This window comes from Rhamphochromis sp. 'chilingali' (assembly GCF_963969265.1).
Source record: "Rhamphochromis sp. 'chilingali' genome assembly, chromosome: 13".
In the NCBI taxonomy this organism is placed as follows: domain Eukaryota; kingdom Metazoa; phylum Chordata; class Actinopteri; order Cichliformes; family Cichlidae; genus Rhamphochromis; species Rhamphochromis sp. 'chilingali'.
Window position 1 is genome coordinate 1,405,752 of NC_137940.1, and position 72,089 is coordinate 1,477,840.

General features: G+C 42.4%; 1 protein-coding gene across 1 annotated transcript; it reads right to left on the reverse strand.

The window, feature by feature from the left end:
- Window positions 1-30,149: 30,149 nt before the first annotated feature.
- Window positions 30,150-31,306, reverse strand: LOC308409099 (uncharacterized protein). The gene is made up of 3 exons (XM_080901625.1): window positions 31,085-31,306; window positions 30,682-30,964; window positions 30,150-30,547 (listed from the first exon to the last, which is right to left on the reverse strand). Exons 1-3 carry the CDS (start codon window positions 31,213-31,215, stop codon window positions 30,401-30,403), a joined length of 561 nt encoding a protein of 186 aa, XP_080757751.1. The 5' UTR covers window positions 31,216-31,306; the 3' UTR covers window positions 30,150-30,400.
- Window positions 31,307-72,089: the final 40,783 nt, after the last annotated feature.

Genomic DNA, 72,089 nt, shown 5'->3' on the forward strand with positions numbered 1-72,089 from the left:
GGAGAGAAGCTGCAGAGAGGCGTGTAAGACTGCAACTCTGCTTCCTGGTCCCAACTCTGGATAGTCATATTTTGGGGGGTTTAATAAATTTGTCCATATTTCGAGAAATGAGAGCTGCGCCATCCAAAGTGGGATGGATGCCGTCTCTCCTAACAAGACCAGCTTTCCTCCAGAAGGTTTGCCAATTATCTATGAAGCCCACATCGTTTCTGGGACACCACTCTGACAGCCAGCAATTTAAGGAGAACATGCGGCTAAACATGTCACTCCTAGTTTGATTGTAGTTTTCTCTGGTCCCCTCCCCAGAGTCCAACATTGTTTTGGCAAAGTTACACACCGATTCTATATTGATTTTAGTGACCTCTGATTGGCGTAACCGGGTGTCAATACTGCCGACATGAATTATGATTTTACTGAATTTACGTTTACCCTTAGCCAGCAGTTTTAAATTTCCTTCAATGTCGCCTGCTCTGGCCCCTGGAAGACAATTGACTATGGTTGCCGGTGTCTCTAGCTTCACATGTCTGAGAACAGAATCACCAATTACCAGAGTTTGACCCCCGGCGGGTGTGTCGCCAAGTGGGGAAAAACGGTTAGACACATGAACGGGTTGGTGGTGTACCCGGGGCTTCTGTTTAAGACTATGCTTCCTCCTCACCGTCACCCAGCCACCCTCTTTCCCCAGCTGCTTGGGGTCTGCCAGGGAACAGCTAGCGGGGCCTACGCTTGTTACACCCCGGCCTAGGCAACCGGCGTGCAACTCAGGAAAAATAGAAATAAGGGGAAAAGGGCCCCCAAGCTCAGTAATCCTGGCCTCCAGAGCTGCAAATATGCTACATTTGTTACAGATATCATTACTGCTAAAGGAGGCCGAGGAGTAACTAAACATCTGACACAATGAGCAGGAAAGTGCAGGAGGGACAGGTGAGGAGTCGGCTACGAGCTAAGCTAAGCTAGCGAAACAGTACAGAGACAGTGAGTGAATACTTTGGCTACACAGGGAGTTCAGAATTATTAGGCAAATGAGTATTTTGTCCACATCATCCTCTTCATGCATGTTGTCTTACTCCAAGCTGGGTTGAGGATGGAGTCAAGCTCAACTCCCAGTCCTACTGCCAGTTTCTGGAAGACACCTTCTTCAAGCAGTGGTACAGGAAGAAGTCTGCATCCTTCAAGAAAAACATGATTTTCATGCAGGACAATGCTCCATCACACGCGTCCAAGTACTCCACAGCGTGGCTGGCAAGAAAGGGTATAAAAGAAGAAAAACTAATGACATGGCCTCCTTGTTCACCTGATCTGAACCCCATTGAGAACCTGTGGTCCATCATCAAATCTGAGATTTACAAGGAGGGAAAACAGTACACCTCTCTGAACAGTGTCTGGGAGGCTGTGGTCGCTGCTGCACGCAATGTTGATGGTGAACAGATCAAAACACTGACAGAATCCATGGATGGCAGACTTTTGAGTGTCCTTGCAAAGAAAAGTGGCTATATTGGTCACTGATTTGTTTTTGAATGTCAGAAATGTATATTTGTGAATGTGGAGATGTTATATTGGTTTCACTGGTAAAAATAAATAATTGAAATGGGTATATATTTGTTTTTTGCCTAATAATTGCCTAATAATTATGCACAGTAATAGTCACCTGCACACACAGATATCCCCCTAGAATAGCTAAAACTAAAAACAAACTAAAAACTACTTCCAAAAACATTCAGCTTTGATATTAATGAGTTTTTTGGGTTCATTGAGAACATGGTTGTTGTTCAATAATAAAATTATTCCTCAAAAATACAACTTGCCTAATAATTCTGCACTCCCTGTAGATTAGGTTGTGAGTACACAGAAAGGGAAGCACGTGAAGATTATACTATGAAAAAAGAATGTATCTAAAAGTTGTTAATTAAATTGCTAAGCAGATAAGCTACTCAGAAACACCACTGTGTTTGAGCAGGAACAGGAAGTGATACTCTACCACAGAGCGAGCGAACACCAAGTGACAGCACCACCAAGAGTGAAAAATCTCCCAGACATGAGAGAGTGAGAGATGAAAGAGCACTGACAGCAACAGTGCGTCTCCCTCGACCCTCATGTATTCCATGTCTCAGTGTCTTGTGTTATGTTTCCTGTTTTATTTTGAAAATCTGGTGCTTCCATGTTCAGTGTGCTTAGTTTTGCTCTTCCCCTGTGGTGTCATTATGTTTATTTCTGTCAGCTGTTTCCTCACGTGTTTCTACTTCCCCTGATCACCTCCCATGTGTATTTTGTCTGTGTGTGTCATTCTTGTGTCTTTGTCAGTCTGCGTTCCTTCGTCAGATTCAGTTTTTCTCTGGTCCAGCTCAAGTTTTGCTCATGTTTTCATGTCCATGTCTATGTCTAGTGTTTCCCAGTTTAGGTTTTAGTTTAGTTTCACCTTGCCTTAATGTTGTACGTCTGTTGCCAGCCATAATAAACGGCTCATTTTTTTGTTAATTCAAGTCACGTTTCACGTTCTGTTTTTGGTCTGTATTTGAGTCCTTTTCTTCACTCGACACACTCTCAGCCCGCTGACTGTGACACCCTGGTTCGTATCCTGTTTGGAGTTAGTGTTTTGAACTTTTTCTCATTTTTATTTTTGCCTCACTGATTTGAAAGCTTTAAGGAAAGGTTGTAGTGTGGGTTAGAATATGGTCTTTAATAACAATAACCCTGCAGTGTGGAAAATGATGATTTGAGAGTCACCACTGAGTGGCCATTACCCAGGACACCGTGCATCACTGCCAAAGGACACCTTGTTTGTAGCTAAGGCAGAGTGAGGGCTTTGACACAGTCATGGGAACGAGACCAGCAGGTTACTGCCTTATATAGTTTTTTTGTACTTATGTTACATGGCACAAAAATATATTGGCCTGACAATGATTATGGCAACTCAACCAAAAGGTTGAACTGATGAGAAGACAAGAATAGACTGAGTCTTTTTATGGATGGTGTTAAGAGCAGAGCTGAACAATAACGATAAGTCACAATGACCATCACGGTCTTACATTTATGGTTAAGCTTTAAGTTTTGGTTGACAGTGTGAACATTTCATGTTCATCTACCATTAAAAACAACATAGCTGTCACATCTGTAGTCTTTCATACACTGTCAGAAAAAACCTCTTCTGTGGAGACTCGAGCTGTTCAAAGCTAAAAAGTTTTGAGTTCTGAGCCAAAAAAATATCCAGTTTTTGACCATTTATCATAAAAACATTTCAACTGCATTTGAACAGCTGATGTTTTTCCTGCGTTCATACTGGTACCACAACACAGACACATGCACACAACAATATGTGAAATCAACACACAGGATGACGGACTTGTTGCTAAGAAAATGCCTTGAGTGCTGTAACAAGTGCAGAAGAAGATAAGAAATTGAGGGAGAGAAAAAATAGTATGGTAATTCAAATAAATAAAGGCAAGGAAAGAGAGAGTAAAAACAGAAATGAAGACGAGGGATGAGAGAAATAAAAAGGTAGGGCGGACTCCCTCTCCTGGCTGTTTCTCCTCAATCTTGTTAAATGAGAAAGGATAAATTGATTTTCCATTTCCCAGCACTGTGCATACATTTCCTTTTTAGAAAGAGGTCAGCGTAAGGGGAAGCCATTCCTGCTTCTAAAATATCACTGAGCTGCTGCTGCTGCTGTTGGTGGACACACACAGGGCTTCAGTCCATCTGCACCGATAAGAATGGCCTGTGTTGTCCAAGAAGCTGGCTGTCTACATGAAAAATATACGTCAGAGGTTTTTTCTTTGTGTGGTTTTTTCTTTTTTTACATGCACAAACATGCCACATGGCCAAACAAGCTCCTGTCCATATAGTATGGGCTATATCCAGCCCACACAGTCAAGTCTGGCTCATGAATTTTAGGCAATTTCATATCCAAAAAACTGCTACTTTGTTGCTGAAGGAGCCCAAGTTAAACCTAATTGTATCTGCAATCAGAACAAGAGACGTGCTTCTAGGTCAGTCTGAGCCAAACATATGATTGTTTTCTCTATTTTAGTGTCTTTACCTTAAAATATTAAAGCCTCGAGCCAACTGCTGTTGTGATTTGGCACTGTATACTTATATAATGAATTCAATATCGAGTTGAATTAAAAATTTAATAGGGTGAGTCTCAAAGTAGTATCCACATGGCCTTAGAGCATGGGTGGGTCAATCACTGTGCATATTAAATATGAACAAGTAAAAGGCAACTAAATGACGATGAACTACTAGTTTTGCTTTTAATACTTTATGTTGATTTGTCTTCAAACTAATAAATTAAATGATGTGACTGATGTAATCTGTGACTAAAGATTCACTTTGTCTTTTGTTGTCACACCTAAAAGCAAGCTGCAGCCATAGCTGCCAATATTCATTTGACTTGGTTTTATCAATTACTTACTGACCTCCACAGTGAGACTGTGATCACGTTCCTTCCTTCCTTTTGTTTCATTTATGCTGTGCCTTAATATCAATATTGTGTAGCTGCCAGTAAATTAATTTAGTTATTTTTGCCTTGAAAGCAAATCTAAAGTCAGCCTTGCATTGGTATCATCAGTAAAGATCAGCGAATGAAACTGGATCAAGATTCATCTGTAAGCAGAGAACAAATAGCTCTAGCCTTCAAGTGACTCCTGAAAAGCCTGAATAAACACAGAGTCAGAGCAGGAAATCTTCTTTATATATATCTTTAAAAGCTCAGTGATGGAAAAGTTGAGTGCTGCCAAATGCTTAAGCTGAGGAAGTGGAACGGGGAGGGGGAATCTGTGATTGAGCTATTATACTCCCAGAATGCAGTTCAGGTTTGATGAATAGGAGTGAAGCAGTGGGGAGTAAAGGTGCAGCTTTGTAAGGATGGGTCAGGGGCTGTGGTAGGAGTGGACTGGAAGGTGGTGGAAAAATATATAAGCTGCCATGTGTGTACATGTTTAGACATCTTTGTGAGGACAGAAAACTGGCATGCCACTATACTTGTGGGGACGGGCATTTTGTCCCCTAAGTGACTATTTGTCCCCAAGAGTTTAAAGGTATAATGTGGTTCTCGTGTCAGGGTTACCATTAGGTTATGTTTATGTTTAGGCAAAGGGTTAGGCACTAGTTTTTTAAGGTTAAAAAAGCATTATGTGTTGCGGTGGTGGTTCTGTGTGGACCCAAAAGCAGATTCTGAACTAGATTGAATAACAAAGCTTTAATAACAACACACAAGAATTGCACTTGAAGCTGTGCACATGAAGCATGAGCTACAGGGGGTTCAGGTGCTTGAGGCTGTGAGCAGGGAGAGTGAACTACTGTGAGGTTGGAAGAAGGGATCGTTGTTCGAGGGATGGTAGTCAGAGTCACCGAAACAGAGGGAGAGAAATGTCAGACTTGTACTGGTGAGAAAACCGGTGGCATAGCACAGGAGAATCTTACAGAGGCTTACTTGTTTGCAGGTGGAGAGAGGACTAGAGCCCAGTGGTTTCACCTGACACACATGGAACATGGGATGCACCCTTAGTGATGAGGCCATTACAGTGTGATGATAGCTTGCGAGAATCCATCTTGAGTGGAATATCCTTTGCAGCCAGCCATACCTTTTGATCTGGAGCATATGTTGGCGTGCCCATGTGATGCTGGTTGGCATACAGGCATTGGTGAGCCACTGACCTGAGAGGAGCTTGCCTTGTTCGTGTCCAGGCTCAACAGCAGCACTGTCGATGGTGCTGGATGGAGGTACCCCAAGTTCTGCTTCATGTTCAGGAAATAGAGGAAGCTGGTATCCCAAAGATGCTTCAAAAGGAGACAACCCAGTGGCAAAGGAGGTAAGTGTGTTGTGTGTGTATTCAGCCCAAGGGAGAAATAAAGACCAGGATGCCGAATCATGGGTAGGCATGCAACGGAGGGTAGCTTCTAGCTCCTGATTAAGTCCTCCTGTCTGACCATTGGTTTGAGCGTGGTAACTGGAACTTTGACAGGGTTTGACTCCAAGCGCAGCACAGAAAGCCTTCCAGGCTTGTGATGAAAACTGAGGACCTCTATCAGACAGTATTTCTACTGGAATGCCATGTAATCGGAATACCTGCTCGACTACTTTGGGCTGTTTCAATGACAGTGGGTAATTTATTCAGGCCAATGAAATGGGCAGCAGAATCTGTCTATGATGGTGAAAATAGCTGACTTCCCAGATGAAACTGGTAACCCAGTAACAGTCCAGCATGATATGTGACCATGGGCGATGTGGTGTGGTTAGTGGTTGTAACAGCTCAGCCGGGTGTTGAGAATGAGACTTAATCTGAGCGCAAACGGTGCAAGCGGCCACATACTCCCTGACATCCCTATCCAAGGTCTCCCACCTGAAATATGTATAATCAGAGCATTGGTCCTGCCTCTCCCCGTGTAGCCTGAAAACCAACTCATATGAATCCAGTCTAGAAATTTGTAACAGACGGCTGCTGGGACGTAACGCTGGTCCACCGGGCCTGTAACTGTGTTGGGTTAGCCTCCAGTGCCTGGCGGATGGCCTCCTCCACCTCCCAGGTGATGTTTCCAATTTTGCAGCTAGCAGGGAGAATGGTTGGAACTTCCAATGGTTTGGTGTCGGAGGTGAACTGACTGGACAGCGCATCAGGCTTGACATTGAGGGAGCCTGGACAGTAAGAGATAGAAACATTAAACCTGGTGAAGAATAGAGACCAACGTGCCTGGCGAGCATTCAGTCTCTTGGCTGTCCGTAGGTAGGTGAGAGTCTTATGATCCGTGCAAATACAAAAAGGCTTCTCAGCTCCCTCTAGCAGGTGTCACCATTCCTCCAGCGCGAGCTTAACAGCAAGGAGCTCCTGTCCCCTACTTATTAGTTCTTTTCTGTGGGAGACAGGCGACAAGAGAAACAACGAAACGAGAGACAAATCCACTTGGGTATTGGGCCTTAATTTGTTATGCATGACGACAGCAAGCACAAACAACCAACCAGAGTCACAAAGAGACAACTCAAGCCTCAAGAAGAACAAATATTTGGGCCACAGAGTGTGTGCCCACTCACAGCTCTGATCTCTAAATGATCAGGTCAGTGGGATTACGTGAACATACACAAGTCGCTGAGACAGACTGAAACCACAGAAGAATCCTTTCTTCACATTTTTTATTCAAACTTTAGTTCAGTTTTTATTGTCTGACAGTGTCTCTCCCCTTCGGTAGTAATGCTCACCGCCATTAGTAGCATAAGTATGTGCTTGTGCTTTGACACATATAAGTGCCTCTGTGGACCATGACAGAATCAGTCAAAAACACATGAAGGCATTCTTCAAATACAAACTTTGTCCAGATACCACTCCCTCTGGTCCTGCACCTGCACTGACCTTTCATCTCACTCTGTTCACCTCAATTTCAGTTATTCATGCATTTGTATCACCTTATTTTTTGTCAACACACTGTCTAAATGTGAATCACAAATTGCACAGGAGTATGAATGCAACATCAGTGAAGTCTGCAAGAGCATTAAAAGGATCAGGACAAGCAGGTGACCGAAAAGGAGAGCTGATGAGTGCTGATGAGCCAAATCAGGTCTCTTTCTCTGATAGGAATGGCCAACTGCCTCATTCCTTTATCAGCCAGGCTTTAAAAGAAAGAGGCTTTCTCTGTGTGCTTGCATGCAGTGAAGCATTCCTCCTCCTCTGGGTGTGATTGCAGTGCCTGGAGTAGAGAGAGAGAGAGAGAGTAGAAGATGGACTAGATAAAGAGATGTAATAGTGGCGGGGGAGAGCAAATGAACACTTTTATGGCCCTCTGTGAGTTTGCCAGCAAATGTGTGTGTGTGTGTGTGTGTGTGTGTGTGTGTGTGTGTGTGTGTGTGTGTGTGTGTGTGTGTGTGTGTGTGTGTGTGGTCATCTGAAGATCCACCACAGTACAATTATACAGAGCAGAGATCTGTGTGAATCATTTTAGCCTCTACCTGCAGCTGGGATTTATCAGCTCTCACTGTTTAAACAATAGAAAAAGAAAAGAAAAGAAATCACATGTTCAAGATCTGTTTTAATTCAGTGACTGAATTAACTATGTAGGAATTAACTACCTTCCTCCCATAGCTGCTTTGCCAGGTGTTTACTGCTGATATGACCTATGCCTTCCTCCTGCAGGAGTCCTTGCATTTCCTCAGCATCACCCTTCATCATGCTGAAGTCATCCTCTTCTTTTTATTAAACAGATCTTTTGAGTCACTAATGATGTTCACAACACAAAGAATTTAAATGTATCCAGTCAAACTGTTACTGTGTGACACATGACATCATCTTCCAGTCTGTAGACTCAACGTGTGTTGCAGTTCCTTTAATACCTCGGTGGTGATGGAAGTGCTATGAGTGCAGTAGTGCTGTGCTGTGTGCATTAGTAGTATTTGAATACAGCAAGTGTAGTACTGTTGAAATGATTAGTTGGTCCAACCATTATCAACATTCTCTGTTTTAGCCCTCACAGGAGGGAAGTTATTACTGTGTATAAAGGAGGAGCCTCTTTGTTTTCCACTGCTTAGTATCACCAAGTTGCTTTGATATGCATTGAAAGGCTTTAATTCATTTGAATTACAGTTGGCTAAAGCTGAACAGCTGAAGCCATTTTATTGTGTTTTAGTTAAAAACAGTCAAATTGAGTTCACCTGTTTTTCGACTTCCATAGATGAAGTGATTATAATTAGAGATTTTAATTTGCACAGCAGATGACGCTCCCTCTCTCAGCTTTAGTTAACATGTCTCCGATGCCACAGGTGCTCCTGCACTGAATCATCTTTCTTTCAAGATGTAATTGTGAACCATGTCTACTGTGAGGATTTTTAATCAATGACACAAATGAATTTTCTTCACAGTTTGTGTAGATGATGACTCTATCCGCCCACAAAGAGTTTTCAGCAGTTTTTAATGCGGAACTATTAAAAGTCTTTCAGTGTAGTCTTTAAATAAGCAATTTTACTGTACACAGCACAACTACAGACAACATTTAGGGCTCTATCTCCGTGATGAACAGAATCAGTTTGTTGCCAGAATCGAACTAGAGGCTCTGTGACTCACAGGGTAGAGCAGCTTAACTACCAACATTATGCTCAGTAGTTTGATCCCCATCCACTGGTGTGTGAGAATGTTAGGCTCAAAGTGGTTAGACATAGAAAAAAGTGCTTGTATGAATGCGTGTAAATGAGGCTTGTAGTAAGAAAGTACATTGATTGCATGATGGGCTAGAAAAGCTAGCACCTGAAAGATCTCTGACAAACCTCTGTGTATTAATAAAGTCTTTCAACCCACAGCAGCAAAAAGGGGAAGGCTGGATGGACAAATACTGACTGTTAGCTCAGTCAAAGAGTTCTGTTCTTCCTCCTCTTTATTTAAAAGTTACTTTTCCATTACAGGCTGTTTCTCCATCATATAAAAGGTGTTATGCCGAAAAATATGTAATATCACTACAGTTAGTGGGTATAATATTTTCTATGGAGCCTAAGAGATTAATTGCAAACACACACTCGCACTGCTGTATCATTAAGGAACATATTGCGAGCATTGACTTCACTTTCAGACCCAAAAGCTACATCCAGCCATCTTTTTTTGCAGTCTACGATAAATCATCACTGCTGTACAGCTACATTTTCCTTGTAAGTAATTATTGGTCCTACATTCCACCACACAGAAGCATTCAACTATTTTTATGTATTTTGGTACTGGATGAAAAAAGACTTATTATAAAGTTATGTAAACATTATTACCGTAGAATCTGTTTCAGGGAGAAACACTATAATTCTATTAACTGCTTTGAGTTACAGCTAAAACTACGGAAACCTTAAATGGTGTCTGTGTGTAAAGAGCCTCATTTCCAGCAGAAGTAAGGGGATCCAAGGGTAGTGTGGATGTAGATTACAGTAACATGTAGTTCTACATGTAGTTACATGTAGAACTGATGATCATTGAAAGCAATGAAAAGTACCTCTGAGATATGTGATATGAGAATGTGTAGGTGAATCTGGTGACCTTCAGTCCCATTGTCTGTTGCCTAGACCTCCCATCAAAAACAGTTCTCCCAGCAGTCATTTGTAAGAGAGCACAGCAATCTGAGACAAGAAAGGCAAAAGACAGAAATCAACTTTCCATCAAGATCAGTCAAAGCGGTTGTCAAGCTCAGTGTTTATATTGTTGATTGTCATTTATGCTTAGAAATATTTACTCATATATGCTTAGAGTTTTATAATTGATTGCATAATGATAGAGGTCTGATCCTTAGTAGAGATGGACCGATCCGATATTACGTATCGGTATCGGTCCGATACTGACCTAAATTACTGGATCGGATGTCGGAGAGATATAAAAAATGTAATCCGATCCATTAAATATCAGAAAAGCACCTCACAAAACTTGCAACACGCTGTAACTCACCTCATAACCCCAGCACGTCGGAGCAGTGTGCTCACGTGATAGAGCGGCTGTGGCGTGCGAGACCTGTCAGCGGTCTGGTTGAACATTTGGAGCTTCGCTACCAAACCGGCATTTCATCTCTGACAAAGTTATCCCAGAAAGAAGTAAAGCAAGTGTGTAAGTTCATCTCTGAATGTTTGTAAAGCATTCCCACGTTAAGCTTTTTTTTTTTTTTTTTTTTTTTGGCCTGTCCCGTTTGGCTCTTTTGCCATCAGAATTGTTGTCTAAAGGCAAAGAAAGATGCCCAACGGATTTACTTTACCAAATTGACCATCCCAGCCTTGCCATAACGGTCCATTTGATTCACCTTTTATTGTTTATTTTATTTTCACTTACTGAATACGGGACAGACTTGACTGGAGGAAAGAAGGGGAGAAAGAAAGAGGGAAAGAGAAACAGCTGAGAAGAGCAAAAACCAAAAACCAACAGAATGAGCAGAAAAAAAAAAAGCATATATCAATCACCTGGATCACCTGCTGAGAAAGAAAAAAGAAAACAAGCAGAAGAGAACAAGAGTAATAGAATAAACAACATCACAATGATATATGGGAATATGACAGTAAATACTAAATATTAAACATTATTGTGCAGCACATAAGATCAACAGAACACAGTGTGCTTTGAGGTAGGAGCCAAAAAGGGTGTAGTTTGTGGGTGTGATCACCCGTGTGTACACCTGTGAGCATGGACGCGCTTGTTTTTTTAAAAGGTTCCTTCACGTAATGATCTGCTAGAGGGTGTGGGGGGGCCACAGCCCCGTCCTCCAGGGCATGAAGCAGGTGTGGAGGAGATCAAAACTCCAGACATCCAGAGGCCCCCAGAACACAAGAGACCAAGGAAGACCAACAGAGGGGCAGCCGCGCCACTGTCCCAGAAAGAGCTGAGGAGAGTCCCAGATGAGGGCTCACTCAGCAGCCGCGGAGCAGAAGCCAGGGGGAGTTGCAGTGACGCGCCCGTGAGCTCCGCCGGCAGTCAGCTGTGCCTGAGTGACCGAGCCCCAGGCCGAGAGGCCGGGGGCACCCCACCTCCGAAGTGGCCCGAGCGAGCCCCAGGCTCCAGGCCCCGATAAGCGGCCGCCAAGGAGTGAGCCGGTGTGTACCTGGACGCCCATCCCCGGACACAAAGAACCACCAACGCACCGATGTCTGAGGGAGTCCGCCACTGGCAGGGGAAGTGGTGGTAGGGGGAGATAGGCCTCCAAACCTTGGCAAGCTTAACAACCAATATATGGAGCGACTGTCTCTCTCTCTCTCCTGCTGCTTCTTCAATCATGAAACTGATCAATGATCAGCTGATCGGCTTTTCTGTCGCGAGTCCGTCTCTCTTCTGTGTTTTTTGCCCACTTCGCGCCAGAAAGAGGAAACTAAGCTTGATAAGCTGTTGTTAGAATTTATTTAATATTACTTTCTACACCAGGATCTTTTTCTACAGCTAACGGCTGGTAACTGTGCAGGGGCGGATCTAGCAAAGTTTAGCCAGGGCGGCCGATAGGGCATTAACAGGGAAAAGGGGGCACAAAGACATACTTTTCTTTCTTATTATCATTTAAAATGTCGAGCTTTTAATAAATAATTATCTGAATCTCACACCCAACGTTTTAATCTGATGTAAAATGTATAGAAGTCCATTACTGTATATAGTAACTATTAAGTCGAATATACCCTAGTAAGCTATAGTACTTTTTTTTTACGTTTTTTAAACTTGAGTATGAACTTATACAAAATGCAGCAAGATATAAAAAAAAAGTTTTATTGATTAAAACACACTATATCGGATTCATATCGGATTCATATCAAATTTATGATATCGGTATCGGTATCAGACATTAAAAAGTGGTATCGTGCCATCTCTAATCCTTAGTAGTCTGCGAAGACTCTGTGTGCATTCCAGAGTGTTCTGGCATATACACTCATATACTGGGGTCATGAGAGAGGTCGTACCTTCTTTTATTGTTTTATGGTATGTTAAACACAGCTGTATCTGTTTTAGTATAAGTGCCTTTTGTTTAGATGAACTGCTGGACTTCCAGGCCAGCAGGTTTAGGGACATCGTTCAGGGGGTCACAAGACAAGGTACTCTTTGTTCACATCTAGACCTATGTAAGGCGTCCAGTTCTCTCCCTCGTGCATAAGTAACACAAAGAACTTTGGTGACTTGCGTCTTGCTTTTGCTGTTGTAGTACAATTGTCTCGTTCCAGCAGTGGGCCTGTGCCAGACAGACCCACCACTCACTGTCCTCTGATGCGGGGTCATCAGTTGATACTGTTAAACATCATGGGTCATTAACAAGCACAAATCCAGAGGTGACCATAAAGTTCTCTTTGTCAGCTTCCTGTTCTCTCCATTTATCTGCTACGATGGCAAGTGGTGTAGTTACCTGATTAAGACAGACCTCAAACCAGAGAGAAAGGGGTAGAGAAATAAAGAATGCCTCTCAAAAAAGAATATGCTCTAAGGTTGGTGGAGACGTATTTGAAAATGCTCTTTATTCATGAGAGCAAGCCTTTGCGGATGGCCCTGGGATATTCATTTTAGGAATTAATTTGCCACATAAAGAGATCACCAAATCTTAACATCCCATGACGTGGGAGGTCTTACCCACACTGCAAGCAGCCCAGGATTCAATTTCCACATTTTTAGTGAAGGATATTAGTCCAGAAAATGTTACTGATCATAGTAACCCTGAACACAGTGATTAGCTAGATACTACTTTTTATACTGTATTTCAGGGAGAAATTATACTGAAGACCAAACAAAGCACATAGTAATTAATTAAACATCAAATTCAAAGCTATGTGTTGATACGCTGGTTTAAAGTCAATAAAGACTTCCTCTCACGAATTAAGAGCCTGCTTACATTCAGGCTACATTGTTACTGAGAGGACAAACCTTAAGTAATAAAAGTTCACCTAATTTACAACCTTGAGAAGTTTCCAGCAGTAATTTTTACACACACATACAATGTGTGTGTGTTAGTCAAAGGAAAGCACGCTGAAGAATCCTTTTCAGTGCTTTTGCCTTTGAATAGTGGAAATATTTCCTAATATCACAGTGACATGTTAATAATCTGCCTTTAAGCATATGCTAATGCTAATGCACAGTGCTTATTACAACAACTCCTCATATTATTGTGCAGTTGATCAGAGATAGGTTGAAAGGACGTGATATTTAGTCAAGAACAAGTGTTTGCATTAAATATTCTCTGATGTTTCAATGCTAAACTCAGAATTTTGTCTTGTTTATGAAACAGTGTGATGAACTGCTTTAATCTTTTGGATTTAGATCTAAGGAATTTGGCGATCAGCCCCCTAATATGCTCTGTAGTATAATCAAGAACATTTTTTGCAGCAAGTTTTATCCTCCAGCAGGATAAGCATTATTTAGGTAGATGCTTCTTGTCAAAGTAACATTAAGATGAATACAAAGCCCAAGGTTTTCAAGAAGATTGTACAGAGCATCAACAATCTTCCAGAAGCTTGCCTTCCTCACATTGTCAATTTTACATCTGTTCATTTTGGAGGTGGACAAGCAGATGATGAAATGTCTGCTGCACCTGTCCAGGTTTTAATTTGTAATACAAGTTGATTTTCTTGGATATTGGATCACACAAGCCAGTGAAAATACATGCCAGCCTGCACATGTATCAACAATGACTACAACTCTGTCTCTAATTATTTTATTGTCTTTCCAGGGACAAATCACAGTGTAACAGCAACACTTCAGAGATATTCTGACATTTATGAAATAATCATAATTTGACTCCTGTAACATTTACTCAGAGCCCAGTCCATTCATATTCTCTGTGTGTCAATTTCTGCTATTTTGTTAAGCCTGTTAGTGTTTAACATGCCCTTTAGCGTTGTGGTCAGAAGGAGGCAGAGCCCTCACACATGAATGCTTCTTTAGAACATACAGTATCTGTAATCAGTGAGTGAAAACACAAAGCTCCCATTTCCAAGAACATTTCTCATCTGTAGATTTACCACATGTGGAATTATACAAAAAAGGACAAACTAAAGCATTTTGGGTTAATAAATGTATTGTCTTTTTCATCAATTTGGCTACCTCAAACATTTTACCCACCACTGAACCTAATACATTCATTTTCTGATCTGCTTACTGATCATAACTAGAACACATTTTTCCAGTCACTGACAGCTATCAGTTGTTTCCATTCTTACCCCTACATTTAACCCAAGTGTTTAACTTATGATCTTCATTGCACACCTCCTGCAGAGCTTCAAAAGCATTCCGAGGGAGACTGCAGACATTGAGTCCGAATGGACTGTTTATGGAATGTTTAGCACCTCCATTGCCGTAGCTGCTGCACGGAGCTGCAGCCGCAAGGTACTGTAGTTGGTGCCTGTCGTGGTGGTAATCTCCGAACCAAATGGTGGACACCTGAGGTGAGGGGAGCCACTAAGCTGAAGAAGGAGTCCTGCCGGACTTGGTTAGCCTGTGGGACTCCGGAGGCAGCTGATAGGTACCGACAGGCCAAGCGGAATGCGGCGCGGGCGGTGGGAGGAGTTCGGAGAGGCCATGGAAAAAGACTTTCGGACGGCCTCAAAGAGATTGTGGCAAACCATCAGGCATCTCAGGAGGGGAAAGCGGTGTTCTACCTGCACTGTGTATAGTGCTGGTGGAGCGCTGCTGACTTCGACTGAGAAAATTGTCAGGCGGTGGAAGGAATACTTCAAGGACCTCCTCAATCCCACTGACATGTCTTCCGAGGAGGAAGCAGAGTCTGAGGATGAGGGGGCAAGGTCACTGAGGCAGTCAAACAACTCCTTGTTGGCAGAGCCCCTGGTGTGGACGAGGTCCGCCCCGAGTTCCTGAAGGATCCCAGGACTGGCAGACCGGGGTGGTGGTCCCCATCTTTAAAAAAGGGGGCCGGAGGGTTTGTTCCAACTACAGGGGGATCACACTCCTCAGCCTCCCTGGGAAAGTCTATGCCAGGGTGCTGGAGGGGAGAGTTCATCCATTAGTCGAACCTCAGATACAGAAGGAACAATGCGGTTTTCGTCCTTGTCGTGGAACACTGGACCAGCTCTTTATCCTCTCGAGGATACTCAAGGGCGCATGGGAATTTGCCCAACCAGTCTACATGTGTTTTGTGGACTTGGAGAAGGCATTCAACCATGTCCCTCGGGGTGTCCTGTGGGGGGTGCTCCGGGAGTATGGGGTGTCTGGCCCATTGCTATGGGCTATTCAGTCCATATACGACCGTTGCAAGAGCTTGGTCCGCATAGCCAGCAATAAGTCAGACTCGTTCCTGGTGGGTGATGGACTCTGCTAGGGCTGTTCTTTGTCACCGATTCTGTTCATAATTTTTATGGACAGGATTTCTAGGCACATCCAAGTGGCGGACGGCTTTCACTTGGGTGGTCTCAGAATCTCATCTCTGCTTTTCGCAGATGATGTGGTTTTGTTGGCTTCTTCAGGTGATGGTCTCCAGCTCACCTTGGAATGGTTCACAGCCGAGTGTGAAGCAGTGGGAATGAGAATCAGCATCTCCAAATCTGAGGCCATGGTCCACAGCTGGAAAAGGGTGGAGTGCTCACTCTGGGACGAGTTGCTGCCCCAAGTGGAGGAGTTTAAGTATCTCGGGGTCTTGTCCACGAGTGACGGGAGAAGGGAGCCGGAGATCAACAGACAGATTGGTGCAGCGGCTGCAGTGATGTGGACACTGTACCGGTCTGTTGTGGTGAAGAGAGAGCTGAGTGTAAAAGCGAAGCTCTCAATTTACCGGTCGATCTACGTCCCTACCCTCACCTATGGTCACGAGCTGTGGGTAGTGACCGAAAGAACGAGATCGCGAATACAAGATAAGATAAGATAAGATAAGATAACCTTTATTAGTCCCACACGTGGGAAATTTACAAGCGGCGGAAATGGGTTTCCTCCAAGGAGGGCTTGCCTGTCCCTTAGAGATAGGGTGAGAAGTTCGGCCATTCGGGAGGGGCTCAGAGAAGAGCCAGTTGAGGTGGTTTGGGCATCTGACAAGGATGCCTCCTGGCGAAGTTTTCCGGGCATGTCCTACCGGGAGGTGGCCCCGGGGCAGACCCAGGACACGCTGGAGAGATTATATCTCTCGGCTGGCCTGGGAACTCCTTGGTGTTCCCCCGGATAAGCTGGAGGAGGAGGCTGGGGAGAGGGAGGTCTGGGCTTCTCTGCTTGGGCTGCTGCCCCCGCAAACCGGCCCCGGATAAGCGGCAGAGAATGGATGGATGGATTTAACTTATATTAAAAATCACCCAAGAAAGCGACATGCTGTCACTTTTGAGCCACTTGAAGGCATGATGTTAAACATTATTGAAGCAATTCAATTCAATTTTATTTATATCACGCCAAGTCAAAACCACAGTTGGCTCAAGGTGCTTTATATTGTAAGGTAAAGACCTTACAATAATACAAAAAAGCAGAAAACATCCCAACAATCATATGAGGAAGCGCTTTGGTGACAGTGGGAAGGAAAAACTCCCTTTTAAGAGGAAGAAACCTCCAGAAGAACCAGGGAGTGGCAGCCATCCTCCGCGGCCAGTTGGGGTTAGGGAAGTAAGACAGGACAAAGATGTGAGCCAGAGATTAACATTAATGGTAACACTTTATAACATGACCCACAGATAAGGTGCAGGTAGCCTGTACTCACATGCAATTTGCAGGCAAGTCCGGTTGTTGCAGGAAACTTGCATCTTATTTGCAAGTCAGTTATAAAGTGTTATAATAAGTAAAAATTAAATGCAGAGAGGTGTATAAACACATACTCACTAAAAAGGTGACTGAAAAAGAAACACCCAGTGCATCATGGGAATCCCCCTGCCAGCCTACGTCTATTGCAGCATAACTAACGGAAAAACTGTGCAGTACAGAGGTAGAACTGTTGGTGTTAAAGTGCTGTCCATTCTATCTCCCTCGGGAATTTTCTGCCGTTTACATCTGCGCTGTTTACATTCCACCAGATGCTAATGCTAAGCTAGCGTTAGCACAATTGAGCAGCAGCATCAATAACAGCCTGGTAGCACACCCGGACAGTGTCTTTATTGCGGCTGGGGATTTTAACCACGCGGACCTGAAATCTGTACTTCACAATTTCCACCGTAATGTGAAGTGTGCTACCAGAGGAGATAGAACGTTGGACCAGGTGTACACCAACATGGCGAATGCGTACAGAGCCCAGGCTTATCCCCACCTGGGTCTGTCAGACCATCTCTCCCTTCTGCTACACCCAATATACACACAAATGATCAAGAGCACTGGGATTACAACCAAAACCGTGAGAACATGGCCGCAGGATGCTATTCCGATGCTTCAGGACTGTTTCCACTGCACAGACTGGGATGTATTCAAGGTGCAGGACACTGACAATCGTGTCGCATTGGACAGTTACACCTCCACTGTCTTGGACTACATCTGTTTCTGTGTGGACAATGTAACAACTTGGAAACGATTCCGTGTGTTCCCTAATAATCCACCCTGGATGACACACGGAGTTCAACAACTTATTCGAACAAGGAACAACGCTTTCAAATCCGGGGACCAGGAGGCATACAGTGCTGCCAGGGCCAACCTGAGAAGAGGCATCAAGACTGCCAAGCAGCAGCACAGGAGGCGTATCGAGGCCAGGTTTGAGAACAACACAAACCCAAGGCAGGTCTGGGAGGGCATCAGGGCTATCACGGACTACAAATGAAGAACACCATCACCCTCAGCTGACAGTTCTACTCTGGCTGAGGATCTAAATCTCTTTTATGCCCGTTTTGATAGGGAGAACACCGACCCTGTCCTGTCCCCTCTCCCCTCAACCGACCCTGCTCCGGTCCTGAGCACTCATGAGCTGAGGCGTGTGTTCCGGAGCATTAACACCAGGAAGGCGGCCGGGCCGGATGGAGTGCTGGGCCGGGTGCTAAAAGACTGTGCTGCGGACCTGGCGGACGTCTTCACCTCTATATATAACACCTCGTTGTCCTGTTCACTGGTACCATCCTGTTTCAAAGCAGCAACCATCGTTCCCATCCCAAAACAGTCAAATGTCACATGTCTGAACGATTTCAGACCTGTGGCACTCACCCCCATTCCCGCCAAATGCCTGGAGAGACTGGTCATTAAACACATCAGAGCTGCTTTTCCACCATCCCTGGACTCGCACCAGTTTGCATACAGGGAGAACCGGTCAACCGAGGATGCGATCGCCACAGTGCTGCACACATTACTGAAGCACTTGGAACACAGGAACACCTATGCACGGCTCCTCTTTGTAGACTACAGCTCGGCTTTTAATACCATCCGGCCATACAAACTCCGTCCCAAACTCCACCAACTGGGACTTAACTCCTCTCTGTGCAACTGGATTGTGGACTTCCTCACTAACCGTAGACAGAGTGTCAGAGTGGGTAAGAACACCTCTTCCACCCTTGTGGTCAACACCGGTGCCCCTCAGGGGTGTGTTCTGAGCCCTCTGCTATACACTCTCTTCACCCATGACTGTATTTCATCCTGCGCGTCCAATCTCATTGTTAAGTTTGCAGATGACACTACAGTGCTCGGACTTATATCCAACAATGATGAGACAAACTATAGGACAGAGGTGCAACAACTAGAGTCATGGTGCCACGACAATAACTTGGTCTTAAACACCAAAAAGACCAAGGAGATCATTGTAGATTTCCGGAAGAGGGGTCATAACAACCATCTGCCTCTCTTCATTGGCAGTGAGGCGGTGGAGAGGGTGAGCAGTTTTAAATTCTTGGGGGTAACTGTGACCGAGGACCTGTCCTGGGGCAACCATATCACCTCAGTTGTACGGAAGGCCCAACAGCGCCTCTACTACCTGAGGAGACTGCGGAGCGCACACATTCCCAGATCTCTGATGTTGAACTTCTACAACTGTGCCATCAGCAGCGTTCTGACGTATGGATTTCTAGTGTGGTTCCCCAGCTGCACCAAGGCCGATCAGCAAGCACTCCAGCGGGTGGTGAAAGAAGCTGGCAGAATTATTGGAACAAGTCTGCCAGAGATCAGTAATATCTTCCCCACTCGCTGTCTGAGGAGGGTGCACAGTATCCTGCGGGACCAACATCACCCTGCGCGCCACCTTTTCCATCTGCTGCCCTCAGGGAGAAGGTACAGGTCTATACAGGCCAGAACATCCAGACTGGCCAACAGCCTGTATCCACAGGCTGTGAGGCTCCTGAACTCTCTGCCCCCCTCTCACGGACAATAACCATATCCAACTTCTTAATAGCAATGAACTGGTCTGCATTGGTGCATCATATCTTTATTCTCTTCCCCCTCCTGCCCCCCCCCCCCCCCCCCTCTTTCTTAAATAGATAACTATCATATCTGATATCATATCTCACAGTACAATAATATTGAATGGGTTGCATTGTTGTATTTTGTCATGTTTCTCAGGTCTTTGTCTGAATTTCTATGAACATTATTGCTAAGGATTGTCTTATTGCATTGGAGTCACACTGGGTTAAATATGTACACTTGGGTTTTAAGGGGTATTTATTATTTTCTTCTTTTTTTGGGTTGTATGGAAGCCCCAAACGCAATTTCATTGTTCTTGACAATGACAATAAATAAATAAATACTAAATACTAAACTAAGGGAGGATTCAGGGTCACCTGGTCCAGCCCTAACTATATGCTTTAGCAAAAAGGAAAGTTTTAAGCCTAATCTTGAAAGTAGAGATAGTGTCTGTCTCCTGAATCCAAACTGGAAGCTGGTTCCACAGAAGAGGGGCCTGAAAACTGAAGGCTCTGCCTCCCATTCTACTTTTAAATACTCTAGGAACAACAAGTAGGCCTGCAGAGCGAGAGCGAAGTGCTCTAATAGGCTGATATGGTACTACAAGGTCATTAAGATAAGATGGGGCCTGATTATTTAACCCTTTACAACCAGTCGGAGCGGGCACACTCCGTTTTGCGTAACTATTTTTAAACCCCTGTAGAACTGCATAAGCTAGCGCAATAATTTTTTTTGCATATGAAACCAGAGGAGTTGTACTTACATTTTATGTCATCAATGTGCCCTAGGTCACGGTTTTCTTCCACATATAGCTTTGCAAAAATTGTATAAAAAGCTCTTGCAGCAACAAAAACATAATATTCCAGAAACACGCTTTGCCAATCCGATCAGCTGTTCAAAACACTTCCTACGTTGGAATAGACGTCAGCGTGAACGATCGAATGTCCGTCATTACCTGCCTGAAGTGACGTCACTTTCACGGAAAATGTAGTTTTTTACCTTTGTGGCCTTATAAGCCTACACTGGTGTTTTTAAAAGTCATGTTTGACTTTGTGCTTTTCTGCATAGTTTCTGGGATGCTTAGAACTCAAATTGCACTGCTGGAAATAGTTTATTTTGATGCATATGCTGTTTCTTTTTGCAAATTCGTATTATAATATTTATTTTCGTTTTTCCTGCAGTATATAAAAATTGGTGTATCTCAAAAATAAAACTATGAAGACATTCAAAATAAATTTCCTGTTGTTGCAGACTATTTTGTGCAGCTTTTTTGTATTTACAGTTTTGAGGGATAAGCCTCTTAAATTTCTCTAACTAGAAATATATGTAAAAAAAAAAAGATTTTCCATTTTTTTTAGTTTATTGCACTTTTTTGCAATTTGTGTAGTTATTATGCACTTAATGCATACATATTATTAGAGTTTGGGCTAAAGTGGTTGTATTGATGTATAGCAACTTGAAATGTTCCCAAAAATGACACTACAGCATGTAAAAATATCAAGGTAAGCTCTGGCGGACTTGGTTCTATGGTAGGTCTTAAAGGGTTAAGACCTTGTATGTGAGGAGCAGGATTTTGAATGAAGGGAAGCCAATACAGGAGAAATCTGCTCTCTCTTTCTAGTCCCTGTCAGGACTCTTGCTGCAGCATTTTGGATTAACTGAAGGCTTTTCAGGGAGTTTTTAGGACTTCCTGATAATAATGAATTACAGTCGTCCAGCCTGGAAGTAATAAATGCATGAACTAGTTTTTCAGCGTCACTCTGAGACAGGATATTTCTAATTTTAGAGATGTTAGGATAGGAAGTATTAGGGTTCATGAATGTTAATTAACATTTAACAATTAAATTACTGCAAATTACAAAAACATTGAAAATGATTAGTGTGTGATGGTAGTAACTGTCTTAGAAAAATAAACAGTGTGGCGACTATTGTAGTAGTGATGGAATTAGTCCCATGAAATGTAGAAATGTAAAGTATAATATTTTTATTAATTACATTTCTATGTACTACATTATTTTAAAAGCGAGAGGATTAGGTTTCTTTGATGGGAGGATGAACCACGTCCTCCCATCAGGCATGAACAATCACTGATTTTGACAGCTCTTTTAAGCATTTCTAAATCTTACCCTAACTTCAATCCTTGCCAGTTTTTAGTAATGGCTTGAGGTGAGTGTGTATTTATTTAGTTAAAAGTTTAGTATAAAAAGGTTGAAACTCAGCATATGTTGGACAGCTTACTTAGCATTAGCAAGCAGCAGCATAAAACTGCTCCTAGAAATTCGAGTTTGAAGGCATTTTTGAGGTTTTAGGGTCACAACTAGGCCAGGGGTTGTGTAGATCAGGGGTGTCCAACTCCAGGCCGTGAGGGCCGGTGTCCTGCAGGTTTTAGATGTGTCCTTGATCCAACACAGCTGGTTTAAATGGCTAACTGACCTCCTCAACATGTCTTGTAGTTCTCCAGAGGCCTGGTAATGAACTCATCATGTGATTCAGGTGTGTTGACCCAGGGTGAGATCTAAAACCTGCAGGACACCGGCCCTCGAGGCCTGGAGTTGGACACCCCTGAACTTGATTATGGTTAGGCTTAAGATAAATTGTTGGGGTTAGACATTTATCTGATAGTTTGGGGTAAGGTAAGGTGCTAAGGAAAGCATTATCTCAATTCACTGTCCTCACTGACATGTGAAAATGTGTGTGGTGTGTGTATGTGTGTGTGTTTGTGTGGTCAAAGGAGCTTGTAAAGCTTGTGTGTGTATTCCTTATACCTGGAGCTTAAGCAAGCCACTGCTGACTAACCTAGCAGACCAGTGACAGAGATAAACGCAACATTTACTGATGAAACCTCAGTGCCAGCCTGCTCACACACACACACACATACACACATACACACACACACACACACACACACACACACACACACACACACACACTGCTCAAAGCCAGACTAGGATAAGCGGGTAATCTTGTGAGAGCAGCAGGATATCAAAATATCACTAACATGGTGAATCATGCATGTACACAGCAATGACCACAGCTCTGAGGGATCTCTGACTGTGGCCGTGTGTGTATGTGTGTAGTCTTTGGACAAATAGCATGGTCTATTACAGATGCAGTTCAATAATAAGCCAATGAGTTTATACTAAGACACTGCTGCTGTTTCCTGTCATAAGTCTCCACAGCTTGAATGACACAGAATCTGATTGGACCTAAGCGGCTCAGTCTGGGTAAATATGACTTTCCACTGTTCTACTCACATTTTGCTTTGTTTTTCTTGTTGTCTTTCTATATTCCTTTTTCTTCTTCCATCACTATCCACTCCACTCCTCCCTGGTATGATCTGGGTCTGTTACCCAGTGATTTTGAGATGTTTTTAATGTTTCTATTTGTCTTTACAGAAATCTATTTCTCAGTTTTTATGAGCTTATATTTGTCTCTCTTTTCCCTTAGTGTATTAGTTCTGTTCTTGGTCCTTATTTTTGTATGTTATATTGTTCTGCTTTGTGTCAAGTCTGCATTAGTGATGTTACACTCATTCAGTTATTTTGAGAATCCCTATCCTTTGTGTTTAGTCTTCACTTTTACTTTCCCTAGTCGTGTTTTCCACTTTCAATTTTAGTTTTATTCCCCAGGTGTTTCCTCTCTCTGCCCATCACTCTTCTCTGTATTCATAGTTGCAGTCTTCCCCTTTAAATTCTACTTTAAATTTTTGTTTACCTTCTGGTTCAACACTAGCCCGATAAGCAATGACTCAGACTAAGTTTACTTGTGTCTGCTTTTGGGTCCTCAACACAACACTACCATATTTCCCCACTATAAGGTGCACTTAAAATCCTTTAATTTTCTCAAAATCGACAGTGCGCCTTATAATCCGGTGCGCCTTATGTATGAATTCTGGTTCTGCTTACTGACTTCGAACAGATTTTATGTGGTACACGGCGCTCAAATAGCTGTCAAAAATGTTTTAGTTTGTTTTACTTTAGTATGTTTTACAATGGTTGCTACAAAGCCGCACCGCTTGATGGATTGTTGGAGCATTACGGCTACTGTAGTCAGGAGCCTTGCTGAGTAATCTGGGTCCCAAACTCCGTCTTCTTCAGGTCCCAAAGTCAAAGGAACACTGTGGCATCACTGAGAGTTAAAAACTGTCCAAATTCTTTCATCTTTAATAAAATGATCAGCGTTGCTGCTTTACCAGGTGTAACAATTAAGTTTAACATCCAGGCATCCATGAAAACAGAATTTATTAAATTTAACAGAGTTAGAATTTAGCAGGAAGTTAACTCGCTAGTTTCCACCTAAACATGATATAGCATGTTCTGACTGAGAGGTTTCTGAAGCATTCAAACGTACAGCTCTGCTGTCACTTCCAACATAAATGAAGACAGAAAACTAAACAGCAGTGACGTTTGTAGGGTTACTGAAGTTGGGCTAGCTGGTACATAATGATGTGCTATGTGATCGCTAGCGACACAGCTATGTTAGCATAGCATAAACAGTGAAGCTGGAGGATGAACGCCAACTTTTTTCCACTCGATAAAAGTTAACGTGAAGGTTCCTGATGGTTAGAGACAAATGCAATCACATGGCAGGATGCTGTAAACGGACCAAACTTCAGTCAGGAGAACAACTGAGATAATCCATCCACAATACGAGGTCAGTTATTAATATACTGCAACAACATGGGAATAGAGCAGCTGCCAGAGGATTCAACATTAATGAATCAATGTTACAGAAGTGGAGGAAGCAAGAAGAATGAGTTGAGTAAAGTTTGACTTATCTAAATGTTTTGTTTCACGTAATGTGCCTTATAATGCGGAGCACCTTATGGTCCCAAAAATACTGTAAATCTGCATGTCTTCTCACTACGACCAAGTGGTCGCTTATAGTAGATCATAAATATACATAAATATAAGGATATAAACTAAAAAAAAAACACCCCCTCTCCCCTGCGGGCGGTTTATCCTTCAAGCTCGGGTCTTCTACCAGAGGCCTGGGAGCTTGAGGGTCCTGCAGTATCTTAGCTGTTCCTCTGCACTCTCTGGACAGAGATCTCCGATGTTGTTCCTGGGATCTGCTGGAGCCACTCGCCTTGCTTGGGGGTCACTGCATCTAGTGCTCTGGTCATTAGCTTCATAAGCAGTTCCTTAAAAAGTGAGATTGTGATGAAGCTTTCGCATGAACTTTTTGGCTTCCACCATGTTGGTGTCTTGAAGCCAATGCTTTACTGCCACCTACCTTAACAACAAGCAGTATATGTCACTAGCCCATGACATTCCCTAAATTTCCCTTTGGTTTGAGGGAAAACAGAATGCTGCACTGGGCGACAAAAAAGGGAGTCTCAATGGGAATGCTGTTAACTTTAATCAAACTTTCCTGTTTTTTCCATGTATCTAAATACAGTTTAGCAGCAGTAAAAATCAGAGACAAACTGGTCTCCAATTCATTTTCTCCCCAGCTTATCCAGATGGCACTTTATTTGTCATGAAGCTTATGGAGCTTATGGTTGTTACAACACAGCTGTCTAATTAACAACACACATCCATGTAAACAAATACCCCATGCTGTGACTTTGAAACCTTTAGTTTTAGTGTTTTTGAAGCCCTGCCACATGCGATAACTTTCTACCCTTCAATACCTGTTTCAATAAAGCTGCTAAGAGAGTGACATCTGGCAGCAACAAAAGCACATTTTACACATATTTGTCTACAAAAACTAAGCAAACGTAATATTTTGGAAAAAAAATATGTTTGATTAATTTCTTTTTCTTAGGCATAATTCTGCTTGTTGTCATTTAAAAAAAATCATAATAAGGTGTGTGATATTATAAAACAGACTAATGGGACAGGAATACAGAGAATTCAGAAACTGACTTTACTCTTAAAAGTCAGATTGATGAAAGCAAAGAGGATTCATCTTTGACAGCAGAGCCACCTGTGAGTGTGTCAGTTTCCTGCAGCACTCGCTGAGCAGAGACTCTCATGTGCTTGATGACTTCTGTGTGTTTGGCTGCTGAATTCTCCTGTGAGTTGTTGGATTTAATGCCAGGAATGTGAGCAATGAATACCTGAGCCTGTGAAATGAAATCATTTGCTCGTTATTATGTTTTATTTCATGTACTACTTTTGCACAAATATAATTTGATAGCAACCTATCAAACATACCACAAGTGGTGGTGGTTTTTGGACATCTCCCTTTGGGTATCGACTGCACTCTTTCAGTTAGCGCATGTGTGTGTGTGTGAATGTTTACTTGAACACACCTCTCTTCCTCTGATGTTTAACCAAGATAACAAGTGCCAATTACAGGGATCCCTGTTTGGACCCAACCAGGAGGTTAGCTGCATTTATACTGACAGGTGATGTGACAAGAGAGCAGATAGTGACATATCTGTCCCCCGAGGTATTTACTGATGAGCTTTCATCAGTGTCAATGAAGCAATTTAATTGTTCCCTGAACTTTCTGGGTTCTTTGTTTACTCAAATTCAAAATGATGTGTGACAGAATAAAGGGCTAAAAGCATTTTCTCATTCGGGCTGTAGAGTCGCTGCTCCAGCCTGTGTCATTGTTGAAACTGTTATGTAAGACGAACTGTTTGGTAATGAGGTTAACTTTAGCCTTCAGTTGCTCTTCAGTGCATCACGGTTTATCGCTGAGCAGTCAGGGCCCAAGTCCAGAAACCGAATCACTCTGCAAGCACCATTAGACCATATTAAGAAAGATCAAGGCCGTCATTTGAAAGCTAGTATCCGAGGGGATGCCTGCATGGCCTGGTTTTCATTTCTCATGACCAATTTTCTGCTTTTGGTCTGGCAAGAGAGATTAGTAAAATGTTTCCACTCTGTTTCTTTTGAATGCTGCCATCTCTTCCCACCATCTTCCTTTTTTAAGTCTAGCTGTTGTTTACCCTTTTCTCCCTGACAGATGTTGCCCAAAGATAGCTGTCGAGCCAGGGACAACTTAGCTAGTTATGAGCATACACAAAGACTTGAAAATCTCAGCATTACTAATCTGCTAGCTCTGTATCTCTTCTCTGTTCTGTGTCTGCAGTCTTTGACATTTATTCTGCTTGTCTAATACCACTGAAGTAGAGGGGATGGCATGATGTTCAGTGAATTATTCTGATGCAGGGAGCTAAAGCTGCAGCTCACCAGGCCCAGCCCTTTGACTCGATTCCCTCAGGGAAATGCTGAAACCAGCATGACCCTTCTCTTTACTTGAGTGTGACACAGACTCACACAGGGACATATGATACTGCACTCACAGGCTCGCTTATACGAGGAGTGTCTATGAAGCTACAACACATTTATCAATTGAAAGAGGGGGGTCAAAGAGGGTAATGTGCCATGCATTAAATACCTATAATGTACATGCATGTAATGATATAATTAGCAGATGATGACATAGATGGTGATGTTGAATGAGGTCTGAAGCACAGTATTTGACTTCAGCAAAGGGTGACCTGTCTAGCAAATCTGAAAGCTGTCCAAAGCCACAGAAAGAAACAAAAGGGGAGGATTTCACATTTCTTTCCTTGGCTAAGAAAACCCCTTTGCATCATCTAGCCTACTTAAGAACAGGAGTGGATCTAGAGAAATTTTCTTAGGTCTTAGTTACTGAGCAATTTGCAGAAAAACAACTTACAAATCTGTTATCTAACAATAAACACACGTTTCGTGTTGTTTGGGGGGGAGGTTGTCTTGATTTTTTTGTAACTACCTTTCATTAGTTACTTAAGCTAGTAAAGTGATAAATGACTGTGGCTACAGGTAGCCTAATATTCTGATTCTGAACCCTAGCAGGATGATAACACTCAATACCAATGTTTAATCTGCATAAACAACCATATTTTCCATGGAACTGCAATTATTTGCAGAATCTATAATGAGCATGAAATACATGTTCAGGGCTTACCATTTTAGTTGTAAATTTCTCTCCATTGCATTCTTTATTTGTTGTGTTTGTCTTCCAGTTTGATCAGCAGATCATAAGAAGCACATTACCACTTCCAAAACCATTCATCTCTGGAGCAAACTGTCCTGCAGCAGTTCGTAGAAGGGCTGCCAGCAGTGCCAGTAGCATGGGTTACCTGAGACCAGGCACAGCCAGAGGACGACTGGGTGGGACAGCCAGAGAGAGGGCCAGTCTCAGCACCGAGGAGAAGCCTGAGAATGGCATCTCCACCTTGGCCTGCTGTTGTGGGGCAGCGTTCGAGGTTATCCACTAACCCTACTATAGCCCCACAGCTCCCAGCAGCTGCAGACACTGGCCCCCTCTCACTGGGAGCAGCATGAGTGCCAGAGCAGATGTGCTGGAGGTGCAGGTAACTGGGACATTTTCACCAGAATTGCCCAGTCCTGAAAATTTACTCCACTGAAAATTTCCCACAAGAGCAGTCTCATGATCATCAAATGGTGTGCCCTGACCCAACACTGTCACTTCCACATTTTTTAATGAGAGGTTATATCGAGTGCGTCATGACACTCGGATGTAGGAAGAGAACACCCAGTTGTAGGTACCGAAAATAATTTTCCAGTCAGCACTTTAGTTCACATGGGATGTGAAAAAGCTCTGGAATGAATCACTCGCCAGGCAGTCAGGTTGATGTGCGCCGATGTCCACTGGTAAACCAACCTACCATTCCAAAAGCAACTTTGCGCCTTTTACTGTTAATAGAGGTCCCTTTTGAGCTAATTGGAAAGGACCTCCTCAGGCCATTTCATCTGAGTGCATAGGTATAATGCCCTACCACCCTGAGAGTGATGAGTTGGTGGAGCAATTGAATAAAACTAATAACACCCATAAATTGTAAGTTCATTCATGGTATAATATGGTATAATATCAACCTCCTTAAAGCATGGAGCTGAAAGTGTTTCTCTGGTGACCCTGGTTAAAAAATGACATATTGCTTTTCACAACACTAGATTTAACCAAGGGCTATTGGCAGACTCCCTTCTCTCCAGAGCCTTCTCCACTTCACCTTAGTCTCACTTCTTTTCAGCTTGGTGAGAGCCCCCACAACTGCCGAACATCTGCATGCTGCATATGTTGCCTACCTGCATGACGCCATCATCCACATTGACACTGGGGCAGCACATATGCAGAGCGGTTGACCATGGTCTTCAAGTCTCTGAGGCAGGAAGAGCTCACAGAGAAACGCCAAAAAGTGTGCAGTTGGACGTAGGGAGGTACAGTATCTGGGGTACCACTTAGGAGGCAAGCAGGTGTGGTCATAGGTGGTGAAAACAGCAGCGATGGCATCCTCCTCCATCTCAGAAGACACGTCGTCAAGTGTGGCTTGTACAGGGGCATATGTCCTTTGACTGTAGACAGGTGCTGCGGAAGCTGCTTGTAGTGCGAGGTCGGTTGTTTGGGCCAGATGCACAAAAGACGTGCATGCATGTGTGTGCGTGCTTACCACGTGAGTATTGTAGGATAAGAGTGATGCTTGTTTAACTTTATCTGTGTTATTTGCTAAGCAAGAAGCTAGTCCCCCTGCTATCTCTGATAGCAAACTCTCAAGTGATTTGAACTACATCACTGGAGTACCATTCCTTCTGACCGAAGACGACTCACTTGTGTGATCGGCAATCAGTGCAAACATATATTACAATTCAGTCTATGTGGGCCGGGTCCTCAGAAGGTCGGGTAGATATAAACGGCTGTGAAATTGGACAGTCTAGTCTTCTGATTAGCATCACCGCTGTCTCGGTGGAGTTTACAGTTTTTCCTCAAATGCTAAAACACATTTCACAAACGTTTCCATCATGTTCCCCAATGTCTAAACACAACACCCTTTTCTAAAGCTACATAAACACAACCACACCTTCCCACTGCAAAACTCAAACTTTCACACCAAAAGAGCAACTCAAAGCTTTCAAAATTGTAAACACATCATTACACACTACAGCAAAACAATTGAAAACACAATGCTCAATTTGTGAGAAGGTTCTTTGTTTCATAACTGCCAATGCATATTTTTAGAAACCATACAGTAACGGATCGTCGTAGATCTCTGTTGAGGATTAGGCATTTAGATTTGTGAGTTTCATATGAAGAGTATAAATCTATAGAAAATCCTGCATGTACGTACACTACTGTAACACAACTCAATGCAAAAACAGAATCTATTGCACACAAGAGTACTCCTGAAAACATGATCAGGGTGTGAAGTTTTTTAATTACGTTATTCACACCACAATCACTGTGCGGCATCATGTTGCTGAGCTGCATCGGGCCACATCACCTCATCCACATCGCAGGCTATATTGTCTCTTACCAGGCACCACAGGAAAAACGCCCTGGAATGGCAAATCCATCCTTGGAAGGCCTCCGCTGGGATGTCAACACAGGCCAGCTCCATGGCCGTTAGGAGGTTCTCTCTTGTGTATGGTTTTCTGTCATAAACCTTCCATCTCCATGATGAGAAGAACTCCTCTATAGGGTTCAGGAAAGGGGAGTAGGGTGGCAGACAGACGTTTAAAAAGTGGTCACTGTTGGCGGTGAACCACTCTCTGATTTGGTTTGTTCTGTGGAAGCGGACATTGTCCCAAATGATCACATAAATGTGATGTGCGGGCCCAGGATGGTGTTGTTGGCGGTCCAGGAGGATGTCTTTCAGCTCCCCTAGGAAGGTGAGGAGACGGTGGGTGTTGTAAGACCCAAGGACAGCATGCAGGTGGACAAGCCCCTCCGAACCCATGGCCGCACAAAGGGTAATATTACACCCACACCCCCTGTTGGCCAGGGACCTCAGTGATGGCTCTTTGGCCAATGATGTTACGGCCTCTTTGCCTTCGTTTCTGCAGGTTGAAGCCAGCCTCATGCAGGAAGAGGTACTCATGAGGTCTGGCCAACTGTACTATCCTCTGTGAAAATGTGAAAGTGGACATGTGTTCAGAACAACAGTCAATCAGGTAGCACAGTATTGTCCAGAAGTAATGTAGGCCACTGAGCAACACAGTATGTCCACTAACTACTGTGAACATGGATGTATACTTACTTGCACATACTCGTAACATAGGTCTTTGTGTCGCGCAGAGTTGCGCTCAAAGGGAACCCTATAGACCTGTTTCATCCGCGTCTTTTGGCGCCGGAGAAGTCGGTCTATTGTGGCCAAGCTGACATCGTCAGTGCTCTCAAAGTTGACATTATCGGCAATGACTTTGTCTCTGATCTCCCGGAGTCTGATGAGGTTGTTCCCACGAACCATATCCACAATGAGGGTTTCTTGTGCCGCTGTGAATATGGCAACCCTCCCACCTCTATGTGGCATTCTTTCAACTCTAAAGAAAGAAACATGTGTTGTCACATGTGTTACAATACAGTCACAACTGATGTGAAACCAATAGACTACTTTCACAGGTTTGTAAAACTGTATTGTGACAAAGAAAGCAATCGAGTACCTGTTGTGTTGTCTGAATGCCCTGATAATGGTGGCCACGGTGAACCTACTCAGGTTTGGACGGACTCTTAGTCCTGCTTCAGCCTTTGTCATGCCATGGACGATGAAACGGTCAATAACTGTTGCTCGCATCTCGTCCGTAATGATGGTGCGAGGTTGTCTTGCTCTCCCTCCTGGACCTTCTCCTCTCCCATGTTGGCCTGCTCCTCTTCCTCGTTGGCCTGCTCCTCTTCCTCCTCTCGTTTGAACTCCTCTTCCTCGTTGGCCTGCTCCTCTCCTTCTAGGGCCAGCTCTTCTCGCTCCTCTGCATCGAATTCCTCTTCCCCTGACTCTGCCTTCATCCATGGTGTTCAGGCATCTTCAGCATACTGTGCACTCTGAACTCGCTTTTATACATGTGGTCACAGCATTAGCAACAAGTGTCTTCAATTTTGAGTCGTTGTGTGTAATGAATGACGCCAGGTGTGTTCATTGTGTTCAAATATTGCTGACTGTGGCAAGCATGTTGCTTTCATTTGAGAATATGAGCAGAGTTCTTTTGCAACTTGTGTTTTAGGAAAGCTGTGTTTAGATTTATGACAACAGTGGATTGTGTTCTGTGAATTGTGTCTTCATGTGACATGTGTTTATGATATTGGTAAATGATGGCTAGATTTAGTAAATGTGTTTAGACAACTGGTCATTTGGTTTAGAGGATTTGCTTTTGTGTTTTAGCATTTGAGAAAAACTGTAATAAACTCGGCTGTCTGGTCCTTGCTATCTAAAATATAACAGGACACTGGTTTAAATTCTCGATCATCTCACACTTCTGTGTAATCAGTTTTCTGTTTGACATTTATTCAGCTGTGTGAAAACCACCCGGGGGATTAATAAAGTTTTATTTTATCTAACCTAATCTAATAACTTCAATCTCAGCCAAACCGATTCACTCACAAACAAATAAAACAGAAAAAAGCCAAACAATAACTTTTTAGGTTGTCTAAGTGACTTATATATTACGTGAGTAACCTGAGTAGCGAAAGACCGTGATGATCTGAAAATGATGTGCCGGGAGTTGTGCCGTTCTCGGCGGCTCTAGTGACCCTCAAGCTCCCGGCTAGCTGTCAAACTAGTGGATAACAGACGTCTCTGAAAACGTCGAAGCACTTTTGCAAATATGTGATGTCTTGATAAACCGAGCAGATATTTGAAGTTTACACAGCTACATTCTTGCCTGAAAATATGTTAAAAGTTATTTTGTGACCCAGAAAGAGTCATAAGAGTAATATTAAAAACTTAGTAGCGGCCACCATTGTTGAAAACGAGCTGAGCCGCGCAATAAATTCTGGGATATGGTGGGCCACGAAGGACACACCCGACCGATCCTTCAACTTCGGGGAAAAGGAGGTCACATTTGTCGGCTGCATTCGGAGGAGTCTACGAATTTGGACGGCCTTCATCGCGTCGCTGTGATGTAATCGGCCTACAAATCCTCAGGAGGATGCAGCCCATGAATTGGGACACCCCCATTTAGTGAAGAAGAAGAAACACCCAGTGCATCATGGGAGTCCCCAGCGGCCTACACCTATTGCAGTATAACTAAGGGAGGATTCAGGGTCACCTGATCAAGCCCTAACAACATGCGTTAGAAAAAAAGGAAAGTTTGAAGCCTAATCTTAAAAGTACAGATAGTGTCTGTCACTAGAGGCCAAATACAAGCTCAAAGCAAAAGTCACTATCAAGTGTGAGATCTACCAAACAGATGCTCTGTCCCCACTGGTGTTCTGTTCCGTTTTGCGTAACTATTTTTAAATCCAGGTAGCACTGCAACCACGTAAGCTAGCGCAATAATTTTTTTTGCATATGAAACCAGAGGAGTTGTACTTACATCTTATGCCATCAGGTTGTCCTAAGTCACAGCTTCCTTCCACACATAGCTTTGCAAAAACTACATAAAAAGCACTTGCAGCAACAAAAACATAATAGTCCAGAAACACGCTTTGCCGATCTGATCAGCTGTTCATAACACTTCCTACGTCCATCAGTGCGAACTATCGCATGTTCGCCATGACCTGCCCAAAACTGGAAGTGACGTCATTTTGCGGAAATGCAGTTTTTTACCATCAGGGCCTCATGAGCCTATACTGGTGTTTTTAAAAGTTATCTTTGACTTTATGACTTTCTGTGTCATTTAGGACTCATATTGCACTGCTGGAAATACTTTATTTTGATGCACATGCTGCTTTTTTGCAAATTTGCACTATAATATTTATTTTCGTTTTTCCTACAGTATATAAAAATTGGTATATTTCAAAAATAAAACTATGAAGATATTCAAAATAAATTTCCTGTTGTTGCAGACTATTTTGTGCAACTTTTTTGTATTTACAGTTTTGAGGGATATGCCTCTTAAATTTCTCTAACTAGAAATATATGTTAAAAAAACAAAAACGATTTTCAATTTTTTTTGTAGTTTATTGCACTTTTTTGCAATTTATGTAATTACTATGCACTTAATGTATGCATATTATTAAAATTTGGGCTATAATGGTTGTATTGATGTATATCAACTTGAAATGCTCCCAAAAATGGCACCACAACATTTAAAAATACAATATAAGCTCTGGCGGACTGGGTTTTATGGTAGGTCTTAAAGGGTTAACAAGATTGGCTACGGATACCAACTGTGGAATGGAGTAGTTGTCAGCCACCTCCTGTGCGTGGATGACATCAAGCTGTATGCTAACAAGAAATTGATTCACTGATCCACACCATCAGGATATACAGCAATGACATCTGTATGTCATTCGGACTGGAGAAGTGTAGTCGGATGGTAACAAAGAGAGGGAAGGTAGTCAGAACTGAGGGGATCGAGCTACCAGAAGTCAACATTGCAGACATAGAGGAGAGCTACAAGTACCTTGGGATCCCGCAGGCGAATGGGAACCATGAAGAGGCCGCTAGGAAAGCTGCAACCACCAAGTACCTGCAGAGGGTCAGTCAAGTCCTGAGGAGTCAGCTGAATGGTAAGAACAAGATTCGGGCTATCAACACCTACCTTGGCCCGTGGTCAAGTAGCCTGCTGGGATAATAAGCTGGACAAAGGAGGAGATAGAAGCCACTGGCATCAAGACCAAGAAGCTCCTGACCATGCATGGAGGGTTTCACCCCAAGTCCAGCACCCTGAGGCTGTACACTAAGCGGAAGGAAGGAGGGACTGGTGAGTGTCAGCACCACAGTCCAGGATGAGACAACGAACATCCACGAATACATCAGAAAAATGGCCCCAACTGACAGCGTGCTCAGTGAATACCTCAGGCAGCAGAAACCCAAGAAAGAGGAGGGAGACGAGGAACCATCATGGAAGGACAGGCCCCTGCACGGTATGTACCACCGGCAGATAGAGGAGGTGGCTGATATCCAGAAATCCTACCAGTGGCTGGACAAAGCTGGACTGAAAGACAGCACAGAGGCACTAATCATGGCAGCACAAGAACAAGCTCCGAGTACAAGATCCATAGAGGCTGGGGTCTATCACACCAGGCAAGACCCCAGGCTGTGTAAAGATGCCCCAGAGACAATCCAGCACATAACAGCAGGGTGCAAGATGCTAGCAGGCAAGGCATACATGGAACGCCATAACCAAGTGGCCGGCATAGTGTAAAGGAACATCTGTGCCGAGTATAACCTGGAAGTCCCGAGGTCAAAATAGGAGACGCGCCCAAGGGTGGTGGAGAATGACCGAGCTAAGATCCTGTGGGACTTCCAGATACAGACGGACAAAATGGTGGTGGACAAACAGAAGAAGGTGACCATAGTGATAGATGCAGTGATACTGAATGACAGCAACATCAGGAAGAAGGAACATGAGAACCTGGAGAAATACCAAGGACTCAGAGAAGAGCTGGAGAAGATGTGGAGGGAGAAGGTAACAGTGGTCCCAGTGGTGATCGGCGGTGACTCCTATGCTGGGCGAGTGGCTCCAGCAGATCCCAGGAACAACATCAGAGATCTCTGTCCAGAAGAGCGCAGTCCTGGGAACAGCTAAGATACTACGCAGGACCCTCAAGCTCCCAGGCCTCTGGTAGAGGACCCGAGCTTGAAGGATAAACCACCTGCAGAGGTGAGAGGGGAATAAATATATATTAATGTGTATTTTTACACATTAACATATATTAAATATACTATACTTTGATTAAAAAAACCCTCACCTGTTACTTTGGTTCCTTATAGATCCTTAAAGAGTAATTGTCACACACGCAGAAAGGACTAGCACAGACTGAAATCACAAGAGTTGTTTATTTTTCCACAGTCACCAAGTGCAATATCTACAAGTGCGGGGAACGGGTCCAGGGGGTTCCAAGGGTCATGAGGGCAGTTTTAGGAAAACACTTCAACACAAATACTCCTCTTCTCAGCTCGCACCACGCCGACTCACCCACTCTCAACTAAGCAGGGGTAGGAAGTCCTCAGGCAGGCGGGTAGAATCTGACACAGAGACAAGAGAATGGTTTGTGAATATTACTCGAAGAGGCTAGAGAACACTAACAAGAGTTACACAATAATCCAGCGACGAGGCACCTCCAGCCACCTCCTTAAGTACCGAGCTAGAGTGAGCGCTGATCACAGGAAATTGTATGCAGGTGCGGGAGCCAGGTGCAGGAGCCCACAGAGAACTCCGCCCCCGTGGTGCGCTGAGCGCGAGAGGGAAGAGAGAAGGGACAATAGAGGCAAAAACACTTGTAGCCAAACTGGGCTAGCCGGGGAGGCACAGGGCCATGACAGTAATTGAGCTGCTTTTATTTTTTTATCCTCCACATCCCACAGAGGAGATAACCAGGGAAAGGTGAGTTTTGCAATGTCAGCTAATGATTAGTTGCATACTTCATTGTGTACATTAGTAACAGATTACTACCCAAGTAATAGTCCAATCTTATACCAAACCATTTTTTTCTTTTAAACATAAATGGTTCAAGTATTTCCACATTACTGCAGGTCACTGTGTAGTGTAGAGGTGATAAACAGTTTGCATATATTACATTAACACTTGCTGTTTTACTTTGTATTGTAATTCAAACAAATTAATCTGGCTTCTTGATTTTTTTTATTGAACTGTAGTGAATCGTTACCGTGTGGTTTTCCTTCTGTGAAAAGCACTTCGCCACTAAGGACTCACAAGAGTGTTCACAGCTAAAGTTGGTGCCATAGAAGCAGAAGCTTTCCTTTAAGCCCAATTACAAGTTTGCTCTAAACCCTTAGAGTCTAATTCAGTAATAAAGTTAAAACCACTAAATATTTAGATGATTAATTACCTCTAAACTGCAGGAACAACAATAGCAAACCATAGAGCAGCCACCCAGACGTAACACGACTGGGAAACCGGCCTTTAAATTGCCTCATGCAATGCACAGTTCTCACTGTTGTTTTGCTGTCTAGTCTTGAAATATTAATGTACATTGTTTTTTCTCCAGCTGAATGCTTTGTGCTCAGACATTTGCATTAGAGTATTTATTGCATTTCAGCTCCTTCCAAAGCAAACTGATTGCTTTCTGCTACTGGGGGCAAGACTAAATGTCCTTGCTGGACCACAAGTGTAATTATTTTGCACTGCCACCAGTCATTTACGTCTCTTGTCTTTTACTGGAGTGACAGGAGGTTAATCCAAAAACCCAGGATTCCTTTCTACACACATTCCTACTTATTTCTCTTGGTGTAAATTTGACACTTGTCATAAAAATCTTACCCCTACACAACCACCTACCCCCATAAAGAATTATACTTGATTCAAGTGTTATTTCGTTTTTTCCTTTCATTTTTTTTTTTTGCAGTGGTGGTAAGTAATATTAATCGATGATGAGTAGAACAGCTGGCCTGCCTTCCAACACTGTAGCATGTTGGGAAATACTGTCCATATTTATGTGTTCTCAGAAATCCGTAGAGCGTAAACAGATGTTCAAAATGCTGTTGGCATCTCCTGCTGTTCCCCTAATCTCACCACTCCCTTCTTCCTTCCTCTAACTATTTTTATTTATTCTGATCCTCATATTCATTGCTCTTGCTCTCTTTATTAACTTTCTTCTTCCTTTCTCTCTCTTGGACACAATGTACAGGAACCGTTCTTATCTCTCCACCATATAAATGCACCTCCACGCACACACACCCCTTCCTGCCTTCCACCCTTCCATCAATCATTTCCTCTGGGCCTGTTATGGTGTAGCGCACTCCAATGACAGATAACGACTGGACTAATTAAACTAATCAATTTTTGTACACAGTTCACAAGGGGCCAAAGAGGCAGAGGAGAAAGTGGTGGAGCCAGACAGCTGGCATGAGAGGGAAGAACAGAGTAGACCTACCAACAGAGAGGGAGCCATGACACAAAGATGCAGCCAAGATTTAGATCCAATGCAGGATGTTTGTGCACTCGTTCAGTTCATTTCTGCTCAGTTCAAGTCAATTTGAATCAGTTTTATTGTGGAGCAGTAATATTTCAGGGTCAACCTAAAACACTTACTGAGGTTCAACACAGAGTTTGAGGACACAGTTTGGGTCCTGAGCCATCTCATCTAACATCTCTCCCTGCTAACAATTTTATCTCCTTGTAGCAAAAGACATTATTGTCTTCCACATTATATATTGTACAGTTTGCAAAGTAAATTTTGTACCACAGAATTTTTCATTTACATTTGTGTGACTCATTTAAATATTCTCTTCCTGAAAAGCATGTACATAAGCTATGATGTCATGATAGCACTGTTCACAACTCTCAGTAACACTTCAGTAAATCCAGCAGCTTTTTATGTCATAACGTTTTGTGCCGTATTGTTCTAAATGTCACTTTGTCTTCAAAATTCCAACTTGTGTATTTTTACAGGGCGTTCTCATATTAAACGACAGAGTAAGAACATTTGTTGAATTAAGATGCACATTAGTCAATCTTCTGCAAAATTTTAGTTTCAACATGAAAGACATCTGGCAGTGGCGGTCCTAGCCTGTTCGGTGCCCTGGGTGAACACCCCCTCTGGCGCCCCTCCACCCACCCCACGCCCACACACAAAATATATTAATAATAATAATAATAATAATAATAATAATGGATTGGATTTATATAGCGCCTTTCAAGGCACCCAAAGCGCTTTGCAATGCCACTATTCATTCACTCTCACATTCACACACTGGTGGAGGCAGCTATGGTTGTAGCCACAGCTTCCCTGGGGCAGACTGACAGAACAGAGGCTGCCATATTGCGCCATCGGCCCCTCTGGCCCCTCTATTAAGGATTGTACATTAACATATTTTACTGTAAAAGCTGTTATTGGAACCATACTGAATTTAAGTAAGAGCGACAGAGTGTGCATAGTATGCAGATAGGACAAATCAACAACTGACGATGACTAATTAATATTGTGCTGAACAGTCCAAAAGATTCAGTCAGCTACATCAGTCTCTACTGTTTACTATCATAGCCAAGTGACTAACACACGTAAACAGAAGTTTTCACTATACCTACTAATTGGTGTTTTCTTGTTGTATCTTTGTTGTGGTCAGTGCTGTCCTCTGTGCTGTTGCATGCTGGGGCAGCAGGCTGAGGGTCACAGATGCCAACAGACTAAATAAACTGATAACAAGGCCAGTAATGTTGTGGGGATGGAGCTGGGCTCCGTTAGGGTGGTGTCTGAGAGGCAGATGTTGTCCAAGATAAAGACAATCATGGATAACACCTCCCACCCACTCCATGACATGCTGGCTATTCACAGGAGCACGCTCAGTGAGAGACTGAGATTACCCATAAAGCACCACTGAACGACACAGGAAATCATTCCTGCCTGTGGCTCCCTGTACTACTCCTCCATCTAACACACTGTGAACACTGCAATAGTTACAGCCTTTTTACACACACTCTTTTCTACTCTGGAATATTCTTGTCAATTTTCTTGATATTTATTTATAATCACCTCTGTTAATCCTTCATCTTTATAATTGAGTGATCTGTATATATCAGTGCTGTTTCTTAAATGTGTAAAATCTGTAACATAATGTTTGGAGTTTAGTCTGTTACTGTTGCTGTTTTTACCATTTCTTCTTGGAGCAACTGTAACCCACATTATTTCCTTAGGGATTAATAAAGTATTCTGATTCTGATTGTTTCAGGATGACCTGCCATCATCCAATCACACATCTGCTTACCTCCATCTGTTGCTCGTTTCTCCTCGTCTTCTTTTCTCTTTTTTCTAAACTGAGCACCTGATGGCTTTGAACTTTTCTTGTCCATCTTGGTTTTAATTTTGCACTCCAGTATGAACAATCATCCCCCAACTCGAGGATCACCACAACATGATCTAACAGACCTACACCTTAGTTCACAGATTCACTTTGTTTATTCCTGGGATTTCACACAACCCAGGATTCAAATCATGAATACATAATGGGCTTGGATTTACAACATTATGAATGAAATGTGCTCTACTTGGAAGCAGCAGGTCTTCCTCCCCTTTCGACGGGTTGTGTGTGAGACTTTAAATCATCAAATAAATATAAATTTTAAATTGTTATTGATCCTTTACCCCGAGTCCTAAAGTGTATATTTATTTTCTTACTCTTCTTATATATACTGTTGGTTTACTTGCACTGCTGTAACTGGAGCCTCGTCGTCTCGTCTCTCTATATCCTGGACTGCATGTAGCGGAGATGACAATAAAGTTTACTTTGACTTCAGCAGCGAGCATGCGCACCGAGGGCTCTCGCGCTCACTTTTCGCGTATAGAATTTCGAAAAAGACATCGGTGCAAATTATGTCTGTATCATGATGTCTGGTGTTTTCGTGTTTGTTGTTTGTTTTTATTTTATTTTGTTTTGGGGGTGGGTTATTAGATGCTGCTCCAGCCAGCCAGAGAATCGCCCGCCGCCCCGCCCTCTCCTCCCTGTGCCACAAGCAGCAGGCGCACCTCGCAAACGGAGGGCACCCTTACTCCCAGCAAATGGGCGACAGAAAACCAATCGGTGCCTATGCCATCTCCAAAATGTGCTGGCTGACGTCAGGGCAACATGAGTACGAGCAACTTTTTTTTTTTGCCGATGCCCGTGATGCCGCCCCCACCACGATGCGACCCCAGGCAACCGCCCGTGTCGCCCCTATCAAAAACCGCTACTGACATCTGGCATGTCACCTTGAAGGTTTAGGCTCTGTTTAAGTGACTGAATAGTGAATCTGCCCAGTGTTCTCCACAGGAACTGCAAACAGGCCCAAAGGAGCGCGACTTTACTCTGTGGATTCTAGCCAGACGGGTATGGTACTGTATATTCCACCAAAATGTGCAAAAGTAGATACAATACACATCATGGGAACACTGACCCATTCCTTTAGAACTAAAGCAAGTACCAATAGAAAACTGTGGACCAAGTGGTATGTCTAAATCAAAATGTACCAAGGCAAGTATGAACATGCATTGTTTTGTGATTCACCATTAACCGACAATAACAAGTGTTGGACTGTTTTTAGGACCTTTCCTTCAGCAAAGTAGCAACACCACACTGTAAAAACATCTTCCTACACAAACACGAACACTCGACTAACACCTCCAAGCTGCACAAGAAGAAACAGCAGAGACTCTTCCTCAGAAAGTTGAAAGAGCCTAAACTTCCACAAAAACTTCTGCTAAACTTCTACATGGAGCACAGACAACAGTGTGCTCTGCCAGTCACTCTGCCTCAGAAAGGGAAGATCAACATGGTCCATTCTGTTCTACTCTATTCTATTCGTTCTTTAAAGTTTGTACTATTCTATCAGTCTTTATTTCAAATACGGCACAACTGGTAAAACAAACGGAGTCATCAGATTATGCTAAACATCAACTGAAATGTTGAGATCTAATTATTGGGTCTGTGTTTCCACAAGCCCCGCTAGTTTAGAGACTTATTCATCATGAAGAAAACAAGTCAGCGATCGATCGTTTTACTTGCAAGGGAGGCCTCGTCGGTGTCTACCACACAATGACCCCAAATCTGGCCTCCGCATGTGAGAATGTGTGTCTCTCTGTGTGCGTGACTTCCAACTGTTTCTAACAACATCCTTAGTCATAAAATAATCTCCCCCACACCCAATATGTGGTTCTATCCCTGTATTGGTTCACCGTGCACAACACAGTGAAGCCATAAAAAGGGCAGGAAGCTTCCCAAACATCAAACAACCCTTCACAAGGATGTGCTTGTGATAAAACACTACAGCCCCCCCAGAACCTCGAGAGGCTGGGGGGGGGGGGGGGGGGGGGGGGAGACAAAGGAGAGTTGAAACAATGTAGAGATGGTAAGCATAAAAATGACAACATTTAACAATTCACTTTAACACTAATCTTTAGAAAAAACTATGTATATGAAACTCCAAACTGCTTCTATTCGACTAAATTTGCAATGATAGCATACGTTGCAAATGTAATTCCTTCCTCTGTGCTCTACCCAGCACCTCAGTGCCTTTGAAATTAGTTTGTAATCCTTACATGCATCAAGTGCAATTCTCTACTTGGATGCACAACATTAGAGAGCTGATTTATGTTTTGCATTTTCTCATTGGACTTTTAATTTTAAGTGTGTTTGATGGACAGGACCACAGGCTCCTACACACACCGTCGCTGAAGCATTGGATGGCCTGACTAAGCTACAGCTGCAGCTGTTATATTTTAATTTATACTGATTTCTAGGGGAGGAAACTTAGAGAACAAATTAGCTTCCTGAAACGGTTAGACTGAACTTTAGATAGAAAAGTGTCCTTTTCTTCATGTTTTTATTTATCATCTGTCTAAAGAAGGCATGCCCCTGATACCAATTTAGACTAAAACACCAACAAAAACACAAGTGACAGATTTGCTGCTTGTGCCCCTTCTACCCCTGGACAGGCCTCGGTTCTTTGCACACCATGTAAAAGAACAGTGCGCTCATGCCCTGATCAAGAGCTTGGCCTTGCCCTTGACCAAGACACAGCTCCAGGACGAGAGCTGGTCTCCACAAAACTGACGAGCATCTCACAACTTGTAGTTAGGAAAGGTCAAATACTAAGGACAAGCTTCCTCTGAGGGAAACAAACAGACCAAGTGCATTGCCTTTGCCCTGTCATGTCCCTGTGCCGAGCCTGCTGTAGACTCTATATATACACCCGGTGGCAAGGGCATACAGAAATATTTCAAATTTCCTAAGGCCTTGAAGGCAGAGGTGCTTATTCATTTATTAAAAAATGTACACCATTATACGCCCCACCAAAAAAGACTGGAAGCCTTGAAGTTCTAAATTACACATTTATATTAAAGTAATAAGTGGAAAGTTTTTGTCACTAATATTAGGAATAATGCAAGCTTAATATTTAAACCTGGTGAATTCATGCAGCTTCAGTTCTACACACTTGTTATTTATCACTATCCTCACCTTATTGTATTCTTGCTTTGGTAATGAAACCACTGACAGAAGCCACTGAGCTATTCCTGCTGCATATCTGATGCGGGGCTGTGTCAGCGTAGCCCCTCATCAAATATCTGTGAAAGAGTTGATTCTCACAGATACACTGATTTCATTCTGTTATGTTTATGTAGCTAAAGAGCATCAGAGGGCTCTTGACATTGTAAGGAGGAAACATCAGTGACACGGTGGAGTACAGTCTTTGTTCTTTTGTATTAAATGTTGTGCTTTGACAGCTTAGAATAGGGAAGGGAAGAAAAAACCTTTCAAACTTTGCTTCTGTGACCAAAACAATGGTTAATAAATGACGAATAACAAGGCAACGTTAAAAAACAAGAATGTTATTTTCTCTGCTTTTCTTATATAACCTGCAGCAAATAAAAGCCTTTCCCAACAAAACGCTGGTTAAATTCAATCAGCTACACTCGAGTCTCACAGAGTCAGCACGATGCTCCAAACATGCTGCACACCAAGCATGTGTGACACATGCATCTGTGTAAGTTTGCTTTCTTGTTTGTTATGCATAACCCTGTCATTCCTGTGTGTAATGCAGGATATCTAAAGACCCTTCTGAATCTGTGGATAGAAAGAGGGATTAAGCTCCCTTCAGCTAATGAGGGAAGAGCCCTCTCCCAGCAGGTGATATCAGCGAGGCCCAGGTTCCTTCTCCATCACCTGACCAGGCCTCCAGCTGGCTGGGGCCACAGCAGGTGCTGCTACCTGCAGATGTTGTTTACTTGAGGATAGGACTGTGTCCACCAGGCAGCTCTTTCTGATTCCAGCCATCAAGGTTTGCAGATAGTCCGGTCACGGCTGTGACTACACCACACAGCAGAAATGTGGATCGGGCATCTGTTTCTGAGAGCTGAAGTATTTGGAACTTTTGTTAAACATGTTTGTTCAGTGCTAATGCCCTCAGCTGTAGAAGAGTGGCTGCTTTATTTCCACAGAGGATTGCAATGTTAAATAACTTGGTAAACGGCAATAATGTAAAACCCACTCACAATAGCATAACTGGCTCTCATAATCCTTTGACTGCTGGTTTCACCATCTGTGTAAACTTGCAGCATTTTGGGAGAATTCAGATATAAACAAAGAGCCTGAAACCAAGTAGGATTTGTTCCTCCAACCACAGAACTCTGAACTCTTTGCTGATGTTACCAGGAGTAATATATTGTTTTTATTACAGATTGTAAGATATTGTTCCCGTATCAAAAGTAAACAATATGCTGAAATGTGACCTCCTTCTTCTTTTCATTCTGGCTTCTCCAGACGTCCTATGGATGTTACAATGCATAAAGCAAATTTTACGTTTTGAAATGTAGCAGCGGAGACAAGATTGATCCTACGCTGGGTTTACATATTAGACATTAAACGTCTTTCCCAAGACATTACTCGAATTCTTGACAAGAATCAGATGTCAGGGCATAAATCACTCCTTAAAAGTGCAGCACCTGGAGGAATCTCCTGAAACCCACACTTAATATTTCTATTAAAGAAAAAAACATTAAGTTTAAATAATTAATGTAAGCATGAACCAGCTCTCTGTATGAACGCTTATAGATTCATCAGAATTTTCCAGCACTTTGTTCCTGTTTTTGAAAATGAATATACCTTTTTATATTATTGTTGTTGTTTTTACTGTTAAAGAATAACAAACAAGCTTCCCAAAGGCTGACATGTATTTTTTACCCTACCTTTCCATAGCAGGAAATGTGGCAATCTAGGCCGTACATCTTTCAAGTAAGATGTCACTTGACACAGCAGATACTGTATTTATTGGTAATGTGCAATGTTGATGGTTTGAAGCAGCAGTTCACTGGTTCTCTGAAGGTATTTCTTTGAACAGTGTGCCGTGATGGGTGGTTCTCGGGTATCTGGACTCTTGGGCCCCGACCTCAGCTTGTGCCGGGGTCAGCTGTGCACTTTCCTTTGCTGGGCTGGACACAACGTTGTGACTGCAGGTCTTCAGTACTCCTGGGGCCCGTTGAAGGCCGGGGTCTCTGGGCCATCTGGGTGTCAGTTGTCTTTATCCTTGACTTTTTTTTTCTCTTTCTTTCTGTTTCTTTTGTTTCTCTATTCCTTCTTATCCCAACATGGCCTTCACCTCCTGTCTGCACTGACGTCATACCCTTATCATAATGTGGATAATGAAATAAAATAAACAAATAAATGGGAGGAAGACAGGACCCCTAGTCCAGCCATAACTATAAGATTCATCAAATGTTTTAAGGCTAATATTAAAAGTAGAGAGGGTGTCCTCTGAATAAAACTGGGAGCTGGTTCCACAAATGAGAGAGCTGAAAGATGAAGGCTCTGCCCCCCCGTTCTACTTTTAAAGACCCTATGGTCTGAGAGCCAAGGTGTTGGGTTGATGCAATACTATGTGGTCAGTAAGGTGAGACGGCGCCTGATTATTCCCGACCTTTTATGAGAAGAGAAGGATTTTAACTTTAGATAATGATAAATAATGATGCAGGAACATTTTGATCCACTATGTGTGCGCCAACAACTTCTTCTCTGAAATAACTGCTAATGTCTTTTTGTCCTTGATGATATGTTAACACACTCCTGAATTCTTCACATGAGCAACGTACCAAAAGTTCAGAATTTATCATGGTGGTCACGCTCGCTAATGATCAGTTAATCACGTGCGTTTGATTAGCAGCAGCTGGCAGCTGCTTACCCTCTTAATTCCCATGGGAACAGTATGGGTATACTTAATTTTTCACACAATTCAGCATTACTGCTTATTAATAAATAATATTAATAATAATGACAGTGAAATATGCTAAATGCGATAATAGTTTTTACTACATGCCTCATTCACCCTGTCACACAAGGGCTTTTTCTCTGTATCTATACCTTGTTTCACGTTCACACTTGGATATGTCAGAGGCAGCTTTGGCTTTAGTATCAAAGGATACTTGGTCCTGCAGACTGGAGTAGCCAGTCTGAACTAAGCACCAGCTTTCCGATAAGTAAACAATCTACTCGACCTCCTGGGCCACAACTTCCACTTAATATGCTGTATTTTGCTGTTTAATTGAGGTTTTATTTATGTAACTCTAGGACTTTATAAGGGCAGAAGTTTATGGTTTGTTGTGGTTTTTATGACGTTCTGACATGTAAAGAACTGAAGTCTATTTTCAAACACATACATTTGCACCATTTCCCAGCAGACGGGCTTACAGGGTGAGGATCTGGGTTCATCAGAGAGGTGGTCAGTCAAACAGTTTGATCTTCTCTTTGAAGACAACCATGTTTTTACACATGAAAGTACTTACAGAGAGAAAGAATGAAAAAAGCTTCAAAGGACAGGTTTGAAGACAGCGTACCTTTGTCATTGCCCATCAGATATTCTACCTGCAAACTTACATAAACTGCCAGATGCAAATCTGGATCTGATAGTGGAAATGTGAAGGGGAGCTTTTTAGGTTCTGCATATCGAGACACTTCCTGTGAACAGAAGCAGGAAGGTGTTAGAAAATCTAAAAATCAAAACAGCCAAACTTTCAAAAACTGTTCACTAATTTCACCATATAACCCTGCTTTGAATAACAAACTGAGTCGTTAAAATGTTTTCATTCTTTTTGCCAGTTTTAGGTCATTTCTGCATTTTCTGTAATTATAGTAAAGCAGATAATAAACTTTAATACAGTCTTAGAGCACCGTGTGGCGTATCCTGGCTGCATTGGCCCTTTCTGGTAGTTGATTTTACATAAGTCTTGATATAGATGTGAGACTGGTGTTTGACTGGGACAGAGGCCTAACGACCTATGAAGGCATCATTGACATTTAAATCAGCTGTTCAATCTGTTTCACAGAAAAATCATTTTAATCCCATGTTTTCCATTTCAATGCTCTTCTTCTGAAATAATTACATTTTTAGATGTTAGCTGTATGTATTTGTTAGTATATTACGTTGTTAATATATTATTCGTTTATTCTAATGTCTATTTTAACTTTAAAATCTGTAGTAAAATGATCTTAATATTTCATAAACAACTAAAATGAATCTTAAATACTTTTTTTTTGTCAAATATTCCTTAGAACTACAAAAAACAGATGAAAATTAACCTCCTAAGAGCCGAACTCTTCCACAGCAGCATTTTTAATTTCTCTTTGATATTTGGGCTGATCGGGACCTGATGAATGTAAAAACAAAGAATTACAACTTTTTTTTAAACCTTATTTTTGTTTCTAAGAAAAATCAGAGCCACATACGAAGATATTCGTTTAAAATTTTGATAGAACAGTAGCGGTATAATGTCCTCGTAAGTGGATATCAGGCCCATGTAGAGCAAAATTAAGTATTTTAGTCTAAATAATCCAAAATGTGATGTCCACATATGTGGACGCCAGGTCCTAGGAGATTAACATCTTAACTTCTTCAAGTAAAATGCCGTTACTGCTGTCAAAATGACCCCTTGTGGTGGTTCTAGTGATTTATACAAGCCCATAGTCTGGCCCTCTGCTCATCTCCCAGGCTTCAGTCTCTTCTGTTGGTTCTCCACCGTCTGGCTTCAGCCTGTTCCAGCACCAGCTACTTGTGTTTGCAACCAAGTTTCACCGAAGCAGCTGCAGCAGACCAACTCCACACCTCCAGTGCAGCCAGTCGGGTCTGCACCACTGCTACAGCCATGTCCGTTCTCTGTCCCTGTGAGTCGTATAAGGGTTCGGCAGCAGAAACTGGGACCCCAGCTAGTGAACTAAATATCCTCTGAAGAACTGGTTTTGTTTGCTCTTTCCTTCGAGCTCCTGAACTGCCTTCCAGCCTCAACTTTGACAAAAAATATAGAATCTCATCAAGTTATTAATTTTTATTGTGTTTAAATTAATGAAATAAGGCTTTGCCCCAAAATATAACAGCTCATTCCCAAATATAAATAACTTACATTCATTTTCATCAAATTCTCTCACTCTAACCGTTTGGATGAAGTGGCGGTTGGTCATTGTCTGTAGTTAGTGAAAATAAAGCTAAATGATGATCTCGTTTAGAAAGTTTAAAGCCTCTTCGTCATCACTGTCTTGAGGTCATGGTTTCCACAAACCATTTTTCCTCTTTTTCTCTCTCTGCGTACGACCTAGTACATCTACAGCCTTAACCTTGCAAAGTCTTCAGGGAAAACAGAGAAAAAGAGAAGTGAGGAGTGGTGGATTAGAGGGAGACGGTGAAGAGAAGGGAGGGGAGAGTGATTCGGTTAGATGAGTGAAACAGTGAGAGAGATTAGGGTTTTTTTTCACTAATGGTGAAGGAGAGGGACTTTATTAGCTAGGCCTTGAATGATGTGCTAATCAGACACAGCAGTTGATGCATGATAAAAAAAGAAGGAGTTGAAGAGGCACAAGTAAAATGAATGACTGAGAGAAGGAGAGAAAGCTGGAGAGGGAGAGAGATGAGAGAGGTGGGTGGGGCAGAGAGAGCAAAGGGAATGACGGAGCGATGGGGGAAGTAGAGAGCAACAGTGGAGGAGAGAAAGGATCATGTGCAGAGCTCTTTTGTTACAGAGAATACTGTCAAAATCCAAACAAAACGCTGGGATCCACACGCGTTGGAGGACAGGCAAAGTAGCTACGATTGAGATTCAGTTTTGTCACTTATACAACATAAACTGTGAACACTCGACTGATGCAACACGCGGTTTAGCAAAATAACAGTGCATTACACCTCATGCAAAAATGATATCATTAGTACAAACATCCAATTAAAAAACAATGCAAGAGCACCATGTGTAATTTATTGGGCTGAAAAACACATTTAAATGTCTTTTCATGACCAACTGTGATCAACATCGATAAGTAAATCTTCAGCAGAAAAGCTGGACATGTCCGTAGCCCCAGTGTCAGTGCTGCACAAGTGTTAGCAACGTGCTCAAGCACTTACTGTCACACTAAGTTACATTTCAAGTCAAATAGCTAAGTGAAGTTTATTTACGGTATTTAGTGTTTTCACAATTAAAGTGTTTTTTTTCCCAGTTAAAATAGAAAAGAGACCCCATCTTACCCTGTTAGAGAAGAAGTTCAGCCGTCCAGGAGGGGCTCAGAGTAGAGCCACTGTTCCTCCACATCGAAAGGAGTCAGTTGAGGTGGTTCGGGCATCTGATGAAGATGCCTCCTGGGCGCCTCCTGCATGAGGATGGATGGATGGATGGATGGAAAAGAGACTAAAACAATGGACATAAGTCAGAACATACAGGAACGTCAGCACAAAACAAATATTGTAACTATTAAATGTCATGGCAGTTTTGGGCTTTTAATGGTTGCTCTGAACATTGATCCAGTGTGGAACGATTGGACATCATGCATCTTTAGAGACTTCAACAATCATGAATTGGATGCACAAGTCTGAATTTATTTTTGATTTCTAAAATCAGCACATGGACTCAAATCTATGCATAGCATCACTTAAATGTCTTTTCACTTCACAAGACCAAAGCCTCTTAACTTCTCATTAATTATCATGGTTGACAAACACCAGTAATTTTCTCTCAGAATACAAAAATACTTGTTTGACATAACTCACTAGACTGATCAGTAGTCAAACTTTGGAAACATTCAAGGAAACCAATGAAAATCTGTGGCCTAGAAAAAGAATACAACAGTAATCATGGTAATACAACAGAAATGTATTATGTGTAGATCCAGACACATGTTGGGTAAAAGTAAAAGAATCCACAAATCTGGTAAAACCCCTGGAAAGAGGTCAGTGTCATGGTCAGTGTAGTTGCTGAAAACCTTAACGATAACTAATTCATAGCGTAAGATAATTTCCTTTAACAACAGTCTAAGCCAGTCTGATGATTTACCACAACACAGTAAATAACATTTCAAACTTTAAACAACTGTAGTTGTTTAAAGTCCATTTCACAGAAATCTTCTGAACACAGGTAATCAGAAACACGTGCCATTGCTTACCAGCCACATCTACCTCCAGAACAATCTGACCTGGACACCTGCCCTTCTTCTTCATCTCCGCCTCTATGGTCTGGAGGTCAGGAGGCCATCTTTGAGGATGCTAAGCATCCACCTCTCCCAGCTGCCATAGAGCAAGTTGTGAGGTACACTGCAGACTGGTCATCTCTGTGTCAGAGTAACACATAGAGACATCCATTCACAATCACATTCATACTAATGGTCAGTTTCACTACCTGGGACCACATCCTCATTTAGATTTGGCACCAGCAGCCATGGAGAAATCATGTATTGGGCCTTGGAGGGGACTGGCAATAGCTCCCAGGCTGATCCCCGAAGAAGGTAACCGCTAGACGTAGTGTTGGGTATTGTTGTTGTTAAGATTGTTGCGTATATATAACTGGTAGGCTTGTTCGATCAGGTGGTCAAGGATTCCCTTGCGAGAAGCAGATGTGGCTGCACCCAGGTGGAAGAAATGACCAGAGAGAAATTCCAGACAATGAGAGCTCCAAGGACGTGTGAGAGAAACTGGGACTTGGTAGCAACATGCTGGGCTCTGAAGGCAAGGTGTGCTGGGATCTTCTGTGGCTGAGGAAGTGGGTTGACAGGTCATGAGAGCTTAAAAGTGAATTTATCTTGAATGTGTCTGTGAAGGCTCTCAGTCATCCAGGTCATCGTAGTCTAAGGAGCTTGGAAAGAAAAGCGTCTGGACTTCTTTAAGTTTCCTTGAAGATGTGTCGTCAGAGAAGCTTCTTCAGTTCCAAGAGCAAGAGTCCCAGATTGAATCCCTATGGAAGTGTCCCTAAGAGGGTCATGGACCTCCTATTGATCCTCTACCTAATCACACGAGCCAGGTGTGAAACTGGGTGTGGGTCACAATCAGCCAGGGTTTCAGGTAATTTCATTGTGAAACATGGCCCCACCCTATCATGTGATTTCCTGATGTCAGAAGGCCCAGGATGTGAGTGGGCGTTAAGGCGTCTGGGAAGGATCTCGAAACTGGATTATAGATGGCAGACAGTTGGTGTGGTAAGCCCCGCCCTCTGTTCAAAGATGGTCGTTCACAGTGGACAAAGATGACTTCTTTCACTCCTCTTTCAAACCATCTGTCCTCTCTGTCCAAAATGTGAACGTTGGCATCCTTGAAAGAGTGACCTTTGTCCTTTAGATACAGATGGACTGCTGAGTCTTGTCCCGTCGATGTGTCTTTTCTATATTCTTGAAGTAGATCGTGAAAGGGGGCTGCCTGACCGACTGGTTTTAATTTGAGCAGAACAAAAGGTCCAAAGTTACAGGTAGACGCTGTGGGCTTGAAGGGTGTCTGGCGTTGGAGTTCTTTGATGAGTAGTGACAGATGAGTCGATGTAGGGGCTAAGCAGCAGGAGCCTGTGAGCATTTTAGCAGGAAATTGCAGCTACTGACATAAGCCTTATTTGTGGGGATTTTCATAGCCAGGGTTCAATGTGCTTATGATACAAAGCTTGACACTGATACTGTTGATAATAGCTTCCTGGGAAAGGTTGATGAGCTCTGCAGTATGGCTCTAGTAAATCTATGATGTGTGATGTGTTTTTATTTTTCTAAATGTTTCCAGTGGGCTGATGCAGAAACGGGGCAAACGGCAGTCGAGGAAAGGGACTAATCATCAACCTCTCCCTGAAGCATCTGAACCAGAAGCAAGAAAAGCTGGCATCCTGCTGTCAGCAATGTTTGCTGCTGTATTTCGCAAAGAAGGGATAGAGGGCAGAGAAACTGGCATCTCGCTGCCAGTGCTGAGGAAGACTGTGATAGAGGAGCAGCTGAAGATGATGCAAAACAACAAACAAAAATGACTGCTAGAAGGTTCCATGGGATGGCCAGCGGTCCGACCATATTATTTGGTGATGAGAGTTTGGGTTTCTTGGACTGCCTGAAAAAGATCAGATGAAGCTTGGCTGTAGAGTTCTTGGTCTGATGGGATAAGGGACAAAAGGTACATGGAGAGCCAACCGGAAGGGTAAGTGGGAGTCTGATGCTCTTATAAGGTAAAGCCAAGTTTAAGTTGTTCTCAATAAGTGTTAATAAGTGTTGCAGAAAAAATTAGATCAGCTGGGCAATCAGATTTGAGACCAGAATGGACACAAGAGCTGGATTTGCTCTTCAGCTGCCATTGATCATCTTCAAGGTTGGTAGTATGTTGGTTTGTATAATGTAGCACTGTTTGGCATTAAATATGTGCTCTGTGGCTCGCATACCAAATTAAAAACCCACTTGGCCTCCATGACCAAAGTTAGAATCTCAGATTGACCTGACATCCATGTCTTTGGACTGAGGGATAAAGCTTGAGTTTAAGTGAAAAACTAACAAAAATCAACACAAAAAAAATGTTTTCACGAACTGTTAAGTTACACTAAATACGTTTCTGTGTTTTGTCTGTAAAGATGAACTTTTTCCACTCTTAGAAGCTAAACTACGTATCAGTGGTTTTTCTCTGGACATATGAAGTGTGCCAACATTTAAAGAAATCACATGTTTACATATAAATATAATATAATAATATAATATAAAGGTCTATGCTAAATGAAACGGCCTGTACTCCTGCAGCACTTCTGCAGACCGCTGTACTATCAGAGGCTCAAACCTGTGTTTCAAATTAAGCTAGTGGCTGTAAACAATATGCAAATCAGATGTAACCCTGTGCCAGCCAGCCACTCTGACTTTCTGAGCATATTCATGAAGTCTCCTTCAAGGCAACATGCATTACGATTATGAGTTCAAATTATTCTGCATTACTCCCTCCACCCACCCCGTCCCATTACAATTCATTTATATGGACAACCACATTCTTGCTGTGATTCATGTTTGTATTCCTTTTAGATATTGCAACTGCTTAGCAGCATGCAGAGAAAGAATAAGAGACCTTAAATAAAAGCAGATTTATGTCTGTAGTGGAAAAAAAGATATGATGTGGCCCAAGACTTTGGGTGTGTTTCAGAAATTAATCAAGAAAGTGAAACAAGCATCTCGCATTCATTATCTTTTCTCCTATACAGCCAGGAAAGTAATTTATGAACGGGTTAGTTTTATGTCAACAGGCATTTCTTTTAAAGTGAATTATTAGGCACTGAACTGACTTTAGTTCAGTTCCATCCAGGTAATCCCGACAACATACATCTCAACATACTTGTAATACAAAATTCAGCATGAAAAAATATGATTAGACATGATGAGATCTAAAGATGAAGTCATGGTCCTGGGTCCAGTGTTTTTGTGTTGATCATAAATATTTTCTTTTTTGGTGGTTCTCGTGGTCTTTTGTAGCTCTCTAGGTTCACTTTTGTATTTTGTGAATTCTAAGCTTTCGTTTTTGTTGCTGTGCCTGCATTCCTTGTGTTGTCTGGTTACCCTGGTTTCTGTGTTTGCGTGTTTCCTGTTTTACTCTGACAGTCCAGTGTTAGAGTACAGCGGCCCCTCGTTTATCGCGGGAGTTAGTTTCAAAAATAACCTGCAATGAGTGAAATCCGCAAAGTAGCCAACTTTATCTTTTACAATTATTATAGATGTTTTAAGGCTGTAAAGCCCTCACTACACACTTTATACTCTTTTCTCAGACAGGCAGGAACATTTTCACACTTTTCTCTCTTGTTTGAACTCTCAAAGTTCAAACCTTTGTAGAAAAATAAGTCCAAAGGAACCCGCAGGTGACGACGTTTCGTCGACATTGATGTTTGTTGAAGAGAAAATGTACAAACATACAGTGCACCACTTCAGAGTCACACTGCTAGCGATCGAAGATTTATGTAAATGTGACAAGCTGAATGCATTCTGTACTGTACAGGAGACACAACACGAGAGTGATTGACAATGATCTACAGCCAATCAGGATGCAGAACACAATGTTCTGGAAAAAAAAAAATTGCAAAAAACAAATGAGCGAAACAGCGAGGCTGCTGGACAGCGTTACAGAGAGCACTGTACTCTGTTGTGTGTCCTCCCTGTCTCACGTGTGTGATTAGTGTTCACTAATTTTTGATTAGACTCAGATTGCTTCCCTTAAAATGTAAATGATCCCACGCATTGTTTAATCACACTCTAGATTTTGACATGTTGCACAGAAACTGAATATTTATTGAGTATTTGTATGAAAAGCTTTTTTGATAACACAAATTTCACAGTAACAGATTACACAGCGCTGGACTGAAATTTCACTAAAGTAGATGTCTCTCTGTAAAAGTACTGTAACTAATATGAAGGAAATGCTTCTTCTTCAGTGCCATGTGGTGTCACATGGTGTCCATACCTGCCCTGGTTAAGACACACTTGTCTCCGTGTGTACACAAAGTCAAGATTTATAAATAGGTAAAGCGTTTTCTTTTTTTGGTTTAATCTAACGTTGTTTTCACCTTATAATATAAACACCTTATTTCCACCTGTAGCAGGTTTTTATTACATGTGTGTGTGTGGAGGCGTGACATATGCCCCCCATGATTCTAAAAAGCAGCATGTGGGGAATTGGCTGAGCCACCGTACCAGTATCTGTGTCAGCCTGGAGGATGGTGGGGCAACAGTTGGCAGTGCTGGTGTGTGTTTATGTGTGTTTGTGTAGTAATAATTGAGGGCTGGTTGGGTTGAGTGTGTTAATTAGAGAAGCAGCCTCCAGAGTGTGTTCACTAACAGCATCTGCTGTGTGGACCATAATAAGGGAAAGACCGAGGCAGATAATCAGATTGAGGTGATTTGCTTTGAAAAAGAGAGAGTGTTGCCCACTCGAGGCTATACATTAACATTTTTTACTTACAGCTACTCCTTATATTTAATTCAGAAGAAAGTTTTACTATTATATGTAGATATACAAGATCTAAAGCTTCTGTGTGTATCACATAGGAATGAGAACTTTATTGATCCCAGAGGAAATTCATATATCTGACATGGCTCGTCTTATATCTGTGTGATAACTGAAAAGCCTGATGGCTGTGACATTCTGTGTTTCTCTGTTTTACAATGAACAGGATGTTGGATTCTAGTTTGATATTTTTTGTTAAGATGTTTTAAGGTGGGTGACAGAGTTGCTCTGGTTTCCACCTCCTCCCCCAGTGTGTCCAGTCTGGCTCCAGCTTTCCTCACTAGTTTGTCTTCTAGCAGCAGACTTACAGTGTACGAGCCAAAATAAGAGTTTATGATCACAAAGATGTGCAAAAAGGAATTATGTCTTGAAGAAAAGTACAATCTGTGAGGCTATTTAAACCCACAGATTTCAGTACCAGAATATTTTTCAGTCAAATTTCTACTTGTGAAATCCCGTGTGGTTACATATGCAATTACATCCTTGGGCCTACTGAGAAGACATATACAGTAAAAATAAAATATGGTGAAATATGTGGGCAGGAAATGTTGGTATGTGTCAGTTCACTTATTATTTATGTTCAGGCTAAAATATGTTAAAAAATCTTGGTCTGTAGAAAAATCACAGCTACTTGTTTCGTTTTCCTCATAGTTTTAACTATTACCAGCATTACTTTGATTGGCAGACACGTGTGCACAGACATCGGTAGTTTAATCAGGATCTGGTTTTGTTCAGAATGACTCTAGTCCTGCATGAAACAGTCGAATTTGAAGACTGACTCCATTCCAGTGAAGATTTAAACAACACGTGGTCGTCCTGCAGTAACATTGGCCTAACTTTCATGCCTTGCACAATGATACTGTCATAGTCTCTGTGCCTGCCGGGCCGGCAGGTTTTGGTTTCTTCCTCTCTTTCTCTCCTGTGTCCTGGCCACAATTAAGGTGATGCTCAGAGCATCTCGTCACTGGACTGTTGTTGTTTTCCTAGGATTTTAGGAGATTTTAGGAGGATTTTAGGAGATTTTAGGAGGATTTTAGGAGGATTTCAGGAGATTTTAGGAGGATTTTAGGAGATTTTAGAAGGATTTTAGGAGATTTTAGAAGGATTTTATGATGATTTTAGGAGATTTTAGGAGGATTTTAGGAGATTTTAGAAGGATTTTAGGAGGATTTCAGGAGATTTTAGGAGGATTTTAGGAGATTTTAGAAGATTTTAGGAGGATTTCAGGAGATTTTAGGAGGATTTAAGGATGGGTTTGATGTAGAATGAAAAATTCTGTTCAAGTCAGTATTTTTTATTCTGCAGAGAATAAATTGATGCGTGTGAACAAAAAGTAAAACAGGTTTAATACTTTATTAGGCAGTTCTTCTAAACCTACTACTTTCTTCAGCTTTAAACTGTCTGCAGCTTTGTTTCACTTCCCTCAAAGTTTAAGAGTAATATGCTTCTTTCTTGAAGTTGAAAATGGTTTCCTTTATGCATCATATGCAAAACAAATGCATACAATGTTACGCCTGCGTGACTCCATCTGGTTAAATGATGCATAGGTAATCTACCCATCAGAAGGTGAATTGATCCTCAAAGTATCCTTTGGAAAGATATAAAACCGTTTCTCGCCGTGCATCTGTTGGAGTGTGTGATATATAAGAATGTGTGACTTAGTGAAAAGGCTTGTTTTGAAAATGCTTTGAGTGCTCTACATAAATAGAAAGGTGCTTTATAAGTACCAGTCCATTTACCACCTTCTGTTCTTGTAAAATGTATTCTAAGTGCTGCAGCCAAATGTAAAGAATTAAATGAACAATAACAATGTTACCTGTTTCTGGTAACCAGTAACTGTTTCATCCGTAATCCCAACAAATCAGCATTTTGACTCCAGCCATGCAGCAACTATTCAACCTGAACAGGCTGAATTTTATCCATATGAATGAATTCATTACCAAATGAACCCAGCAACAAACACAGGCCCATCTTTTAGATATCAGCTGTTTGTTGATATCTGGCATTGACCAAATTCTGTTTGACTTTGTGACAATCAAAATGAGCTCGCTACATGCACTGTGATAGGACTCCCTCTGGGATGGTTTAGCATTTGTGCAAGATGTGGCTATTAAAATAAAGTGCTTTTATTTTATGTTGAGAATGATGTCAGACCTGACATTTGTTTTTGTCTGGTTAAAGATTTCCCTCTGGCAACACAGTCCAAAAATATCAGAATAAGCTTTCAAAGACCCACATCTGTTTAACCTGACACAGTAAGAAACAGAGACACAGGAGAGCCTTTTCCTCCCCTGCAGCCATTCACATAATAATAATAATAATGGATTGCATTTTTATATAGCGCAAAGCACTTCACAATACCACTATTCATTCACTCTCACATTCACACACTGGTGGAGGCAGCTACAGGTGTAGCCACAGCTGCCCTGGGGCAGACTGACAGAAGCGAGGCTGCCATATCGCACCATCGGCCCATCAGGGTCAAAGGTGCACGCTTTGATGGTGCTATTGTCTGCTGCTGTCTCCACCAGAGCAAAAAAGCCAAAGCTGTCTTTCCCTCCAAGGACACGACCAGATATTTTGCTATAAGCCTCAACTTAGAGTTCAAATAGATTATTCATGAAAGGAGACAATTAGAAGACAAAGGTGAGCACAGTGGAGATCTGGCAATCCCAGACGTCATAAATGTAAAAATCACAGCAATGAGATGTTTTGTGACAGGTCTGACTCACTACTGTTCTTAATTTATTCAACTTTTTATATTTGAGTGCACCATCTGTCTTTTACAAATCCACTTCCACAAAAGTTGAGACACTCTGTAAACTATAAGTAAAAGCAGAATGCAATTATTTGCAAATCTTATTAAACTGATTGTATCCACAATAGAACACGGCATGTCTAAAAATATAGCATTTTAAGAAAAACTTTAGCTAATCTTTAGTAACAGTAACAGTGACACATCTGAAAAGTGGTGACAGGGTCATCTTTACCGCTGTGTGGTATTCCCTCTTATTTGTTGTCCCATTTTGGTCTAAAGCAGGATTTTAGCTGCTGCTCAGTCCTGGATCTCCTTTATCATTTGTATGATGTGCTAAATGATTTCAGTAAGTGAAAAGCCTGGAGAGCAGATCAGCACCCAGAGTCTTTAACACTTGTCTACTACAAAGTCAATGCACTGTCAATAGATGCAGTATGTCTTAGCAAAATAAGTAAGGCTGCTGTTGAAAAGACATCATGGATGGGAGCATATGCTGCTCTAAAACTGAGCGTGTGCACATCTGGTACCTTCTATAAAAGGAGACCATAGAAGACAACTAAAGTAGTTGATGACAGAACTCTTTCCTGTGTTAAGAAAACCCCTCTGTGAAATCTTGCATTCATGAACGTAAATACAACAAGGCACAAACCCCCGGTTACACTCAGGAATGTAAAATAAAGAGCTTTTCCAATTCTAGAGTAAATAAAATGAAATCTTTGGATAGAAGATGAAGACCAGAGTATACCTGCTTTCACAGAGTCATTAATATATTTCTCCATAATTGTTCTTCCCAGTTTAGAAAGGCTATACGGATGGCTGGTATGTCATGGAGCACACAGGAGAAGAACTATTGTGAGAGAGAGCCGGGTCCTACTGGACCATGATAGATGGGAGGAACAGAGGAGAGATCAGCAGGTTCAGAACAGAGACTGGCTGTCTGGGGATGATCAGGGGAACAATGTTTATGACAGTGCAGACTTCAGGCAGTGGCTTCATTATCATAAGTCCAGTCAATGGTGTGGTAGGAATGGCCAAAAACTAAAGATGTGCCTGGTGCTTCAAAACTAAACAGGATGACATTTACAGTGGTTTTCAGAGATATGACATGTTGGCTGGTTAGCAAGATTGGTATCCAAAAGGCTTTGCTCAGCCTCAGAGTCGATTAAAGTTTGAAGTGGAACCGAGTTACCTTCAGAACAAACAGTGGCAGGAATCAGACAATGGAGGGAGGAATCATTTTTTACCTGACCTGCCTGTGCCGTGACTTCAACTGATGGGGCCCCGGTGCCCCTGGTACAGGGGGCAAAGAGGGGGGGGGGGGGGGGGGGGGGGATTCTGTTTTATCGGACAGGCACAGGCATGCAAGAGGACACTGATCTCTGGCAAATGAACATTTGACAATGAGGCAAAGAAATCCACAAGAACCACATCTGAGGGGAGTTAAGTGTACGTGTCCATAACGACACACACAGAGGACAGACGGTGAGAAAGAAAGAGGAGAAATACTGATTAGTGCAAACTCAAAACCAACTTTAAATCTGTGCAATGTTCATGGATATACACTACTGGTCAAAAGTTTCACTGAATCCCAATTTTTTTATTGAAAATTAAGCAGTCTCATTGAACTCTGAAATCAAATATTCTTTAGAAAGTTCTTCCCATATCTGTAGCAGAAGTTCCCATGAATGTGGACCTTGTAGCTGCTTTGCTTTCACTCTTCTGTCCAGTTCAAACCAGCTCGATGGGTTTAAGTCTGGAGACTGTGCTGGACCTCCATGTTTCCAAGCTCATCTTGTTCTTCTTTCCTGAGGTGGTTCTGCCACAGCTTGGACTGTTTGGGGATCCAAGCTGAGCAGAGGGTCCTGGTGCTGCATGAATGCTGTGGTAGCTGTTCTGGTTCAGGGAGCGTCTCTGTACCAGTCACTGACCATGGATCAGCAAACAGCCCCAGACCATCACACTTCCTCCTCCATGTTTAACCGTTGATGCCACACACTGTGGAACTTTCACCTACTCCACGGCGTACAAAGATCCTGCATGAAGATTTCAAATGTTGATCCATCATCCATAAAACTTTCTTCCAGTCTTCAGTAGTCCAGTGTCGGTGTTTCATGGCCCAGACGAGCCTCAGTGTCTTATTCTGACGTCTGGCTTTCTTGCTGCATCCTTGCAGTCTTTCTGTAGGACACACCGACATTTATAAGAGTTATGATGGTCTGTGTCTCTTCCACTGTTCATTTCCTTTTTCTCAGCATGTTTGTAGCAACACTCTACTTTCTGCAGTACAATACTGCTCAACTGATTCACGAGGGTCTGGCATCACATTGCTGAAGAGTAGCTTTAAATTGAATTTCCCAGATTTGGGATGAATCAAATATCTTTCATCTCTGTGGTGTAAGTAGTTAGTGGGACATTTGCTGAAGGGAACAGTTGTTGAGAATTAAGTGCTATGGAAGACATCATGCCTCGTTCCTGTACCAAAGACGCGACGTCCCAGTGGCCCCAAGTTTCAGGCCTGTGGCACTGACCTCCCACATCACGAAGACCCTGGAATAACTCATCCTTGACCAGCTCCAACATATATGTACTTGCTCAATCGTGTATATGCTCATCTGGACCAGCGAGCACTGTGAGGGTCTTGTTTTTCGACTTTTCTGGTGCATTCAGCACCATCAGACTGACCCTCCTGGGTGATAAGCTGACAGCGATGCAGGTGGATGCTTCTCTGGTGTCCTGGATTGTTGATTACCTGACAGGAAGACCACAATATGTACGTCTCCCACAGTGTGTGTCTGACAAGGTAATCAGCAACACAGGGGCACCACAGGGGACTGTCCTCTCCCCCTTCCTCTTCACCCTCTACACCACAGACTTCAGCCACTGCACAGAGACCTGCCAGCTTCAGAAGTTTCCTGATGACTCTGCGGTGGTTGGATGCATCAGTGAAGATGATGAGACAGAGTACCGGGCTGTGGTCGACTTCTTTGTCATGTGGTGCGAGCAGAATGATCTGGAGCTCAACGTGACGAAGACTAAATGTGAATGTGGACTGAAGGAGGACCAGAAAATCTGTGACCACTGTTTCAATCCAGGAGGTCGATGTAGACATTGTGGATGACTGTGAATACCTTGGAGTGAACATAAATAATTAACTGGACTGGGTTAAAAACACCACAGCACTCTACAGAAAGGGTCAGAGTCGTCTCTATTTGTTGAGGCAACTGAGGTCCTTCAACATCTGTCTATGATCAGGATTTTCTGCGAGTCTGCTGTGGTCTATGCTGCTGCATGCTGGGGCAGCAGCTTGAGGGTCGCAGATGCCAACAGACTGTTTACTTTGACCAACTCGCCTTCTCTTTTTATTATCTTTTTCTACACTTGTGTTTTCCAGAGTGCAGCAGTAAACTGTGTTGATCAATGAGAATGAGCCATGAATCTAAATGGAAATGCAGACATTGCTTTTTAGTCTGTAAATTGATGTTTTTTTCTCAGGTCTCTAAGAGCCCAGCCAGGTGAATTATGGAATCCACGCTGCATACAGAGCAGTCTGATAACGTCCCTCAGCATCAGTTATACAGACTGTCACAGTCCAGGTCTTATGTGTATTTGGAGTCTGTTTTCTCCGGCTCTAAGTCCAGGATGGATTTTCCTCTGTCTGGGATCGAGTTGGCTTCCCGCTCATTTTTCCAGGCACACTTGCATTCCATCAAGGGGCAATCAAGTACCTATAATTAAAGACTTCCTGTCTTTGCCTGATTGTCTGCTTTCTTCCAGTGGTACATTGGCTCCTTGGATCACCAGCCTTTGACTTGGGTCCTTGATGCTGCTGTGCTGACTTCTAACCTTGTTTTTTCTTTGTCCCCAGTTTACTCTGGCTCTGGTTAAGAATATTTCACTTAGCTGTTTAACTTATTGGATTCCTCAACACTGGCCTTCCCCACCCTGCACCAGACTACGGTACTTCCACCTGCTCTCAGTCATCCTGCCGGCCCTCCTGGATTCCAGTAACTGCAATTGAATTTCCTTTTAGTGGACTGGTTCAATTAATTCAGCTTTCCTCTTCCCTAGCGCTCCACTCTTCCATGAAGCCACTCCAGTGATTACCAGCTTCCACTTGTGGTTGTAAATTACGTTCTTGCACTCAGTAAAGCTCTCGCCATCACAGACAAAGGGAGAAGTAGTTACAACAACCATATAATAAACATTCAAAACATTTACAGTTCATGTGTAACAGACAATATACAAATGTGTTCATCTGGATTTCTGTTCAAAATTGCAAAAAAATAAGCATTGAAATGATGTGCTAATATGATCAAGGTTATACATGAAGCCTGAAAATCACTGAGAATGAATATCCTCCCCTGTTATAGGGGGTTACTGTAGCTCAGAGCAGCACATCTACTGCTCATAAGGTTAGTGGCTGAATCTCGGGCTCCTCCAGTCTTCATGCCAAACATCTCTGGGCAAGATACGGCCAGCAAATTGCTCTCCGATTTAAGTCGGGTGGTCCCTCCCTATATCACGGCCTCACTATTTCGCAGATTTTTTGTGCCATTTTGCATACGGTTTTCTTTACTTTTCTTTCTTTCTTTTTCTTTTTCTTTTTTTTTTTTTACAGCGCATTGTGTTCTGACTCCTGATTGGCTGTAGACCATTGTCAATCACTCTCGTGCTGTGTCTCCTGTACAGGACAGAGTGCATTCAGCTCGTCAAATTTACATAAACCTTCGTTCGCTGCAGTGTGACTCTTAAGTGCTGGACTGTATGTTTGTAAGTTTTCTCCCCAACAAACATCACCTGCGGGCATAGCTGGACTGCCGGTGGGCCGATGGTGATTTTTCGTTTTTATGGACCGATGGTTTTTTTTTTCTTGTATAAACAATGAGAGGTGGTGGACTGGCCAGATGCTGGCTGATGTGTAAAAATAACTGAGTTGTTTGGTGGTGGCTGTGGCGGAGCTTCCACAGAGGCCAGTGTGATAGATTGATTATTTGTTGAAGTTCATAATGGAGTAAAAAGTTGTGGTTAAAAGTTACCCAATATATTATTCAATTTATTTCAAATATGTAAATGTATAAACAAGGGTAAAAGAAGTCCCATTAAGAGACGTAATGTAACACAGGCTAAAATAGAGTTCATGACTATGTTCAACCGGATAATAATCCTTAATGTGACTACAACCTGTGTAACATTCAATCTGTGATCTACTTGTCGAGCCTGGGGAATAATCCATGTGATTTAGTGATCGTGATTGATTAGTTATGGCTGCCGTTGCCGGAAGGGGGAGCTCTGGCCACGATGCCTCATTCGCAATGAAGCTGCTGAAAGAGAAGCATCGTGTCTGAGCGTCGTCATTGACTTATCCCCTTTTCAGCCCCTTTTCAGGGTGTAACACCAGCAGGTGAATGAGAGAAAGGGGAGGCAGGAGCAGCAGAGACCCTAGGCGGCCGAGTGTCAGGTGAACTGAACTTCAGGTAAGAAGTTATGACCTGCAGTCTATCTGGGTCAGATATAAACCACGTTTAGGTGGAGTTTATTTTCGTTGTGCTGACTTTTTACAGTCAGTTACAATAACTCGTACTGCGTACTAGCTAGCATGATGGAGTTTCTATACAGCTGGGTGGTGCTATGATGCTACTGATAGTGAACTTTATTTTATTTATAAGTAGGGTTGCCAACCGTCCCTTGAAAAACGGAATCGTCCCGTACGTAGAAACAAAAGTACACGTCCTGTATTGAGCTGAAAAGGGACGCACTTTGTCCCGTAATACAGTGAGAATCAAAAGTAGTCTAAAATGTTAACGGAATTAACGCTTTGTTTGAAAACATAATTCCCAGCTCCTCTCCTGCTCTGTGACCAATGAGCTGAAAGCACACTTACGCACGAGTATGACAATTCAGATTATCGCTTATCTCATTGGTCGAGGAAAGGTCGCTTACGAAGAAGATACTGTAAGACAACAGATGACCACAACAAGAAGCATGGCCAACAGGGAGACAAACACCGACACTGCGGTGCAAGTGTCAGACGACAGCACACCTTCGACCAGCAATGTTTGTACCCCTCCGAGAAAGAAAAAACAGGCTGCAAAAATGCAGGGAGGAATGGGAAAAGGAAAACACCTGGCTGGAAAAAGTGCGCGATAACACCTATACAGGGAGTGCAGAATTATTAGGCAAATGAGTATTTTGTCCACATCATCCTCTTCATGCATGTTGTCTTACTCCAAGCTGTATAGGCTCGAAAGCCTACTACCAATTAAGCATATTAGGTGATGTGCATCTCTGTAATGAGAAGGGGTGTGGTCTAATGACATTAACACCCTATATCAGGTGTGCATAATTATTAGGCAACATCCTTTCCTTTGGCAAAATGGGTCAAAAGAAGGACTTGACAGGCTCAGAAAAGTCAAAAATAGTGAGATATCTTGCAGAGGGATGCAGCAGTCTCAAAATTGCAAAGCTTCTGAAGCGTGATCATCGAACAATCGAGCGTTTCATTCAAAATAGTCAACAGGGTTGCAAGAAGCGTGTGGAAAAACCAAGGCGCAAAATAACTGCCCATGACCTGAGAAAAGTCAAGCGTGCAGCTGCCAAGATGCCACTTGCCACCAGTTTGGCCATATTTCAGAGCTGCAACATCACTGGAGTGCCCAAAAGCACAAGGTGTGCAATACTCAGAGACATGGCCAAGGTAAGAAAGGCTGAAAGACGACCACCACTGAACAAGACACACAAGCTGAAACGTCAAGACTGGGCCAAGAAATATCTCAAGACTGATTTTTCTAAGGTTTTATGGACTGATGAAATGAGAGTGAGTCTTGATGGGCCAGATGGATGGGCCCGTGGCTGGATTGGTAAAGGGCAGAGAGCTCCAGTCCGACTCAGACGCCAGCAAGGTGGAGGTGGAGTACTGGTTTGGGCTGGTATCATCAAAGATGAGCTTGTGGGGCCTTTTCGGGTTGAGGATGGAGTCAAGCTCAACTCCCAGTCCTACTGCCAGTTTCTGGAAGACACCTTCTTCAAGCAGTGGTACAGGAAGAAGTCTGCATCCTTCAAGAAAAACATGATTTTCATGCAGGACAATGCTCCATCACACGCGTCCAAGTACTCCACAGCGTGGCTGGCAAGAAAGGGTATAAAAGAAGAAAAACTAATGACATGGCCTCCTTGTTCACCTGATCTGAACCCCATTGAGAACCTGTGGTCCATCATCAAATGTGAGATTTACAAGGAGGGAAAACAGTACACCTCTCTGAACAGTGTCTGGGAGGCTGTGGTTGCTGCTGCACGCAATGTTGATGGTGAACAGATCAAAACACTGACAGAATCCATGGATGGCAGGCTTTTGAGTGTCCTTGCAAAGAAAGGTGGCTATATTGGTCGCTGATTTGTTTTTGTTTTGTTTTTGAATGTCAGAAATGTATATTTGTGAATGTGGAGATGTTATATTGGTGTCACTGGTAAAAATAAATAATTGAAATGGGTATATATTTGTTTTTTGTTAAGTTGCCTAATAATTATGCACAGTAATAGTCACCTGCACACACAGATATCCCCCTAAAATAGCTAAAACTAAAAACAAACTAAAAACTACTTCCAAAAACATTCAGCTTTGATATTAATGAGTTTTTTGGGTTCATTGAGAACATGGTTGTTGTTCAATAATAAAATTATTCCTCAAAAATACAACTTGCCTAATAATTCTGCACTCCCTGTATGTGCTAGGTATCATTAAAATATACAGCGTACTTGATCAGTGATATCACACAACACTAGTTGTTAGAATCAAATTTATGAGAAAGGAGATCCTTAAACACACATCGCTGTGATGAGAACTACCAATAATGGCTGAAAGCATCTTTGGGCAAAAATCAGATAAGAAATGTTTGGATTTAGTTTGACCCCAATTCTGTTTGCTAGCATGGAGGAGATGGGGTTGACCTATAATATACCCAGACACCAGGGGGCGATAGAAACGTTTTTAGGGAGCATTTAAGTCATGTCTTGTATAGTCATTGGTCTATTCCCTCTCTGAGGTCCTGGCCACTGTTTTCTCTCTTGGAAATGTTGCTTTGGTTGGGACACACATCTGTTTCCACTCTCATCATCATTCTGCTCATAAAGGGTGGCTGTAGCTCCACAGTTAGAGCAGGTTATCTACTAAGTGGAAGGTTGCTAGTTTGATCTCTGGCTGCTCCAGTTTGCCAAATATCCTTGGGCAGGACACTAACCCCAAGTTGCTCTCCAGTGGATCAGCTGGAGTGTGAACATGTGTGACTGTTAGTTAGAAGGAAAACAAAGAAAAATGTGCTTGTGTGAGTGAGGAGTAGAAAAATGCTATATAACAACCAGTCTATTTACCATTTATCATAAAACCAATGGTTCAGCTACCATTCTTTGCTACATGTTCTAGTGGTAACTAGTTGGTCTGCATCAGAGTCCTTGGCTGTGGATTATGACACAAAGGGGTTTATTGAACATATAATCAACAAAATGTGTAGCCTGTGGGGAATAAAGTGGGGAATCACTGTTTTTATGGTTATCAGATGGGGTACATGGACTTATTTAGGCTGTATTACTCATCATTGATCCTTAGTGTATGTATATATAATTTATGTGGTTCTGTGTAATGTTTGACATGTCATTGGATTTTTAGTTTGCCCAGCATTAGATTTATAACAGGTCATTTGGAGAATTGGTATGTTTGTGTCTGTGAGAGTTAATAGTGAGTTAATTGTGCATGATGTTTTTTGCGCAGATAGTTTCACCATATAGGTGTGCTGTTGACACGCCATTAGTTTTGTAGGTTGATGACTTACTGATTGCTGCCTCTGGGGGAAGAGGTCCCAGCGGTATTTTGTGCAGGGATGTGTGACAGAAACACAGAGGAAAGCCATACACTCAAACATGTCAGTTGTTTTCTGACTTTCTTGTAATACTTAGTATTTTATAGATGTAAGTGCTGAAGTTCCTATTCACAGCGATTTTTCACCCCTCCTGCATTGTGAAGCTGTAAAACATTGATTCTTCACAATCACCAAACCTGTCCTTTCCTATCTCGTACATGGACAAATGCATAGATAGGGAAGGGACGCAAATTTGTCACAAGAATGGATCTGCTGAAAGGATGCTGGTTTTGTTGCGTATCTGAAATCTCTGACTTAGTGACATCTCACAACCTCCTATAGTTTACTGTAATGTCTTTCAGATAAAGAAATGCTCCTGTCACTTTCCATGCTGATGAATATTTGGCTCCCTAGCTACAGAAACTGTGAGGCATACATAGATGACAGCATTTAAAGTCAAGTTTGAATGTGCAAACTTGACTTTAAATGCAGCAAAATGTAAGTTCGTGCCAGAGACTAGTGGTGGGCGGCTCAATCCAAATATCGATTGTAGCGATACCAAGCCGGATCGATACTAGCCTGGTGAGATCGATTCTTTACTTTAAATTCTGCTCTTGTTTGCAGTCCTCTGCTTTCGGCAAAGACGCAGCAGCCAGGTCGCCGGACTCGCTGCTCCTGTGTCAGCGCAGAGCAGGCACAATTAATTGAGATTTAGCAATTCAATGCCGCATCCACCGTATTTATTAAAACGTATCGGCATCGGTGATATTTACTTGGTATCGGATCGATACCAAAATGTACAGTATTGCACACCACTACCAGACCCAGTGTCAACTCTGTCACACACGTGTGGCTATTTCTATTGACTTTCACAGAACTTTGCATGGTTGCACCTCTGACGTCACATCAGTCATTTGTAGTCAAAGGAGTTTTGAGATCCCTTCCCAGACGCCTTAACGCCCACTCACATCCTGGGCCATCTGACCTCAGGAATTCGTGTGATAAGGTGGGGCCAGGTTTCACAATGAGCTCACCCGAAACTCTGGCTGATTGGGTCCCACACCCAATTTCACACCTTGGCTCAGGCGATTAGAGGATCATCAGGGGTCCTTTTGTCCCTCTGTGGGGGGTCACTCCCACTAGGTTTATATCTGGGACTCTCCACCATTTGACCTTAGAACTGAAGAAGCTTCTCGGATGAGAGGTGAAACGTCTTCAAGCAACTTAAAGAAGTCCAGACGCTTTTCTTTGCAAGCTCCTTTGACTACGATGACCTGGATGACTGAGAACCTTCACAGACATCAGTCATTTGTCAATTCCTGGCAGTCTTTGCTGAATTCTGAGTATCGGACTTATCCTGTTCTGCCCTTTTGTTCAGTTTCCCAGTACTATTTCACCCGTGCCTTCAAACTAAGACAGTCTGCTATTTTTCAAAGAAATTCAGTAATGACCAAATGAAATACAGCACCATGACAAAGAAAGCATTATTTGGTAATTTGTATCTTGTTCCAGTTCTACCCCATTTGCTGTTTACACTGATCAGTCCCCTGGTGTTCCTGTCTTGCATGCACATTAACAATCGACGTCATATGCACTGATGCCTATTTCTGCCAGAGTTCATATTAAGATGATAACACTGTGGCAGATGTTCAGTCTCATGTAGTGTTGTAGATCAGGTATAATGCCTGATCTTAAGTGAGGGAGTGTTATGATCCAGGTCATAATTTTGTATTGTGTATTACAGCGGTCCCCAACCCCCGGGCCTCGGACCGGTACCGGTCCGTGAGTCGTTTGGTACCGGGCCGCGATAGTTGAGGCTCAGGTGTGAAATGTCTGGTTTTCAGGGTTTTTATCGGTTTTCAGTTATTTTGTTATCGTTTTTATCGTTAACTCTGTTTTCCTGGGTCTTTTCATGTGTGTTATGAATAAATCTTCTTTTTTTCGGTACCGGTACTAGTTTTATTTTGTTGTATTTATCCGCGACACCTTAAAGGCCGGTCCATGAAAATATTGTCGGGCATAAACCGGTCCGTGGCGCAAAAAAGGTTGGAGACCGCTGGTGTATAATAACCAGTCCTCCCTGCATGTGGGTGGTGCTGTTTATGTAAGCTCTAATTGGGAGCTGGCCATAGGTTGGAGAATGAAGGTACCACATTTAAATTAGGGCCTGACGAGACCAGCTTGGCTATGTCTACTTCCTGATTCCCAAGCAGACTGTGGTGTGTATTGTAGAGATCAGCGCTTTGTGAAGAAAAGTGTTTTTGACTTTGAAAAAGCTAAATTAGCTACTGTGTACATAGTTTAAATGTTGTGAATTTGCACTAAAAGAGATGAGAGTCATTTATTTTTGAGAGCTGTTTTCTTGTTTAGGTTAAGAATGTAGGTAAGAGGCTTTTTGGTATTAAGTAAGTTAATTATGTTTTTTGTTTTGGTTCGTTTTACTTCCCTAGAATGTTTAATTTGTCACCCTGACATTTTTCTACCTGGAAAAAAGAGAAATGAATATGCGTGTAAATCTCACGCAGCCACCGTGCTTCCTTGGGAGCAGGAAGTAGGGGAGTCCTGTATATGCTGCAGTCTGGTATCATTATGTCACTCAGAGAACTTCTCTTTAGGAACCTTCATATCATGTTGTGTGTAAATAAATGTATAAATAATAAATAATAATAAATGTAACTAGGAACCCAGGCCTGCAAAGTTGTTTTACATTCATGTCTAACATGATTCATTTAGTGGTTCAGTGTATGAAGGTTCACTTTTTATCCCACACACTCCAAAATATTCTATGTTAGAATTAAACTGATTTTAGGAAAAGTGATGAAATAGAAGCTCATGGAGTTTTGCATGAAAAAAAAATATTATTCAAAATAAAAGTTGTCAAAATGACAACTTTGGGAGTTTTAGTGTTAAAAATTGGATCGTTGATAGGACAGGAAAGCTGTACACATATCCAGTCACATGGATGACAGCGAGTAAAAACATAAACTTTAAACTTCAGGGCACTGTGCAGACACACGTGTGGACTCTGTAAAGGGTTAGGGCATTAAAAAAATGAGTATGGCTCAGTAAGATTAAAAAGTCTCCTTTGTTCCAGTGAAAAAACACACAGTCATACATTGTTTCATGTTTCAGGCATTACTTTAAGTCGCCATTTGAATACATGATGAACACAATACATGTACGACAATTACGTGCAGCATCCTAACAAAGGAAACCTGACCAGTCACAACTGAATCGTCTGAAGTCGGCTTTCATGTTCTGGGTTAAAAACCCATTTATGCACAAAAGGTTTACACAACCACTTCACAGCACCGGTTACACTCTGCAGACAGAGATGTTTTTACACTAAGAAGGTAGCACACGAGGTTGCTAGGAAACCTTTGTTGAATGGTGTGCAGCAGTACTTTTAGCTGCTTTGCCTCGAGGTATAGCTGGAGTTTTGTTTTCTCCGGCAAGGTGCAAGCGGCTGACATGATAAGGCCAGAGAAAGCAGTGCTTAGTGCTGGGGAATACAGGGATCAAGCAAGGCAGGGAAACAGTCGGTGAGCTTGATCCTATTCTGCCTGACCAGATGTGTTTTGATTTTTCCTGCTCTTCTGCTTTCAGCTTCCTGTGAATGTGGGCTTTACTGTTGCCCCAAATCAGTTAGCCTTCCTTCGCTAAAGCCAGAGAAATAATTAAACAAATCTCAGAGGCTTTGGGATGATGTAGAGGAAAAACATGTTCATTTCTGGAGTGAGGTAGAGGGTGGATAATGTCTGCCAAGATACATGCACACACACACACATAAACAGTAGCAGTGACAGAAAAAGTAATTTATGTAGCATACTCTGATTTACTTCCCTATTTGGTTTAATATTTTGCAGAACAAAACACAACAGACACACTTGTGTCTGTAGTTGTGCATGTTATTCTTGCACTACCGAAAACTATTAAACTTAACAACAAACGAGGACTAATAAGTCGAGCGGCCTCTTGTCTTCACGTGATCTGAAAAAGGAAAGTTTGTGGTTTTTGTGGAAACTGGTATAGAACAAATACTGTACAACAAGGCTTCTCATTTTTATACATTATTTCCAATGACTGGGCTTAGAACTGACTAGATGAGAGCCTAAAATAGTATGATTTGTGTTTATCCCTATAAGCTCTTAACAACTCTCATTTTCCCTTCTTCATTATGGGTGCTGGCTAACAGGCTGATAATATTTATTAATTACTATATATAAAGTATTTACATATCTATGTAAAAAAAACCATTTCAAACTAAAACAAACTAAACTAAACTAAACTCTGCTAACCAAACAGGTACATTTGAAGAACAAGGACTGGACTCTCTATCCATCCATTCTCTTCCACTTATCCTTATCATGGTCGCATGGCGTGCTGGAGCTGATCCCAGCTAGCATAGGGCGAGTGCTAGGCGACACGCTGGACAGGTTCCCACCCTGTCACAGGGCTAACACAGAGAGACAGACAACCATTTGCACTCACATCACAAGTAGAGGTAATTTAGGACCAAGCATTAAGCCAACCCCACTAACTGCATGTCGTTGGACTGTGTTCTTAGTTAAGGTTTTTTTTATTTTTATTCTTGTTTTTGCTTTTTGTAAGAATTTATATTTGAAGCCTCATAGTTTCCTGATAGATTGTTTTCTGTGTTTTCCTCTGTTTCCCCGTTCCCACTGTCTGGTTGTATTTTATTCTGGATCTCTGTTTCTGTTTTTGCTTCCTGTCTTATTTTGAAACTCTCTTGTCCTGTGCGTTATGTTCAATATTGCTTCCTATGTCGTTAGTCTGAATTAGTTCACCTATGTAATGGTAATGTCTGATTTAAAAAAAATGTGTGAAATATTGTTGCTGCAGTCTCTTTTACTGTCATAAGTAACCAGATTACACTGATTTAGTTTAGGTGTGCTAACTTCTAACTAACTTCTCTCCCCTGCGATCCAGTGTGAGATGTTGACTATGATCGTAAGTTACTTTTTATGTCCTCCTGTATTGCTGAACTTCAACAGCTCTTTGGTTTTTGTGAATCTTTCAAGTGCTTTGTAAATAAAGTTGTATTGTATGATATGGTTTTCCATTACAACTGAGTACCACATCAATGTGGGCGGGGTCCTTTTGATGTCATTTGTATGCAACACAAACCCAACAATCGAGATGATGACTGCTGTCTATGTTTTTTTTTTTTTTGTCAGACTAGAGATGAAGAGAGCCAGAGAAGGCAGTGAGCAGCAAAACAAAACACTCTGGAAAAATACAGGAGCGTTCATGAAGCTGTAGAACAATGTTGTGCTAGAACAGGACCAACAAGATACCAACTAGATGATGTATGAGGGTAATCTAAAGGTATCTAGTTGTACGTGAGACTTTTGACCTAAATGATAACTAGAGCAACGTTTTAACGGGTGATGGTTTTTGGTATTAAAATGTGTGTGTGTGTGTGTGTGTGTGTTTTAGATTGCTCTTTTGTTACAAAATTATTGCTGCAAACCTGGGCGATCAACCAACCCTCCCAGAGGTGGGATGTCATTGTTCCCACCTTCACGGATGGTTGCACAGCTTCAGGATGTTTGAAGGAACATTGAGCTTCCTGTACAACAAACTGCATCCAACAACAAGAAACAACCTAGTATGTATCTCTGAACAAGAAAGAGGCTGTTGTACTGAGGAATCTTGCTACTGGCTCAGAGTACAGGAGATGGTAAATGGCCTGTATTTGTATAGCGCTTTACCCCCCTAGGGACCCCAAAGCGCTTTACACACCCAGCCATCCACCCATTCACACACTGGTGGAGGCAGCTACAGTTGTAGCCACAGCTGCCCTGGGTCAGACTGACAGAGGCGAGGCTGCCATATCGCACCATCGGCCCTTCTGGCCAACACCTGTAGGCGGTAGGTGAAGTGTCTTGCCCAAGGACACAACGAGCCGGCAACCTTCCGATTACAAGGCGAACTCCCAACTCTTGAGCCACGATCGCCCATGAGTTCTAGATCAAGTTCTAGACAACTTTTTGGAGTCAGCATTAAAACTGCGTAGAGTTACGTGCAGGAATTTTTTGCTGCAGCACAGACGTTGTTGCCAAAACAAATCAGTTTTCCTGACTAAGGGAGGTTCAGAGACATTGCTGCCTGCTTCGAGAATAGATGGGGATTCCTACACTGTGTGGGTGCGACTGATGGCTTCCACATACCCATTATAGCCTCAAAACACTATTACACTGACTGTTCCAGCCGTTAA

Excerpts from the sequence above, each read along its gene's own strand:
- LOC308409099 (XM_080901625.1), bottom strand. The coding sequence starts at position 31,215 with ATGCGAGCAACAGTTATTGACCGTTTCATCGTCCATGGCATGACAAAG. Across the intron at positions 30,965-31,084 it reads GCATTCAGACAACACAACAG|AGTTGAAAGAATGCCACATA; the intron begins GTACTCGATTGC and ends TTCTTTCTTTAG. Across the intron at positions 30,548-30,681 it reads TATGTTACGAGTATGTGCAA|AGGATAGTACAGTTGGCCAG; the intron begins GTAAGTATACAT and ends ACATTTTCACAG.